General features: G+C 34.6%; 1 non-coding gene and 2 pseudogenes across 1 annotated transcript; 2 read left to right on the forward strand and 1 right to left on the reverse strand.

Annotated features, from left to right (window-relative positions):
• Positions 1–9,559: 9,559 nt before the first annotated feature.
• LOC147792294 (small nucleolar RNA Z247) lies at positions 9,560–9,695 on the reverse strand. Its single transcript, XR_015421563.1, has one exon. It is a non-coding gene; the product is annotated as a small nucleolar RNA Z247 (small nucleolar RNA).
• Positions 9,696–31,914: 22,219 nt separating this feature from the next.
• Positions 31,915–33,465, forward strand: LOC147792295 (secreted RxLR effector protein 161 pseudogene; annotated as a pseudogene).
• Positions 33,466–33,676: 211 nt separating this feature from the next.
• On the forward strand, positions 33,677–48,960 carry LOC147792296 (uncharacterized; annotated as a pseudogene).
• The last annotated feature ends 23,129 nt before the right edge of the window (positions 48,961–72,089 follow it).

A 72,089-nucleotide genomic window follows, 5' to 3' on the forward strand; every position in this document is an offset into this window, starting at 1 on the left:
AGTTGAAGGAAACGTGTGAATAACCTAAATAAGGAAAAATCATAGCTTTTATGTAACATCGTTCGGCTTAGAAACCTGAACTTCGTGGTTTGAAGAGTCTGTTTCGTCTAGAATTTGACCTATTAGAATTTTTTAGAGTTAGGAACCCAAAGTTCATCCTTTCCAGAGCGTGTCTCGATGCTTGTGTACATGTTAATCCTTTCTAGAGTTCGAACAGTGATTCACTAAATTTCGTCCTTTCTAACCCTTTTTGAGCTTTGGTGAGTTAACCGAAAGTTCATTCCTTTTAAAGTTTGTCTCAGCGTTTGGACCAAACTTTGACCCATTAGAGGTTTAGAGGACCATAAACTCAAAGTTTGCCCTTCTTAGAGCTCATCTTGAAGTTGTGCCATCCAAACTTGGACCTGTCGATGCTTTGGAGAGCTAGAGACCCTAAGTATGTTGCCTTCAGGGTTCGCCAAAACCTTGGCCTAGTAATTCTTCGGAGAGTTTGTCATGACATTTGTGTCGAAATTCGTCGAAATATGAACTTGTTAGTGCTCTATCATGTCTATTGGGGTCATGTTGGAGCCATTGGCATGTGTGTCTTTTACCGCCGTCATATACATAGCATTATCAAAAAGTTTCTACCGACGCATCCGTGATAGTACTTCAACGTCAGGGCTATCCTATTCGAACTAATTAGTTTGAAGACACTGTTGATTTTTTAAAATTTTAAAAAGAAAATTTAATTAGAATTGAAACTTTAACCTCAAAAAAGATAAGGAGCATTTTTATTCATAAAATTATTTATTGAAATTGAATGAAAGTCGGAGTGCATCATTTCCAATGATACATTAACTGGAAGGCTTTGAGAGATACAAATCACAAGTAAATACCCTAGTCTCACCTGCCCAAGTGCAGTTATGATGAATACATTGATCTTTAAATCAACTCCCTCTTTCGGGTCAAAAAACATCTCCACTAACTCGTCCATGTTTACTATTAAAATGGCACCAAGACAAATGTAGAAATCCAAAAAATTTCTTTAAAACTCCAATTATAATTATCTCCGGTGCAGGGTACGTGTTCGCCCAGATTGGCATCTTCTGACTTGCAATGAACCATTAGAGTTGAAGTAGCATCTCATTTAAAATTGTCACTTTCCATTTGCTCAACCATAATTGTTGCTTAGATTCTGTAAAAGAAAACCTCATCATATTGTTTGATGTCAAAGCAACCAACACTATTAAAAAGAATATGCTTAGGGGACCTAAACTTTCTTAATTTTCTCAAACACTCTTAGAAGTTAGTTTGTGAAACAACTAATTTTAGATGATAATCCATTTAACTCTAAAAAGTCACTATAGCTTAGAGAAAAGATCCTTTATTTGCTAAGGTTATCCACCAAGAAGAGTCTGAATGAGCAGAGACTTGGGGTGACAAAACCGTATGTGCGTCCATAATGAAAATGAGATCAAAAGGGAAATTCATTATGAAGCCCATGAGAAAACATATAAGAATCATCCTAGAGCTACAAAGATGTATCAGGATTCGAAGACATGCTAATGGTTGCCTTGGATGAATAAAATATTGCAAAATAAAGTGCCTAATGTTTCAATAAGTCTAGGCATTAAGGCAGAAGCCTCCTGGATTGCTACTACTTCTAAACGTGCCTCAATGAAAATGGGAAAATGTACCCATGAACTTCATTACCAAATTACCTGAAACAAGAAAAGGATTTACGGTATTATGGGGCATGGTGATAAGATAAGGAAATCAACTACAAGGAGAGTAAGATTCGGATTACCTTGCTAATCGAATATCTCAAGGCAAGAACATTGTTTGAGATTCGAATCACTCCACAAGCAAGATTGATCATGTCTAGCTTGAATGATTCTTGTTGATCAAATATCTCAAAGCAAGAACACTTGATTGAGATTCGAATCACTCCACAAGCAAGATTGATCATGTCGAGCTTGAATGATTCTACATGCAACCTAAACTACATAGAATTGCAAAGAAACTTGCCATTGGCTAAAGAAAAGCACAAATGCTTCTTTCTATATTTTCCAAGTCTACCTTACAAATACAACATACATGGCTTTATATAGCCTCAAAATGAAACTATTAAAGGCATTCCAAAAGTTGTAACATTCATACTTAATGGCCATAATTAACATGATGTAAATGTAACCTAAAGTAAATAAAATGTCTTAAAATACAATAACTCTAAATTACTCTAAATTGTAACCACCCAAAAATTTATAACCATCAAACTTCATTCCTCTTCAATGTGACATGAGTTGCAACCTCTTTTGATAATTTTGACAACATTTTCTTCACATCTTCATTGAAGTATATTGTATGAATGATGTCTCTTGGTTCATATCATTCTCCACTTCTTCAAGAGGATTCGTCCTCGAATCTATTTGTGAAACTTTGCTGCAAAACATAAGATATGAAAATACAAAGGCACTCACAACAATCTCTCATGTGTATACACTCAAGGATTTTTACACAAATGAAGCTCTCAATCTCACCTCTCAAAATTTTGAATAGAGCAAAGATTGAATTTTGAACTCTGGGTCGATTAAAATCTAAAAACATGAAAGTAAATAAAAATCAAATTGAAAAAAAAAATGCAAAGGAAACATATATCCGATCTTGAGCCTGAAGCTCTGATACCAAAATGATATGGATATCAACCCAAGGGAAAGTATGGAACGGATTACCTTGATGATCAAGATCAAGAGTAAAGAAAACTCATTTCTAAACTCGTGATTCGAATCACTCCACAAGAGGTTTGATCAATACCACTTGAATGACTCTACATGCAAGTTCTAAACACAAGAATTTGCAAATAAAGTTTAGCTCTCAACAAAGCTAAAATAGAAATTCTATTCTTAATTCCAAAATCTGATGTCTAATCAAAGAAAAGAAGACTTTATATACCCTTTACAAACTCCAAAATTAAATGGGCTAGTAAATAAGAAATACCCATAACCTCCATATTAAAATGGCCAGGGTGGAATATAGTAACCTATGTGGGTTACAATATAACCTTAACTCCTATATTTAAAACTAGCTTAATATGAAAATAAATAGTTAAACTATAATTAAATAATGCAAATAATAAAATGTGCTTATTAGTCATCCTTGGACTATTTGATAAATTCAGCGGAGTTCATTAAATGCAACTTAAAGTGCATTTAATTCATTTCTGTCTTAAAGCTCAACTTTGCATAACATATAAGGGAGGTCTCCAACGTCTTCTAGAATTTCCTTTGATGATCTCACCATAGCTTGAATATAACTGTATAAGGTTTGTTGTAGCTTCTTGGCTCTCGTCCTTGTAATTGGACCTTGAGGTATGGAAATTCCTTGGTCGTTGTTCATATCACATGGTATACGGTTGACCAAATCGACACATTTCATATCTGGAAAGCCAACCTATTCAGTTGGTAGGTTGGCATAGATATATCTAAAGGAAGTCGTATGATTACATGGCGTACTAGTCTCCGTTGTGTCAAATAGGGATGTTCAATTTACTTCTTGATTTTGGAAGAGCCTCCCGGAGGCATTGAGAATATAGTTGAAATTGAATAATACGTTTTATGAGAATTGATTTTACTAGCAGTTAGGATACTCACTTGTGCCCATAGAGTTCACTTATTAATTATGAGGTGACCATTTAGATGACACAATTTGTGGGATTATATGGGCGCTAAGTGTGAGACCCCAACATTTTGAGAGGAAGTAGGTAATCGAAAAATGCTGGGTCTAGAGATGTTATGATATGTGGAAGTCACTACAAGGAGAGTAAGATTCGGATTACCTTGTTGATCGAATATCTCAAGGCAAGAACATTGTTTGAAATTCGAATCACTCTACAAGCAAGATCGATCATGTCTAGCTTGAATGATTCTTGTTGATCAAACATCTCAATGGAAGAACACTTGTTTGAGATTCGAATCACTCCACAAGCAAGATTGATCATATCGAGCTTGAATGATTCTGCATGCAACCTAAACTACATAGAATTGCAAATAAACTTAGCCATTGGCTAAAGAAAGCACCAATACTCCTTTTATATATTTTCGAAATCTAACTTTCAAATACAACATATAGCCTTCAAATACCAAGAGTTGTAACATTCATACTTAGTAGCCATAATTAACAATGATGTAATTGTAACCTAAAGTAAATAAAAGTCTTAAGATTCATTAATGAAATACAATAAGTCTAAATTACTTTAAATTGTAATCCACCCAAAATTTATAACATGAAGCTTCCTTCTTCTCCAATGTGGCATGAATTGAAATATCTTTTGATAATTTCAACAATATTTTCTTCACATCTTCATTAAAGCATATTGTATGATTGATGTCTCTTGGTTCATGTCAAAGTAGCTGGAAGTTTTAGTTTTTGCATATTCCTAATTACCTTAAAAAAATGTTTTTTTTTTCAAACTTTGAGCATGCATCTTTCTTTAATAATTATAATGGTACCATTTTAGTTTCTTAAAATTTTCTAGGAAAGAATAGGACACTTCAAAGAAATTAGAAAAAATAAAAAAACTAATTGTAATCTTAAAAAAAAATTATTCGAAGGCATTGACCACAAACATGCGTCATACTTTTGGATCACGGTTTGCGAAAAAAGAAAGGTAGAGCGTCAGCCATCTAGTGGAGATACAAGTTATGAATTTCAGACTCGACTGCCTGTTTCCGACTCAAATCGTAACCCGCATCCTATACGTCTGACCCAAATTGAGATTCATACCAACTTTGCGCATGCGACCGCCTCTGCGAGTATGTAGCCGCACATGATATCTGTGCATGCGACCGCTTTGTGCATATGTTGGTCCGTGACTAATGAATGAAACTTCTTTTTCCGTTCGTTTGACATTTATTTATCTGGATTTAGATTTTTTTAAACTCGATCAATAAACAAATTCACTCAAACCCAATTAATTTCAAAACACACTCCACTCAAAACTCTTTTAAAATTAAGTAATATTTTAGGTTTTAACATTTTAAGGGTAACAGATTAGGACGAAAAGAAAATATGTATAATAATTGGAAATGGGAAGGTTAATATCATAAAACACATATATGCAAAGAACTCATGTCAGATTTCCTAAAAAAAAAAAAAATGATGGTCTATTGCAACTTTCTCATGAGAAACCAACGAGGTGGCACAAAATTTTTTAGTAAAAAATTATCATTAAAGATTATTCTGTGATGCTCATGAAGAAAGAAAAAAGAAACATGTAGAAGGAAAACGATCTTTACATGACTAAGAAACGAAAGAAACTATGTAGGAATAGAGGGAAGAGATCAAGGAGAAGTACCGAGTAATTTCAATATTAAGACACTTTTGAGGATGAAAGTTTCATCTTGACGTGTATGATGTATGAACGAAAAATAAAAAAAATAAAAAATAAAAAATAAATAAAAGAAGCGAAACTTTGTGCCACGTTGCCAAAGCTGAGAAGTGGCGGGTTGCCCCCACTATAAAAAAGGGAGGTTCCCCACTTCATTTGATCATCCTAAATGAACGGTTCGAGCAAGTCAGAGAGTACACTTTCTGACGTCTCAAGGCCAAAATTTTTGTTGATTTGCTCGGACTCTTTCCTCCTAGTTTCAATTTTTAGAAAGCGTTCAACAAAGTTAGTATGTATGACTACCTTCTCGCTAGTTAAATTTTTTGAATCGAGTTTAAATTATTTATGCATGATGAGGCGTAGTTTAAATTATTAAGAGTCAGTTTGTATGCCGCATTGGGCTTAGTTTAAATTATTGGGACTATGTTTCTATGCAGTATTGGGCTTATCAAGTTTATGCAAAACTGTTCCTCACACTATTGAGGACATATTCTATTTATATTGGCAAAAGATTAACTAATAGATCCGATTTCATAGGAAACTAACGAAGTAAGCCTATTCTTATGGCATGACTAACTTCAAGCTATTCTAATGGATTGACCAATTCTAACAGTCCCCTTCAATCCCAACAAGTCTTGTACATGTTGAGATTGTTACAATGTGTAGTAAAAGGAGTTTTAGACAGTGGTTTTGTCAGGATATCAGCTACTTGATCACTTGATGAAATGAACCGAACTTCCATTGCTTTACGTGCTACTTGTTCTCGAACAAAATGAAAATCAACTTCAATATGTTTCGTTCTAGCATGAAATACTGGATTTGAAGTTAAATATGTAGCTCCGAGGTTGTCACACCAGAGGCGAGGAGCCTTTGATTGATACACGCCCAGTTCCTTCAGTAATGACTTGATCCAAATCATTTCTGCAGTAAGATTCGCAATGGCCTTGTATTCTGCTTCGGTGCTTGATCTTGACACTGTAGCCTGTTTTCTGGAACTCCATGAGATTAGATTTGCGCCAAGAAATACAGCAAAGCCGCTAGTTGAACGTCGATCATCGGGACAACCAGCCCAATCAGCATCAGAAAACCCCGACAACATCATGGTTGATTTCTGAATTTTCACTCCTAATGCTAGTGTGCCTTTAACATAACGAAGAATTCTCTTCACAGCACCCCAATGAGCATCAGTAGGTGTATGAAGATATTGACACACTTTATTGACAGCAAATGCCAAATCAGGCCTAGTCATTGTCAAATATTGTAGTGCTCCCACTGTACTTCTGTATTTGAATTGTTCTTCAGCTGATAAGGGTATTCCTTGTTCTCTGAATAATTTTTCAGCAGAACCCATTGGTGTAGACATAGGTTTGCATTTTTCCATGTTTACTCTTTTCAACAAATCTAAGGCATATCGTCTCTGTGACAGTATGATACCATCTCGTGTTTTCTTGACTTCAATACCCAGAAAATACTCAAGACCACCCAAATCTTTTACTGCAAAATCTATTTTCAATTTCTGAATCAACCTTTCGGTTGCTTGATCAGAGGAGCTCACAATAATTATATCATCAACATAGATGAGCATATAGATAGTTATCTCTCTGTTTTTGAGAATAAAAAGAGATGAATCAGCTACTGAAGCCTTGAAGCCTAACTCAATAAGTTTTCCAGTCAACCTTGAATGCCAAGCTTTTGGGGCTTGTTTCAGGCCATAAAGGGCTTTCTTGAGCTTGCATATGTAATTCTTTGGTTTGGCTGAGTCTTGAAATCCTGGTGGTTGTCGCATGTACACTTCCTCTTTCAGAATTCCATGCAAAAATGCATTTTGGATATCAACTTGTCTCATATTCCAGCCCTTGGTTACTGCTAGCGAAAGAATGACCCTGATTGTTGACGGTTTGATCACAGGGCTAAAAGTATCAGTGTAATCAACACCAAATCTTTGCTTGAATCCTTTGGCAACTAATCTTGCTTTTAATCTTTCAACTGACCCATCTGCTTTTCTTTTCACTTTATACACCCATTTACTATCAATGAGATTTATTCCAGGTTTGGGTGGAACTAGATCCCAAGTGGCATTTCGTTTTAGCGCTGAGAGCTCATCATTCATTGCTTCTCTCCATCTTGGATGTTGCATGGCTTCCTGCAGGTTTCGAGGTTCAGTAGCAGTCTCTATGATCGGAGTTGTGATAGTTACAGCGCTTGCGAATTTTCTTGAGGTTTCTGAATATCTGATAGTTCCATCAGTGAATTGTTTAGGTTGTACAATGTTATTTCTCAACCTTGTTCGCATTGGATGTTGACTAGCTGCTTCAGTTGGTTGATCAGACACATGTTCATGAGTTTGGTTTTGAGCATTGATCGAACTGCTCTCAGCTTCATATTCTGCAATTTCCTCTGAACTTCTTGTATTATCTGCAGAAGATAAGCTGACACCAGACAAGTTGTCACTAGCAATATTATCAGTTTGACCATCATTCATATGGGAATTACTAACAACTGGTTCAATATCTGTAAGAGCATTTTCAGTGTAAAAATTAGCAAGTTTGGCTAAGGCTGGAAGTAGAACAGGATGATGTGGATTTGTGGTTTTGTTTGGTGGCTTAGATTCTTCAAAAGGAAAAATATTTTCATCGAAAACCACGTCTCTAGAGATGTAAATACGTCCTGTACTTCTATTTAAGCATTTATATCCCTTATGAGAAGAACTATAACCCAAGAATATACATCTAGTAGTTCTGAAACTCAGTTTCTTGTTGTTGTAAGGCCTTAAATTAGGCCAGCAAGCACAGCCAAACACCCTAAGCATGGAGTAGTCTGGACTTTTACCAAACAATTTATGAAGTGGTGTGTCTTGTTGTATGGTTCGGCTGGGCATTCTATTTATAAGAAAGCAAGCTGTGTTGAAAGCTTCATCCCAGTAGGATAGAGGCATGTTGGCTTGAGCGAGTAAAGCAAGGCCAGTTTCTACAATGTGTCTGTGTTTTCTTTCGACTAACCCATTCTGCTGGTGTGTGTGAGGACAGGAGATATGATGTTCAATGCCTGTGGATTTGAAATAATTGTGTAACCGATGGTATTCACCCCCCCAATCTGATTGGACGGAGCGAATTTTGGTATTTAGCATAGTTTCAACATGTTTTTGAAATTGAAGGAACACAGACTCAACATCAGATTTGCATCTCAGAAAGTAAATCCAAACATAACGACTAAAATCATCAACAAAGGAAACATAATATTTGGAATTATTTACTGACGCAATGGATGGACCCCATACATCAGTGTGAATTAATTGAAGGGGTGCTGTAGATACATGCTGAGAAGAACCAAATGGCAATTGATGTGCTTTCCCTAATTGACAAGCATTACAAATTGAGGAAGAGGGAATATTAGTATCTATAGCTAAATTATTATCTTGTAGAATTCTAATGGTAATTGGAGATGCAGGGTGCCCTAGCCTTCTGTGCCATTGTTCTTTCGAAAGTTTGGCTGTCAGCAAGGCTTGACTGAAATTATGCGGTAGAACGTATAGGCCATTCTTACATCTACCATGGAGCAGGAGTTTCTTTGTGACTCGGTCTTTAACCAAAAAATAGTTTGGGTGAAATTCTACAACAGCATTATTATCAGATGCTAGTCTTTGTACTGAAATTAGGTGCTTATTGATTTTAGGAACATATAGGATATGTTTCAGAACAAGAGATGAACCAGAAATTAATGAATTCCCAATATGAGAGATAGACAAACCTGCGCCATTTGCAACCTGAATTTGGTCGGTGCCAGTGTAGCGTTCTCTGGTGGTAAGCCTCTCTAGGTCATTGGTGATATGATCTGTGGCTCCAGTGTCAACATACCAGTTTGTGTCACTAGTGTATCCACTTGTTGCCAAAGCTGCTTGTTTGAGATTATTTTCGGCTTGATATGCCTGATCAAATCTGTGCCAGCATTGCAAAGCATCGTGATTGGGCTTACCACAAATCTGACAGACAATGCCTGAGCTGCTTTGTGTCTTTGATGGTTGACGTCCAGGATTGTTCACAGTACGCCTTGATTGTCCATGACCACTATTTAACTGACGACTACGACCGCGACTACCTCGACCTCCATTGGCACCTCCACGAATGGATATCCTATTGACATTGTTAGCAGATGAAAGTTGCTCAAATGTACCCTTACGCAAGTGCCGCATCTCATAGCTCAGCATGTGAGCATACACGTCGCTGACAGTGTATACATCTGTTCTGGTTGTAATGCTTGTGACTAGAGGATCATAATCTGGACCAAGTCCTTGCAGCATGTAGGCGATGAGTTCTTCATCCTCTATTCGCTTGCCAATGGCAGCAAGTGTATCACCAAGATGTTTTACTTTACGAAAGTAGTCAGCAATTGTCATGTCCTTTTTCTGGATAGTAGAGAGTTCCATGCGGATCTGCATTGCTCTTGCTCGAGATGTGGAAGCAAATTGTCGCTCCAGCGTAATCCAGGCTTCTCGTGCAGTGGTGATTCCAACCATCGTGCTGAGAACCTCCTCAGTGACTGATGAGTTGATGAGGCTGAGTACCAGCTGGTCCTGGGGGTACCAGACTGTGAACTCAGGGTTGATGATAATTTTGCGATTCCCTGTTTCTTCACTTGGTTCAACGGCGATCGTCTGGCTTGGTGCAGGCATGGATCCATCCACAAAACCAACAAGGTTTTGGCTACGCAAGTAGGGAAGGATTTGGGTAGACCACAGTAGATAATTTTCTTGTGTAAGCTTAACACTAATCACCTGACTGATCGACGGAGAAGACATTGTGTTGTTCGGGATTGACATGTCTAACAGCAGAGGCTATGGATCTCGTGGATCTTATTTCGGCTCTGATACCATATCAAGTTTATGCAAAACTGTTCCTCACACTATTGAGGACATATTCTATTTATATTGGCAAAAGATTAACTAATAGATCCGATTTCATAGGAAACTAACGAAGTAAGCCTATTCTTATGGCATGACTAACTTCAAGCTATTCTAATGGATTGACCAATTCTAACAGGGCTTAGTTTAAACTATTGGGAGTATGTATTTATGCATAATTAGACTTAATTTAAATGATCACGAGTAAGTTTTTATGCATAATTAGACTTAAGTTAAATTTTTGGAATCCAATTTAAATTATTTATGCCTAATTAGGCATAGATAGTTTAAATCATTACGAGTAAATTTTTATGCATAATTAGATTTAGGTAGTTTGTGCGTTATGAAACGTTATGTTGAAAGCATGAAAATGTTACGTTATGTCTTGTGAACTGCATGTATAGAATGATTTGAATTACATGAAGAACGATAAATAATATGAAATATAATCCCGATATAAGCATGAACGATGTGATAACTGATATGAGAAATGGTATGATATCAATGAAATGATAGCGGGAGTTATATTTAATAATGTTGAAAATGGAAAAATATTGGGACCTCATGCATTAATGTGCGCTCATGCATTCGGGGATACCCGTATTCCTTCATGATGGTATGGGCGCGTACACCACAAGGCAGGATAACTTTCATTATGTTTTACGTAATGCTGCAGTGACGGCTACCGTTTCTAACGGGTATCCAGCATAGAGAGCTACCAGAGCATGCTTGCCCGACAAGGAAAGGGGCCAGGGGTGTGCGAACCTACTGTGGAGATTGTACAATCAATCTCCTAAACTTCCTCCTGAAGTTGTTAATAACCACTTAATAACAAATCTAAACTTATTCAAATAAAAAACTACTTAATAAGTATCCTAAAATTGCTATAGGTTAATAACTTGTTTTGTTAAGTCAAGCTTATTAGCTCACATGGGAAAGGACAAATTTTGAGTTTCAAACTCTCCAAAGCTCTAACAAGTCAAAATCCAGACGAAACGGGATTTTTAAACCACTAAATTCAGGATTCTAAGCCTAACAAATCGTATTTTGTTTGAACTTTGGACCGAACGTCGAGACAGTGTGAGGGATGGACGAACTTTGGGTTTCTAACTCTCTGAAGCTTTAGTTTGTAAGAGTTAGGAAGAACTTTGGTCCAAACATCAGACTCTTGAAAAAATGAATTTTTGGCTTCAGGCTATAACTGGTAAGCACAAACAATGCTGAATTTGCAAAGTTAGAGGTCGTACTAGGATCCTTACAAATTTTCACAAATAAAGCTAACTTAACTAATGATTCCAACCAAGAGTTATTTAAATAGATGAATAACTGTTACATCTAACTTTGAATCTATGATGGTCACTCTCAGATCCTAACTCACACCACAATTAGAAAGATAACAGTATAGGTTCATAGAAACAAAAGGCTTTTCTATTAAAAAATGATTATTAAACTTATATATTACATGCCTTTAAATATAAAAAATAAGACCTATGACATAAACAGTCTTAAATGGTAGTTCAACTACGAAAGACGAGAATTCTTCGAAGCACTTTCTAAAGTCAAGTTGTATTTATTATCCCTATATTCTGTTCTTGACTTTGTATACTAATATTATAAATATATTTGTACTAAAACATCTTTGTTTCTTCTTGTACATTAATCGACCTTATCCCTATACTCTAGATCATTTTGACTATATACTTGAACTTGATCCACTCTTATGTCTCTACATATAGTTCAAGTAGTCATACTATAGCCAGAGTGTTCTTATTTTATTGGATTTAAATTAATGATCGTAACATTCACTTTATTCAATAACAATCTTTACTGAATTATCAATAATAACTTTATTGAAAACAGAATATGTTTTTGTTTACAAACTATGAGTTTTAGAACATAAAACCCAATAAATACCCCCTTCTCGAGCGGTAGATTCTTTTATAGATGTCGAGCTGGGAACTGCGCCTATTTCCAAAGCTTCTTACCTCATGGATCCAACCGAGTTGAAAGAGCTCAAGGCCCAACTACAAGACCTACTGGACAAGAGCTTCATCTGTCCTATCATATCGCCTTGGGGTGCGCCGATGTTGTTTGTCAAGAAGATTGATGGCTTGATGCGCTATGCATCGATTACATAGAACTGAATAAGAGGACGATAAAGAATAAGTTTCAACTTCCTCATATTGAAGATCTATTTGACCAACTCAGGGAAGAAACAATATTTTCTAAGATAGACCTTCAATCAGGATACCATCAAATTACGATTAAAGAGAGGGATTTACCAAAAATAGAATTGAGGACAAAGTAAGGTAACTATGAGTTTGTAAGGATGTCATTTGGCCTTACAAACACCCTAACTATGCTCATGGAGTTAATGAACCGAACGTTTATTAACGTGTCCAAAGACGACATCCTAGTATACTAAATACACACCAAGAACACCTCCGAAAAAGAATAAGAGGATGATAAAAAATTACAAACCAAGAACACATCCGAAAAACACACCAAGATCTATTACATAGAACTGAATAAGAGGATGATAAAGAATAAGTATCAACTTCCACATATTGAAGATCTATTTGACCAACTAAGGGAAGAAACAGTATTTTCTAAGATAGACCTTCAGTTAGGATACCATCAAATTACGATTAAAGAGTAGGATGTACCAAAGATAGAATTTAGGACAAAGTAAGGTTACTATAAGTTAGTAGTGATGTCGTTTGGCCTCACAAACACCCTAACTATGCTCATGGAGTTAATGAATCGAACGTTTATTATCGTGTTCAAAGACGACATCCTAGTATACTAAAAAACACACCAAGAAGAGCTTCGAAAAGTTCTAACCACCTTGAGAGAGAACAAGTTGTACGCAAAGTTCTCCAAGTGAAAATTTTTGCTACGAAAAGTCTCATTCATTGGACACGTGTTGTCAAAGGACGGAATGTTCATAGATCCTACCAAGATTGAAGTGGTTACTAAGTGTGAATGCCCAACTATGATTACAGAGATACGAAGTTTTCTTGAATTAGTCGGGTACTATCGAAGATTTGTGCATGACTTTGCTAGAATAGCCTCACCACTTACACAATTGACAAGGAAGAACGTACAATTAATATAGAATGACGTGTGTGAGGCAAGCTTCAAAAACCTAAATCAATGGTTGGTAACAACCCTAGTGTGGTATCAGAGAGTTCAGAAGGGTACGTGATTTATAGTGATGCTTCCAAAAAGGTATTAGGATGTGTGTTGATGCAACATTACAAGGTTGTTACATATGCATCCTATCAATTAAAAGAATATGAGAAGAATTGTCCCAACAGGATCTAGAGTTGGCCACGGTATTGTTCGCATAAAAAAATTGGCGACACTACCTGTATGGAGATAATACTCAAATCTATACCAACGACAACAGTTTAAAGTATTTCTTCACCTTGAAATGGTTAGAACGTGTGAAAAATTACGACATAGACATCCAGTACTACCCTTGAAAAGCAAACATGGTTGTTGAGGCACTAATTCAAAAAATTATGTACTTGTCAACCCTCATTACTAGGGTAGCAAGAGTACAAAGACATTTCGAGCGAGCTAACATAGTTGTAGTAGTTGAGGGAATCATATCACAGATGGCTCGAGTCATAGTAAAACCCACACTATGATAAGGATTATTAAATCCCAATGAGGGCACCCTAGCTTACAAAAGATTCTGAGTCAACTATTAGAGGGCTTAGTGGACTGATTGCTTATGGATGTATATAATAAAATGATGGGTAAGTATACACTATCACAAGTAGCAAGTAATAAATAAATTATCAATTCCACAGAACTTATCTTTTTGGTTAATTTTATCGTTGAAAATTAAGTATGTTTTTGGGTAACATTCAAATGGGTGTTAGTGATTTTGACTAATTAAACAAAACTAAAGCAGAGTGCCACTGCTGTCGAAAAACAGGAAATGATGAGAAAGTCAACTATAATGAGGAAGGTTTGGCTAAGAGAGATTAAATAGATAAGTTGTTGAGTTTTTGGTAGATTTTAGTTTCTTTTAATAGATTCCCAAGCCCACTTCCGAGGGTCCTACATGATGATTATTTCCATAATCGTTTTTAATTTCTATTAACAAGGCTCTACGAGAAGAATTATTCATAACACTTATATTACCTTCAAGTCTCCTTGCAATGGAACTAGAGTATTAAGGAGGATTTCATTGCTCCCTCTTCTCCAAAAGAAGAGAACAACTATGTATGTAAAGTAGCTAATTAAACACACATGTAAATCATTAACAATAACTGTTTAATAAACTAAAATCATTCCGTCAACATACTACTATATAAAACTCTCTCACCTCTCCTATAAAGTTTAGCTCTCCATACAAATTGAATTAAACAAACGAACCCACATCTCAATCATGTAAAATTGATAGAATAAGAAAAGAGAATAAGGAAGTAGAGAGTTATCTCGCTTTGTTGCTGTTTTTCAATGGAAGTTCCCTTTCTTTGAGCTCTCACGTCCACCTCTTTGCCCTTATCTATGCTTCTGGGTCTTCTTTTCCTTACGTTATCAACAACTGCTAGATTAGAGGTTTCTTCTTCTTCTCTGGTTTCACAGCACTTCACAGCAGTAGAGGCTGCTTGAAGAAGAATGAAGTTTCATGTTATAAATTTTAAGTGGATTACAATTTAGAGTAATTTAGCGTAATCTTTGTGTCTTGGCATTGTTTTGGTGTGTGATAAGCTTACTTAATACATGTTATTAAAGTGGTCTCCTAATTACTTAAAAGAAAAGGTCTCACCACGAGCTCATTCAAATTTGGGGAAGCATCTAAATTACTTATTAATCATAAGATAGTAACGAGGTTGCTTAAGGGCTCATTCTAAAGTTTATCAATAGATAGTAACCTAATTGCTTAATAAAGTGCTAACTTTGAACTCCTCTTGGATTAGGGAAATCACCATGTTGCTTAAAACCCAAGGACTATCCTAATAGTCTACCTGAGATAGTATCCTCATGTCTTAACAATCAAGTGGCATTTCCATAATACCCATATGAGTTTCAAAAGTATATTTTTTAATTAAAAAAAAATCGTTATCAAACATGGTTATATTTTTATTATAAACAATAAGAAGAACTCGTTACCAAACATGTCGATAATGCTCTCATTTACAACAAGAATATAAAATATTGAGAGGTCATCCTTGTTCATCAACTTTAAATATAAAGGACTATTGCATTACTCTTTAGAACACACTGTTACTACCAACGACAGATTGTTAACTAAAATGAAAATAACTAAAATACTACTAATAATAAATAAAGACATTTGTTAACGTTTCTTTCATTTAAGTGGGAGTAATAGACAATTAAACCTAATTTTACTCGTATAAAAGTGGAACAAACTAAACTCAAATATTCTCATATTTACAAAATTAATTCATTTTCAACACTTCCTTAGTAAACTCAGATTAGTTTGACCCATAAATTCTCCCACTAAACAAACAATCCGTTGTATTATGTTATGAGTCAAATATTATTTAGATGCATTTTGACTATTTGTAGATAAGGTATGAACTACTACCCTAAGCATAATTTAGTAGATACGGTATGAATTAAGATCAAAAAGTTTGACGGTTCAATTTCTTATTCGTAAAATGTTGAACTTAAGAAAATGAAAATTTAGAGACCTATTAGACATTGTCTTAAGTTTACAGACCAAATAGATATAAAGTTGAATGTTTTTTCGGGGACTAAACGTATAATTTAGATAATTTTAAATGTCCAATAAGCTTTTAATCTTACATAATTTTATACCATATTTATTTGGTAGGTTCCTACTACATCTTCCTTATATAACATTTAAATACCGAGTAAAAAATATTATTAAATTTATTAAGATTTTATGTTTTTTTAATAGAAATTATATTAGAAAATGTAAATAGAGGGGTTATTTTAGTGTTACTTAAACCTGGAGCAATTTGATCGATTAAGGGCCTTAACTCACAGTTCTTTGTGTTTTCCTTTCATATACACTTAATTCATACTTGATTTAACATTCATACAAAAATCCAAGTTATTGCTATAAGTATTTCTTAAGAAAAGTCCAAGATTGCTCCTTACCTTATCGTTGATGTTCGGGACCTCTATTTTTGAGCTTTCGATATTCAAATTACCTCAAATTTTCTTCCACATTTTCCTTATTCTGTACAGTTTCTGAAACCATAAAGTTTTTTCATAAGAATCGGTCCGGAAGGAGATTAAAATTGAGAAAAACTAAGGGAAGGTTGGATTGTGGTTTGACATGGTCGATACGGAAAGGTCGTGTCATCTTCTTCTTCTTCTGGACAGGAAGAAGATGTGCGCTTTGTATTGCGCCTCCGTCTAAAACTCTCCCTCTATAACTCCATTTACAACGTTTATTCCCTCGATTTCTTCATGAAACTACAAGGAGGAGCTAGGAATTTATTTCATATCTTATCGTTGATCGTATTCTAAGATATTCGCCTGCAAAGTTCGTCCAAAATCTATTTTCTCGTCAGATCTCAAAACAAATGATTCTTTATTGGGTCGCCGATTCTAGGGGTTTTCAAGGCCCAATTGTTTCATGGAACCTCTTCTTTATTGTTTCCTCAAGCTAAAAGAAATTGTTTGGAGGAAGTCTTCTTGGGTGAGACCTTAATTTTGAAAAATAGTCCATTGCTTGCAACTCGTCTAAAAAGGTGAATTTTCCTTTTCTTGGGTAGCTCATTCTACAATGTTTTAACTCTCGATTCCTACTTCAAAGTTACTCAAATTGATCATCTTGATCTAAAGAAATTCTTAATTGAAAGAAAAGGGATGGTAGAAAGGAATTCAACACTTGCCCCAAAATTCTACCAGAAACGAATTTCCTTCAATTGGGCACATTCCTTAGGTTATTTTTCTTCACGATCTTCTATGAAAGTACTTTTTGGAGGTGCAGAAACTTGTTAGAATTTGTCTTGGTTGACGAACTTCTGTGTAGGCTCGATTTAATTTTTAAACTTACTTTGAAGTTCTTCAATGGCGGATCGGATTGGGGGAATGGTTTTTAGGCATTTTCAATCCTCGATTCCTTCATAAATCTTGATTGTAATCTTGTTTAGAAGCTGTAGGAACAAGTTTAAAGGGGAGTAAGGGAGAATTTCTCTCGAATTTGGAAGAAATCTGAGAGTAGGAGACCCAAAATCTAAACGCTTATTGCTTGTGATTGAGATATCGATTCAACTTGATTCGTGTTCCATACTATTGCCTCAACTTTAGACTTTATAGGGAAAACTTACACCGATGCTGAAACCTCCATCATTGTCGTGATTTATAGATTAATTTTCTAGATAATCCATAAGAAACATCCTCTTCAATCATCAGCGAGCTATTGACTTCCAATTTGAATCCAGACTTATTGATGTGGTGATCTGGAACTTTCTAGACTTTGTCCAATTTTGGAGGGATCCAATACTGGTTTTAGATTCAATAGATTGTGTGTAGAAGGTTATTGTGGAAGTTCTTATTTTGGAAAGAAGGGCATTTTCATAATTATCCATATTTTAAGGGTTATTTTAGTAATGTGTCATTTTCTTAATATTTTATTATTATTTTTCAAAAAATAAATAAACTTTTTCTAAAACTTTTTCATGAGAGGATCATTTTCCTTCCTTGAGCATATTAAAACTCATTCTAGATAATGAATTAAAAATGCCGAAAGTTCCTTATAAATTGGAAAAAAGAATTCTATTTGCGTATTTTTGTTTGCCTCTTCTTTTTCAATCCTTTTTCAAATGCCTTAAATCTTTAAATTAATTCTTAGGGTATAGACATTACTTCCTTAAGACGCTGTTCTTGCTTAAATGCATTAATTCATTCTCTTGGTTTCCTTGGTTAGTTTTATTGATTTCCTTGGGTCGGTTTTATCCTTACTTTGGGTTGCTGCACTCGCATTTTGTGATACATAATACTTCTCTATGTTATGCTACACACACCATGTTAACATGTTTATGTCAGGATTATGAAATACGGTTGAATAAAGTATGTTATTCATGAAAGCTATCGGATGAAAGAATAGAGTTATGACCTACATCATACATATATTACTATCTTCCTTCTATATTACTATCTTCTCATACATATATGACCTACATCATACATATATGACCTACATCATACATATATTACTATTTTGAGCATATTAAAACTCATCTGACATTTTTGTTGTTTTTTTTATGTTTTTTTTGTTTTCTTCACAAGTTGATAGTCTGGATTAATGGGTGGGTTGAGGAGAGATGATTGGGAAAGGGATGAGAGGTTAGTGGAGAGAAGTGGGGAAGGGTGGTTTTTATTTATTTATTATTATTATTATTATTTTTTTTAAACTTAATTTTTTTTAATAATTATTCTTTTTTTTTTTCTTTTTTCTATTACATTAATTCTCCATGGCTTAAGTATTTCACTTAAATTAGGTATTAAAGGATGTTTGTAGACCTCTTTTATAGTAGTGCTAATTAGAGAAAAAAAGGCAACAAGATGAACCTTAAGCCAACTTGATATTTCTATATAGTGAGCGTATACTGAGCTCTCGAACACTGAATTTTATAGACGGTAGTTTAGTGAACAATTTAAATGAGGAACAACTTGTAGTTGGTTTAGACATGATTAGAGTCATAAAGTTGTAAGTTTTATTACTTTGATGATGAGAAGGTTTGTTCAAATATTTCAAGTTTGACTCAGTCGATTCACGCGAGTACAACTCACAAAGATTTTGCTAGGTTCGGCCTTAGTACAAAGAATTGCTAGATAATATATGAAGGTTAGTAAAATTTATGGATTTTATGGAGAGATAACTACTTCAAATACTAAGATAACACTATTGATAAACCAACCTTGTAATTGTTACAAATGGTTTGATCATATCATTCATGTGAAGACAAGTGAGTGGGGGTAACCTATACCATGAGTTTGTATGAGACTAGACCAAAAAATATTTAATCTCTCTTTATAAATCAATTAATTGAGAAGATTAATAATTCACATGATTATCATATGCGACTCGATTTTAATACTGAGTGAGTTATGAACTCCTACCTGTGATTTGCAGGGGTGAAAGTCTTGTAACCTTCAATATGCCTACAATTTCTAATATCAGTTATACATATTGTTCATGCTTATACCGAGGTTATATTGAATGTTATTTATCATTCTTCATGTCATTCATATCATGCTATACATGCAATTCACACGACGTAACGTAACATTTTTCATGCTTTCAACATAACGTTTCATAATGCACAAGTCATACAGCAAATATCTTACCAGTCACATAATGCAACCAAGCATAACACACCACATCACATTATATTGCATATCAATTCATGCAAGACAACATAACGTTCACGTTGCATAACATTTCCGTATTAAATCATAACAGTCTCAACATACAAATTATGACATGTGTGAAACCATGGGCATGTGCCAACATACAACATACAATTTCTATAACCTACGACGGTAGGGCTACTTACTCGATTTGCCTAGGCCGAAGCTACTACGACCCCTTGATGCTAGTGCTACTTAACGCTGCTCTGTGAAATTTAATTCCACCTAAGGTGTCAAAAAATCATGTGAGTGGGGAAAAGACATGCTGGAAGGACTCATGTTGGTCTGTGGTGATAGTTTTTACTCTTAGAAGCGAGGAGTAAATAACCTGACAATATTGTCAGGGGAATATTAGGGTCATTAAGTGCCAAATTCATATTTCGAAGCTTTGACATAGGTCGTTACAACTAGAAACTTAAAACCCAACCAAATTATCAACATCAAAATAACTATAAAATCTCAAAAGATTCCTCCCACTTCTATTAGACTTAAATATACAACATTTTCAGGCTATAAGGAAACCCCACAACTCTCTGTAGAATTATTATATGTGAAAGCAATCAAACATAAAAGAAAGAAAAAAAAAAAAAAAAAAAAGGGTTTTGTGGGACCAAAATGAGTAAGGGAGACTTTACTTCATTTTTCCCAAGGGTGTATCAATTCAAACTTGGGGGAAGGAATATTTTTTTTAAGTAAAATCCATCATCAAAAGCTGCCCAAATGCAGTTTTTAAAGTCCCATCCTTAGAAAGCCAATATGAGTTCTCTCGCCAAAATACCTCAAATGAAGCATTTCCATTCAAACTATTAAAATTGCACCAAAACAAAGTTGTACGCAAAAAGTTCATTTTGAAGCTCCAGTTGAATTGAGCTTGCTTGTCCAAAACGCGTTCGTTCAAATCGTCGCCTTTTGACTTGCAATGAGCATTTAAAACTGATTTTGTTTGATAATTGTAAATAGTCACTTGCCATTTGATTTCTGGTGCTTGCCCTTTTTCCCCTGCAACTTATCTATTGGATCCTGCAAAACATGTGTTAATAAGAATGCTTGATTCCAAAGCAAACAATAAAATAAAACCGAAGCTGGTTACAGTCTTCATTTTTTTTTAGATACTCAAATTTCTTTTGTTGATGCTTATTCATTTGGATTTTGGTTCATTATATACCAAAAAAGAAAAAAAAAACTTGTATTGAACAAGCCATTAAAGATGTTTGGAAAGCTAATTTAAGGTTAATATCCATCCAAAAAAATAAATTTCTATGAATGTTTTGGTTGTATATTCATATTTGTTGCATAGTTATAAATATCAATTCTTTTTCATTTGCTACTTTTGGTGGAGATAGAAAAACAAAGTTGTGTTAAACACAAACTATACGCTTGTCTTTTCTATATTTTCTCCTTAATTAGCATTATCAATGTTTTATATTTTTATCAATTTTTTATGCACATTAAACTGGAAGAAAAATAGATATGATTGATAAGAACAAGAATCAAAACAAAAAAAAAAAAAAAAAAAAAAAATTAATGTGGGGTGGAATGTTGAAACACATAAGAATAGAAGAAGATCTATAACAGCCAAATTCATCGCTAGTCGATATTGTTCACTTTGTCCACTTTGACACGTTCTGTATCGTCATCTGCTTCACAGTTTTAAATCACGTTTTTAAGGAGAAATTTCCACCTTAAATATTCCTATTTAGCCTAAGACAGTTACCACACACATTTAACCTGACATTTAATGCAGAATTATTTTAATGAACCTTTAATATAAATTCCACATTAACTTCGTGCCTCACTTATTATCTCGAGAATAAATAAATACAAAGAAATAAAGAAAAACATTACTGAATTAGATGTTTTATTACTAACCTATAGACTAGCAATTATAAATATGTTGAACCAATATTAAGTGGCATCATTCACCTAAAAAATAAAATGTAGAAAGATGTGAATATAAAAATACTTGGTAAGAAACCTATCCCAAGCTTTCATCACATCTTTGCCATAGTATGTGTCCTAGGCCTTTTCTTTGAGGTTTAAGAGTTCTAAACCTAGTATAATGCTCTGAGCATAGGACCATAAAGTCACCATAGTATAGAGGGCAACCCTTGTGGCCGCTAGCTACTATTTCAACCAACATGATCCGACGCCCAATCTTAAGATGGGTTTACAACATAGTGATCCTGCTAAGCTCGCTTTCCCATGCAAAATGTGCTAAAAATTTCTAAAACCCCTCTCATTGCACATAATTCCCATTAAAATAAGGTCAATATTGAAATCAAGTAATTTTTTTTTTTTTTTTTTTTTTTTTTTGACAAATAGAGGTACAAATAGAGGTCCAACTAATAGAAAAAAGAAGTATAACTCATTGGCCAAGCGTGACTACATATGCCTAAAGGGGGTTGCATGCGCAGCAGATATAACAAGCGCCTACATACGAGAAGTTAGAGATTGACTTATTGGTGAATTTGGTGGAAGGAAAGTGTAGGAAGCAAATCCTTTGATTCAGAGAACGGTAATTTGAAACTGGCAAAGCTACCCTATGTAGTTAACCTGAGAAGCATGTTATCTATCGGTTGGAGATGAGTGCATTCCAGCTCTTACAGATAAATTGTACATAACACTTTGGAAATAAGAATGGAAGAAGTTGGTTGTAGAGTGCTTGGGCAACATGGATTTGTTTTCTAATATGACCGACCTCGAGTAAGTTCGTGATGGGCTTTTTTTTAACGATATCATAACTTTCTAAATATCTTAACTTAAATAAGGTTTTGTTTTGCTTACTCGAAACTTGTTCTTCAAGTAACTCGGAGTACCCATATGCCGAACGAATTACATGTTTTGAAGTAATAAATTGTAAGGAGGGTTCTATTAAGTCCCTCCCTAATGTTGTAAAGGAAGTCAAAGAAAAGAACCCTTTGTTGGGGTTGATTATTCCCTATGATTATTAAAAAAATTATACAAATGAAGTTTTCACATGGGAAAGAGATATGTAATTGGACACTTTAACAAGGTTCAGAGGATATGACCTAGAAGTCTTTGCACTTGTTTTGTTTTAACTGATATCATCCGGACAGACTATGAATCTTAGGTTGAATTGGATCTTTAGGAGCATACTAGTAGTAAGAATAATCAGTACTTGCTTAGGCAAATCAAGTAAATGACTACTGTTTGTTTGGTTGGACAAATTGTATTATGTATGATGACGCGTGCTTCGTGGCCCCTTCACGTTTCGTAATTATGATTGTTATGCCATGTTAAGCTAAGTTGTACCATGTTGTATAATACTATGTTATGTCACGTCATGTTATACTATGTTGTGTTATGTCATATTGCTATGTTGTAACATAATTAGTTGATTTTGGACTCCTATTAATGAATAAATAAAATTATGCAAATGAAATATTAAATTTCTATTGTAAATGGGGTGAGTCAAAAGTGAGATTTCTATATTAACAACTAAGTCGAAAAATAAAAGATTTGGTGGCATTCTTCTTTAACTAAGTATATTTTTTAAGGTTAAAACTTTTATTACACATTTGTTAAATTTATTTTCCTCTTTTTAGGCTTCTTACCTATTAACTAACATTTAATAATGTAGAAGTAAAAGAAAAATAAAAACATCTTGGTTTGATTAAAATAAAACAAAAGGTCAGAAAAAATTTGTGAAAAATCAAATGAGTATGTACAAAATTGATGTAATATACAATGAATAGAATAAAAATATATTTACCGTCATAATAATAAAAAAAAAATACAGTAATATTATTGTCCATTTATCTTAGATTTCATTTATTTTAATTTTGTTTCGTTCCCATTTATAAAGTTTGGTTGAAAAAAAAAATTATGCAAAAAACAATACTAAGTGAATACGTGTTATACGTGTTACACCTGAGTAAAGGAGGGGTACATGAATGATCTGAGATCATATCCGAATAAGAGCGATCGTGAGGATAAGATAAGAAATGTTTAAAAGACTTGAAAGTCACTACCTATACAACCAAGGTGCACATTCTTTTACGGTAGCTTAGTCATAGGACTACATGGTTAAGTGTGCTTTACTCAAAACAATTCAATGTTAGGAGACTTCTTAGGAATTTTCCTATAATGCATGTGAATGAGGACAAAGCATGTTGGAAAGACTATATTGGTCTATCAAGATAGCTTTCACTTTTAGAAGCGAGGAGTAATATCATGATTCCATTCTTTAAACTCGAGTCACGACTGTCTTGAAAACATCAAATATATTTTAAGCAATTAAACAAGGTTTGACTCTGTACGACACTTTTTCCTATTTGCATAAATCCTCAACCAGCTCCTTGTTAGTTGAAAAACAAGAAAAATCTTAAATGAGTACAAAGACTCGGTAAGTAGCCTACTTGTAAGCTCTTAATTGTGTGCTTAATATATGCCAGGTACAAAGATTTAGTAAGTAGTCTACTTATAGGCTCATAAACATTTCCTTAAAGTGCACTAGAATATCACACTCTTTCTTATCATCTTCTTGACCTGAGAACTTATGACATTTAAGTTTTGTTCTAGAGTTCTAAGTTCTTGACATGATCTTGCTCAAGGGCCTTGGTCTTTGGATCTGAGTTCTTAACCTCTGTTGTTGCTTAAGAGTCTTAGTTTCAAGGTTCTCGATTTTTAATTATGAGAACTTGGATCTTGATCCATGTTCTAGTCTTCATCCTTAGTTCTTAGTTTCAAAGTTCTCGATTTAAATTATCGATTTCATAGAGAATCTATTTTTTCGTTACTTGTGTTGCTGGAAATTCAGTGAGTTTATGGTATCATTCAAATGGTTGTGGGTGATTTTAAACTAATTAAACAAAATTATGCAGAGTGTCAATGCTGTCGAAAAACAGAGCGCAACGATAAAATGAACAATAATGAAGAAGGTTCGTCTAAGAGAGATTAAATAAATAAGTTGTTAAACTTTCGGGTTAATTTTAGTTTCTTTTAATAGATTCCCAAGCCTACATTCCAGGGTCATGCATGGTGATTACTTCCATAATTGTTCTCTAGGAGAAATTATTCCTAAACCTTCTATTTTCTTCGACTACTCTTTCAATGAAATTAGAGTATTAAATAGAAACTAAAATCACACCATCAATATACTTATACTACATAAAACTCTCTCGCCTCCCCTATAAGGTTTAGTTATCCACAGAAACTAAATTAAACAAAGGAATCTACATCTTAATCATGAAAAATTGATACAATAAGAAAAGAGAGTCATCGGGGTTTGTTGTTGTCCTTCAATGGAAGTTCCCTTGTGATATGAACCAAGAGACATCAATCATACAATATACTTCAATGAAGATGTAAAGAAAAGGTTGTCAAAATTATCAAAAGATGTTTCAATTCATGCTACATTGAAGAAGAATGAAGTTTGATTGTTGTAAATTTTTGGTGGGTTACAATTTAGAGTAATTTAGAGTTATTGTATTTTAAGACTTGTTATTTAATTTCGGTTACATTTACATAATGGCTAATTATGGTCATAAAGTAGGAATGTTACAACTCTTGGAATACCTTTAGTAGTTTCATTTTTGAGGTTATATAAAGCCTTATATGTTGTATTTGTAAGCAGACTTGGAAAATATAGAAAGAAGCATGTGTGCTTTTCTTTAGCCAATGGCTAAGTTTCTTTGCAATTCTATGTAGTTTAGATTGCATGTAGAATCATTCAAGCTCGACATGATCAATCTTGCTTGTGGAGTGATTCGAATCTCAAACAAGTGTTTGAGATTTTTGATCAACAAGAATCATTCAAGCTAGACATGATCGATCTTGCTTGTGGAGTGATTCGAATCTCAATCAAGTGTTCTTGCCTTGAGATATTCGATCAACAAGGTAATCCGAATCTTACCCCCCTTGTAGTTGATTCCTTATCTTATCATTTGGTATCAGAGCTTCAGGCTCAAGATCGGATATATGTTTCCTTTGCGTTTCTTCTCAATTTGATTTTTATTAATTTTCATATTTTTAGTTTTTAATCAACCCAGAGTTCAAAATTCAATCTTTGCTCTATTTAAAATTTTGAGAGGTGAGAATGAGAGCGTCATTTGTGTAAATGAGTGCAAATAGAGTGGCCTAAAATTCCTTGAGCATATACTCTTGAGAGAGTGTTGTGAGGTCCGTCGTATTTCCATAACTTATTTTTTGCAGCAAAGTTACACAAATAGATTCGGGGACGAATCCTCTTGAAGAAGTGGAGAATGATATGAACCAAGAGACATCAATCATACAATATACTTCAATGAAGATGTGAAGAAAAGGTTGTCAAAATTATCAAAAGATGTTTCAATTCATGCTACATTGAAGAAGAATAAAGTTTGATTGTTGTAAATTTTTTGTCGGTTACAATTTAGAGTAATTTAGAGTTATTGTATTTTAAGACTTTTTATTTAATTTCGGTTACATTTACATAATGGCTAATTATGGCCATAAAGTAGGAATGTTACAACTCTTGGAATACATTTAGTAGTTTCATTTTTGAGGTTATATAAAGCCTTATATGTTGTATTTGTAAGCAGACTTGGAAAATATAGAAAGAAGCATGTGTGCTTTTCTTTAGCCAATGGCTAAGTTTCTTTGCAATTCTATGTAGTTTAGATTGAATGTAGAATCATTCAAGCTCGACATGATCAATCTTGCTTGTGGAGTGATTCGAATCTCAAACAAGTGTTTGAGATTTTTGATCAACAAGAATCATTCAAGCTAGACATGATCGATCTTGCTTGTGGAGTGATTCGTATCTCAATCAAATGTTCTTGCCTTGAGATATTCGATCAACAAGGTAATCCGAATCTTATCCCCCTTGTAGTTGATTCTTTATCTTATCACCTTGGTTTCTTTGCTTCATTGCCTTAATCTATCCTTCTTGGTTTCTATTCCTTCTACTGTCAAAGATGACTGGATTAGGGTTCTTCTTCTTATAACTCTCTAGTCTCACAATGGCAGAGTCCTCTGTTTATTCCCTTTTTGTCCCTTTTGAGGCTCTCCTCTCTTTTTAGGTAACATTTTCCTTTTATACTGCTTGTTTCTTCCCATTTAGGGCTGAAAATGAGTAAATTGTCACCTATAATGTTCTTAATTTGGTAGTAAATTACCCACATGGCTTGCTGATTTGGATTATAATTTTCATGTCAGCCCCGAAAAATTTGGGTTTCGTATTGCTTTAGCATCAGGGTAAGCAATTTGTTTCCAGATTGCAAGTATAGTTGTTTCCAGATTTGCTGCAGCATCATGGTACAACATAAATGTTCTAAAATTTTACCAAATAACTCAATTAAATGTACAATTAGACTCAATTTATGAAAACTGATATTCTTTACGTGTTAAACACCACGGACTACTCATGTTTACTAATTAGAATAAATGGAGAACTTATCGAAAAAATTGTTTGTATGAGTGAAAAATTAACTAGAAAAAGACTTCATATAACTCTATTTTTGGAGAGTTATCACACTCCCAAACTTTATACATTGCTCATCTTGTGTAATCATTCTCTCCTTCCTCAACTCAGTTTTCCCATACATTTCACCCTACACTTGCAACCAAATCCTAGAAGAAAAATATACATTCATCACTTCCACCGTATACCCCAAAACTCTTCGAAGATGATTGTCATTCCCTCTACCTTTGCTTTTGTGACTTGACTTCATAATTTATTTCATTAACTTTCTCTTGTCATAATTTTTTTTTTTCTCCCAAAAATCCATCAAGTCCTTTCCAATTCTCTAGTTGCCTCCATTTGTGGTGCAGATCACTCAGGTCTTCAAGAGATGACTATTTAGATTAACACTCATTCTCACTTAGCTCGACTCTTTTGCTAACATCCTGGAGTTTTCAGTATGACAACATTTGTGATGCAACTCACCTGAACAATAAGGAAAACTTTTTTTTTTTTTTTTTACATCCTCATTATCTTCCATCCATACACCTTCTTTGGTGATGCAAATTGCCTGCCAAGAAGCAATTGGGGCAATCTGATTGCTTTTGCTTTTTTAACATTGAAAGTATAAGCTTTAGGTTGATGAGTAGTGGTATTGAGTTTGTATATATATATATTTTTTATTATTTTACATGGGGTGACAAAATTGTTTTAATTCCCCCAAACTTAAACTAGTCATTGTTCTTAATGAATATTAGTGTAGGTGTGGAATCATTCTCGAGAGTAGCTTGAGGTATGGAAGTTCTTTATTATTGTTTTTGTTGGGAAAATTGGCTAAGGTTGGGTGAATAATGGACATTTTTACGAACTAAGATGGATTAAAGTAGATTGGATCCTCACCTTGACTTTGATGAATACATCTCTCAATTTGAGTTTTAATTTCATTCTTTTTTTTTATTTATATCTTTTAAGGAAACACTACTGACCGACTCTTGCTAATTTTTTATTATACATAACTCTTCCTTGTATAGTATGCCCCCTTACTAATGACTCTTGCTCAAAATAACAAGTGCTACATATAATGGGTTTAGTGATTGAGCTTTACCTTGTGTAGTATGGCCGTTATGCCTAATTAGTTCAGACAAAGAAACTATCATGACACATGCATGAAGAAAATGACCATATGTAGACAACAAATAACTAAGTAGTACAATGGTGCAAGTGTTTCTCAACAGTTTAAACTAAGTTGTAGTAGGTGTGTAGATAGAGAACTCCCTTTTATTTTACCTTACCAAGTAGACAACAAAATAACTAAGTAGTACATCCTGTGTCTAAGGCTTCATGCGTGTCAAGTAACACAGTCTGAAAACCTACATTCAAGGCTTCTTACGTTCCAAACAATGTAGTCTAATTTTGCATCAAGGGCTTGTCCTATGATACAGTCTGAATACCTATGCCCAAGGCTTCATGCGTTCCAAGTAGCATAGTCTGAATACCTACGCTCAAGGCTTCATACGTTCCAAGCAGCGTATTTTGAGTCAAGAACATATTTTACCATGGGAGGTCTTATGATTTTTTCTTGAGTTTCTAAGTTTTAGGACCTTGGTCCCTCATCCTTGAGTGGTACCTAGCATTCTTCTTGCTTTGGTAGTTGTAGAGCTTGTATGGTATTGTTCTTGGTTCTCAATCTTGTAAGTTTCTAATGTTCATAATTCCTATAGGCATAAGCTGTAAAATGCATTTGTAAGCCTATGAATTCATTGTAATAACAAGCCTGAGTTGTTCTAGAAGGTCATAGATTCATATTGAATTCCTTAGAGGGCTCTAAAAGGGTCTTGAGTCTTGAGGTGTTTCCTTTAGGTGTTTCCTTTAGGTGTTTCTTTGGTCCTAACTTGCTTTAGGTTCCAAGCTTGCTCTAATCAACTTAAACTCTTGAACATACCTTGTTGTCCTTAGGAATAGGCTTTATAAGAAGTAGCAAGTCATTTGAGGACGTATAGGCCATGAATTTAAATAAGTAGTCCTAGGGGCATTTTGGTCATTTTGGTCATTTTACCCCCCCCCCCCCTAATTCTTGGTTTTACTACTTCACGTGTTCCAATGGCTTTCAAACTTCTCCCCATCATCAGACATCACATTATCAGGTCTACCACAAAATTTAATAGCATTTAGAGGTCCTCTAGGTCATGAACCGTAGGTAGACATCCGTAGGGGTAATATGGTCATTTTGCACCATTTTTTGGTTTACCTACCTATCCCTATCCAATGACCACCAAATTTCATATATAATCTCCACATGTTATTATATGCTTAGCATTAAAATTTCATAGGCAGCGAAGTTCATCTAGTTGTTTGTTTTAATGTTACTTAAATTCCGAGCAATTTGATCGGTCCAGGGCTTTAACTTATGGTTCTTTGAGTTTTTCTTTTATATACCCTAAATCCATACTTAGTTTAGGGTTCATGTAGAAATACAAGTGATTCGAACAAGTATTTTTTAAGAAAAGTTCAAAGTGGCTACTTACCTCGTCATTTGTGTTCAGGACTTCTGTTCTTGAGCTTTCGGTTTCCGAATTATTCCAAATTATCTTTACTAGATTCATCTTTGAGTCTAGTTTTAGTAACCATAAAGAAATTCATGAGAACCAGTCTGAAAGAAGTTCAAATTGATCAAAAAGTGTAGAAAGGTCAACATATGGTTACCTTTGACTTTTATTGGTCAAAGTTTGACATTTGACTTTGAACTTATCTTCTTTATTGGTTGCTGGAAAAATCACGATTTTTTTTCTTATCATACTCCTCTGGTTTTGCCTTTCTACCGCTCTATATACACCTCTAATTGGCTAAATTTTTTCACAAGACGTTTAGATTAAGTTTCAAGGAAGAAGTAGGGGACAATTTCATATCTTGTCGTGGTCTGCAGCTTGAGTTATAACCTTCCAAAGTTCGCCAGAAAACATGTTTCTCGCCTTTTTTTGGGACAGTCGATTCTAGAGCTTTTCATTGCTCGATTCCTTCATGAAACTTCTTGGAAATCCCATATGGAATGTGTAGGAATTGGTAGGATGTCAAATGATTAACCACAACCCTCGAATTTAGAAGAAATCTGAGAAAGAAAAATCCATAATCTAAAAGCTTTAAACTCGAATTTTAGGAACCATCACTCGATTCTTGTCTTGAAACATTACCCATAACTTCTTATTTATAGATCAAGCTTGCACTGCCATTGATTGTTCTAGAATTGTGGTGAATTTTTTCGTTTTTTATTTATCTAAAATTTAAGTGGAAATATCTAAAACCATGAAGGTTCAACCGACATTAGTTTTCAACTTTAACCATTGGATCTACAAAACCTTGAGTTTTGTTAAACTTATCCAAATAGCAGCTCAATCCAACGATTGGATATGAATATACGATTGATTTTCTTCTGCTGGACGGTTTTGGAACCAAATCTGGTTGCAGATTTTCTTTAATTACAGTAATCAAGTGGAACTTTAAGGGTATTTTGGTAATTTGTCACATTCGGAATATTTTATTATTATTTTTCTCGAAAAATCCATAATTTTTCTTAAAATCCTTCATCCCTTGATGTTGGTGGTCATTTTTTCCTTCTCGACCATCCTGAAATTTCTAAGATATATTCCACAACTAATTATTATAATATATTCTCTAAATATTATATCTTTATACTCCCCTTCATGTTGGAGATTGTCTGTCAATCACACCCAACTTGTCTTTCAAAAAATCAAATTGACGTCTTCCCAAAGTTTTAGTGAAAATATCTTCCAATTGCATTTTAGTTGAAACATAAAATGGTTTGATGATTTCAGCTTGTAATTTTTCTAGAACTATATGACAATCTATTCTATGTGTTTCGTACGTTCGTGAAAAACTAGATTGGTTGCTATGTGTATTTCTTCTTGATTATCACAATACAATAATACTTGTTCGGCAGTGGAACTTTCAAGTCTTGAAGAATGTATCTTAACTAAGTTAACTCTAAACAAGTATTTGTCATAGCTCGATACTCGGCTTATGCTGATGATCTGGACACATTGATTTGTTTTTTAGACTTCAAAGGAATAATTGAATTTCCAAGGAAAATGCAGAACCCATAAATTGACTGTCTAGAAGTTCGACAACCACCCCAGTCTGAATCGCAATATGCTTGTAATCTTAAGTTGTTTTCATATGGTAGTAGAAGTTCTTGACCAGGAGTACCTTTGATGTATCTCATAACTTAAAGAGCTGCCTCCCAATGTGGTTTTCTTGGTTCATGCATAAATTGACTAAGCATACAAACTGAGTACACTATGTCAGGCCTAGTAATTGATAAATATATTAATCTGTCAATCAACTGTCTGTATTTACTTGGATCATTCAACTTCTCTCCTTCTGTTAGATAAAGTTTCAGATTTTGCTCCATAGGAAATCTTTCTGGACGTGCTCTTGTAAGACATGTGTCTTGAAAAATGTCTAGAGCATACTTCCTTTGAGAGATAAATTTTTTTTTCTAGACCTAGAAAATTCAATGCCTAGAAAATATTTCAAATTCCCTAAATCTTTGATAAGGAATTTCTCGAGTAAACTAGTATTGAGATGTTGAATTTCTTTGAGATCATTGCTTGTCAACAGAATATCATCAACATAGATAAGAGTTGCAGTGAAAGAAGTACCTTTACTCTTAATAAATAAAGAGTAATCTGCTTTGGACTGCGTGTACCCTACATTTTGTGTAGTGGTAGAGAATATGGAAAACCAATTGCAAGAAGCCATTTTTAAACCATAAAGAGATTTATGGAGCCCACATACTATATTCCCCCCCTGTCGGCGAATACCTAGTGGTAAAAACATATCGTCTAGGTTACCATGGAGAAAGGCTTTTTGAACATTCAACTGATGAGTAAACCATTTTTGAGCAGCAGCAATAGTGAGTAAGCAACGAGGTGTAGTAAGTTTCGCTGTAGGAGAAAACGTCTCTTTGTAATCAACACCTTCAACCTGAGTGTGTCCCTTTGCTACTAGTCGAGCTTTATAACGTTCAGTAGAACTATCAAAGTTGTGTTTAATCTTGTACACCCAATGATAGCAAATAGCTTTATGGCCAGGTGGTAGAGGAACGAGAGACCAAGTATGATTACGTTCCAAAGCTGTAATTTCATCATTCATAGCCTGCTGCCGTAATGGGTCACCAACTGCCTCATTATAGGTTTTAGGTTCTGTCTAGGCTGTAATAAGAGCTAGAAAAGCACGTTGAGTATGTGAAAAATGGGAGAATGAAAGGTAATCATGAAGGGGGTACCTGGTGCCAGTGTAGGGACTTGAGCTAGAGGTTAAATGATTGTCTCCAGAAGACATCTTATTATCATTATAACAAGCTGAAGGCTATTTGGTACGCGTAGAACGTCAGAGTGGAATTGATGTATCAGTGGGATAAGATTAGAATTAGTGGGTGAATCTGGAGAAGGAATAGAAGGCAGAGAGTCAACGATATAGTAGTGAAGGAAAAGAAGGTGGGGGAGAACTAGAATGGATGTTTGAGTAGGATGAATCATGAAGTGGTAAAATGGGAGTTGAAGGAGCTAATGTCAAAGTTTGTGAAGCTAATGAAAAAGGAAAATCATCGTCCCAAAATTTAACATCACGACTGATAAAGTTTTTATTTTAAGATTGCTTGTCATACAACTTGTAACCTTTATGACCACAAGGATATCCTATGAAAACACAAGAAATTGCCCGAGGTTCAAATTTTTGCTTAGGGTGTACTACAATTGCATAACATACAACCAAAAACTTTAAGATGGTGAAATGTAGGTGGTCGTTTGTAGAGTGCTTCAAAGGGTATCTTGTTAGATAACAACGGTGATGGTGTTCTATTTATAAGATAAACAGTAGTTAAAATGGTGTTCTATGTAGAGTGCTTAAAATGCACTCTACCTAACTTTAACTCGGCTTGATATTTCTTATGCAGTTGGGGTTATGAGTCGGTACATGCAAAGTCCAAATAAGCCTCATTTGGATGCAATTCGACGTATCTTGAGATATGTCAAAGGTACAATCGACTATGGTCTTTTGTACAAAAGAAGCAAAGACTGCAAGCTAGTTGGACACTGTGATGCTGACTATGCAGAAGACCACGATACTCGGAGGTCAACCACTAGGTATGTGTTCAAGTTTGGTTCAGGAACAATTTCTTGGTGTAGCAAGAGACAACCAACAGTATCATTATCAACTATAGAAGCAAAGTATAGAGTAGCGGCTGGAGCAGCTCAGGAAAGTACATGGTTGAAACTCTTAATGGAAGATTTGCACCAGAAAATTGAGTATCCAACATCACTTCTTTGCGACAACCAATCTGCGATTCATCTAGTAGAAGGTCCTAAAGGAAGAAATCGAGATGTAGCAGATCAAGACAGATGACCAAGTGGCAGACTTGTTTACAAAAGAGTCGAATACGGGCAAACATGAGAGTTTTCTCTGTCAGCTTAACATGGTGCGGCGATTGAGGACTAGTGCTCAGGGGAAGTGTTAAAATATTATCACTAGCCCAATAGAGACAAGCCCAATAATTGTACGAGCCCATTATATATTTATTTTAGTAGAGATTTTAGGAAATATACTAGATGTTTCACGAAAGCGATCTCGATATTTTAGGAAAAATATTTACATTTGTTAGGTCTAGATTGCGTAGGGTATAGTATAAATACCCCTCAACCCTACCTAGTGTTTCATCCCAAGAAATCCCAAGCATTATAAAGTAGTAGTATTCTACAAAGTGTCTTGTATTCTCTTCTCGATTGGTCTTAATAAAGAGTGCGAGTGTTTCCCACAGAGAGTTGTGTTCAACATGCGGTACGCTTCCAATTCATCCCAGAGTGCTTTGAGCTTGGTGAAGTATGCTGACAGTGCCATGGTTCCCTGTGACATCATTATTATCGACTTTTGTATCTGAAAAATTGCTGGAGCATTCTTTTGTGAGAATTGATCGTGAAGATCAACCCACACTTGATGAGCTATCTTGGCGTGAATAATTCCATCAGCGATATCTGCTTCAACTGAATGAATTAACTAAGATATTATCATACTGTTGAACTGATTTCAGTGTTCAAATTCGGTTGAATTTGCATTTTGAGACGGTTCTTCAATAGTGCCATCAATGAAGCCAATTTTCTTTTTGGCAATAAGAGCATGCATAACTGATTTACACCCAGATTGGTAATTTGTTCATATAATTCCTAAAAAATAAAAAATTAAAAAAAATTAAAAAAAAATTAAAAAAAAAAATCAAAAGAAAATCTGTTTATTTCCATATTTTAATTCATAATTCATGATTTCAGGATATGCATTGGACGATACTGACCACTATAAATGTCAAGCATTCACTAATCTCATTCCATAGTCTTCCCGTTCTCTTGCCCATTTTTCTAAAAATTCTTTTGTAACATTTATCTTCGGATCAATGGTCGTGTCTGTCAAGATAATGTCTCTTACTGTCGCAACTTTAGGTGTGAAATCCTTTATATTTGGAGTCGTAGCTGAGAACAAGAAGGTAAGCTTATGTTCATAAATTGTTAAAGATCACGTATTTGCTTAGATTGATGTCAGTTAGTATCTGATTAAATCTCCTTATAGTTAGGGGTTGATTTAGTTTTGATTTGATTTAGTTTTTTATTTGTTTACTTGTTTGTTACCCGATTTTCTGTAGATTTGTAGGTAGATTTTCTAAATATCTTTTTGTATTCTCTTCATATATAGAGCATTCTTGTTCTTCATAATACAATGTTCTTGTCAACCATTAGATTACTTACTTTTTCACTAACAATTGGTATCAAAGCTATCTTCTTAAGGGATCTGTGAGATCAAAATGGAAGGTGAATCTAGTTTTTCAGTTATTGCACCATCAGTCTTCGATGGAGATAGTTATCAAATGTGGGCAGTTCGTATGGAGACTTATTTGGAGGCTTTGGATCTGTGAGACGCAATAGAAGAGGATTACGAGGTCCCTCCACTTCCAGCAAATCTTACTGTAGAACAAATCAAAGCACAGAAGAAAAAGACGACAAAAACAATCAAAGACAAAAGCTTGCCTATTTGCAGCAGTATCTCAAATGATCTCATGCGAATAATGACTCTCAAAACAGCAAAGAAAATTTGGGATTATCTTCAAGGCTGAATATGAAGGAGATGAGAGGATTCGTGGAATGAAGGTCCTAAATTTGATTAGGGATTTCGAGCTGCAGAAGATGAAGGAGTCTGAGTCAGTGAAAGAGTACTCTGACAGATTTCTCAGCATTGCCAACAATGTGAGATTGTTTGGTTCTATGATAAATGATTCCTGGATCGTTGAAAAGCTGTTGGTCACTGTTCCAGAGAAATTTGAAGCCACCATTACTACTCTGGAGAACACCAAAACCTATCAAAGATTTCTCTTACAGAGCTCTTGAATGCTTTACAAGCACAAGAGCAAAGGAGGTCTATGAGGCAAGAAGGGGTGATTGAAGATGTCTTACCTATCAAGCATCAAGACAACAACAGGTATAAAAATAAGAAAATTTTCAAAAACCAATCGACGAATGGAGATTCATCTGCCAATTATTAGAAGACAAAAGGAGGAGGTTTCAAAAAAATTATATCCACCTTGCCGCCATAGTGAGAAGAAAGGTCATCCACCATACAAGTGTTAGAGAAAATCTGACGCCAAATGCTCCAAATGCAATCAACTTGGATATGAAGCTGTGATCTGCAACGCCAAAGATCAGGTGAAAGAAATAGATGCATAGGTAGCTAATCAAGAAGAAGAAGATCAATTGTTTGTGGTAACTTGTTTCTCAGGCAAAGAATCAAGCGAGAACTGGTTGATTGATAGTGGGTGCACAAATCATATGTCATATGACATATGACAAGAAGTTTTTTGAGGAATTAAGAGACACTGAAGTCAAGAGAGTGATGATTGGCAATGGTGAACACTTAGAAGTCAAGGGAAAAAGCACAGTAGCTATAACAAGCTATGAAGGTACAAAATTTATTCCATATGTTTTATTTATACCTAAAATTGATCAAAATCTCTTAAGTGTTGGTCAGTTACTTGATAAAGACTATAAAGTGTGTTTGAGAATAAGCAGTTCTTGGATCGGAGATGCTAGTGAAAATGACTTGTTCAATGTCAAAATGAGAGGAAAAAGCTTTACTGTAAATCTGGCGGCCATCATATCAAGAGCTAGTGCCACTGAGATTTGTCACAAAGGACTTGGGCACTTTCATCATCGAGGTTTGCTTCAGATGCAGTGAAAGAAGCTGGTAGAAGGACTCGCTGACATTGATGATGACATGCCTCTTTGCCATGCTTGTAATTTTGGGAAGCAACATAGGCAACCCTATCCTAAACAGGCATGGAGAGCCTCGAAAAAACTGCAGCTGATTCATACTGATCTTTGTGGTCCTCAGTGAACACCATCATTAAATGGTAATCTTTATTACATTATTTTTATTGATGATCTAACAAGAATGTGTTGGAAGTTCAAAGCCAGAGTTGAGAATGAAAGTGCATGCTTGATTCAAAATGTAAGGTCAATTAATGGAAGGAGTACACTTCGGAAACTTTTAACAGATTTTGTGAAGGGTTGGAATTGAACATCAATTGACAGAACCACACACTTCTCAACAGAATGGCGTCAGTGAAAGGAGAATAGATTCATTGATAAGCGCCTACAATGCTGGAATTTGCAAAGCTAGAGGTCCTTCTAGAATCCTTGCAAAACGCTCACAGAGAAAGCTAACTTAACGGATTGATTCCAACCAAGAGCTGGTTAGAAGATGAATGACTCTTAGATCGAACTTGGAATCTATGATGGTCACTCTTAGACCAAGACAATTCACTCCAGAATTAGCTTGATCAAAACTAATTCAATGAATCGGTTTAAACATCAAACCTAAAGCAAGGTTTGAAAAAGAATAACACCAAAAGGGTATCAAGAAAACACAAAGGTTTTTTCTGTATTCAACAAAATCCCCCAAACATGAATATTACATGCCTTTAAATAGGCCAAGAAGATAACCCTAACAAAATAAAGTTCAGTCACCAACCACTAATAAATGCTAATAAAATAAATGCTAATAAATGCTATTAAATACAAATTGAAGAATATAAGGCAATTCATACAAACTATTAATAGATGCTATTAAATATAAAATGAAGCAAATAAGGCATTAATAATTTCCTTAATTGGTAATTCAACTACCAAAGGCAAGTCTTCTAATTACTTTCCAATATCGCCACTCCATTATCTTCTTGATTTGATATGCTAATGCTATAAAGATTTTTGGGCTCAAAAGTCTTTGTTTCAACCGGTACACTAGCTAGCTTTTGAAGATGCAATGTATAGGCCTCTTGAAACTTCTTAACCTTGCTTCTTGTAATCGGTACTTCGGGTACATGCACGTGATCAGTTGTTGGATTCATATAATTCATAATGGAGATGACGAGATGCATGCTTCATGAGAAGGATCTTCCAAAACGTTTTTAGGGAAAAGCAGTAAACACTGTTGTGTGCTTGCAAAATGGAATTTCAACAAAAGTTGTGAATGACCTGACACCATTTGAAGTTTGGTATGGTTACAAACCTTCTTTAATGTTCCTTAGAGTATTTGGGTGTCTTTGCTTAACTTACATTCCACAGGTCAAGCGTGATAAGCTTGACAAAAAGGCAGAAGCTGGCATCTTTGTGTTGGGTTTTATGTCCTAAAACTCATAGTTTGTAAACAAAGATATATTCTATTTTCAATAAAGTTATTATTGTTGTTTATTCAGAAAAAATTGTTATTGAATAAAGTGAACTTTACGATCATTAATCTAAATCCAATAAACTAAGAACTCTGGCTATAGTATGACTACTTGAACTATATGTAGAGACATAAGAGTGGATCAAGTTCAAGTATATAGTCAAAATGATCTATAGTATAAGGATAAGGCTGAGTACCTTATTCTGGGGACACTATGGATGCGGCCCACTTTTGTATATGATATAAACAATGCGATCACTAAATTGTGCATGTGGAGACATGTGAGTGGGGGCGTCCTATGCAATGAGTATTGCATAAGATCGGACCATGAAGAAAACCACTCTCACTTTATAAAGTCGTTTACTGTTGAGACTGATTTTCTTTTCATTCGATAACCTAGGTAACTCGGTTTTAATCCTGAGCTAACCATGAACTCCTGTTTATTCGGAATTATCCTTAGATTTGCATGGGTGAGAGTGGCTCTAGTTCGCCGACTCAACAGGCCTCCCATTTCAGGGGTAAGACTGGGTGAATGGCTGGGGACGTGGGGTGCAAGACGGAATTCACTCCTACCCACTTTTAGGGATAGAAGAAAGGTAGTTCCCTTAAGCACTGACTCCAGGTCTTGAACAAGGGGCCCCACCCTCTCATTGGCCTGAGAGGGATTCGGTTTACTGGTTGGACCACAAACCAATTGTTTATTAGAGGATCAGTGAGACATAAGGAACAAGAAGTAACTTCAGGGGTAAAACGGTAAATTGACCCAGCTCTAGTTACGAACAACCTGTGAAGGATCGACTTACTAATCATGGTTATATCAGATGGACAGAAATATATCTATAGTGAGGGGAGTGCAACTACTAGGCTATAGTGGAGTGTCCTAGTAGTTAACGAATGTTGGTTAACCAGGTTAATGAGTTTAATCGGTTAATCTTGAATCGTTGGAGCCCATGATCTATAGGTCCATTAGGTCCCTCTGCTAGCTCATATCGGACTAAACCATAGAACAGTGTGACGAGTGAGTTCGAAGTGTTCGAATTCAAATTAGGGAATATGCGTTACATATATACGATATATTTAACCGCAATTTTATTTTATTTACGAAATAAGCGAAAAGAGAGAATCTGAGATATTTAAATAAGATTTAAATATCTTAATCAATTATGTGTCGGAATTGACTGGGATTGGCATTTGAATTAATATTAAATATTAATTAAATAGTTTAATTAATTATTTAATGTTACTTTAATTTGAAATTCATTATTCAAATTAATTGTTGAATTAAAATGAAGAAAGTCAAAATGTTGACTTTCATCTAATTAAAATGAAGAAAGTCAAAATGTTGACTTTCATCTAATGGAAAAATCATGTTAGTGGAATTTTGAGGTGTCAAAATTTGGTTTAACCAAACTTGCATGTTTGCCAAATAAACCCCACAAGTTTGAGTGGAATTTTGAGTGTCAAAATTTGGTTAACTCAAACATGCATGCTTGCCACATAATCTCAAACATTTAAGTGGAATTTTAAGTGTCAAGATTTGGTGATCTCAAGTTTGCATGAACATGCAAACTTGACTCTTTAAATAGAGTGATCATGATACTTGGAAGGAATTCTTCATCTTGATGAAAAACCTCTCACAAGCACTCTCTTTCACGTATACAAAATCCCTCCCAAGTTTAGTCACTCACCGGATTCCACAATCCCGTTCTAAGGCCGGAGAATAGTGGAGAAGACACTAGTGGTGGTTCGAAATCGGTTCGTGAGGCAAAAGGAGTTTGAACTACAAAAGGTTAGTATTTAAACTCATTAAGTTTTAATACTTATGAACATGCTAGTCATTTACAATAATTGATGTTCTAAAAGTGCCTAAGATCCAAATTGCTTCCGCATGTGTTATATTAACACCAACAATTGGTATCAGAGCAAGTTTTAGGCACTTTATTTACATTAATTTGATCATGGTGGGTACCATTTCATGCATGAAATTTGTGGTTGCTAAAGTGGATGGTTTTGGTTTTGGCATTTTTTTTATGCTTCCATTTGATACAATTATTGTAATAAGCCTAAGGTGTATGGGCTTTAATAAATGAAGAAAGGTCTGTAATTTTTATAAAGTCATTAGAGTCCACTTTAGGTTGTAATTGATCGAAAATGGAAGAGATAAGCAAGCTGAACCGAAGAGGATGGAAGAGGCGGTTCGGGTGATTTTTCTGTCGTTGGGGACCGATTGAACGTTTTTAAGGGTTGGTTGGTCCAGTTCGTGATCGTCGGGAGCGGCTCAAGTTATTTCTAGTTATTAATGTAATAATTTAGTTAATTGCTTGCTTTAAAATGCCAAAACCAACCCACTTTAGTGTGTTTAATTAATTATGCATTATGAATGTATGTTTTAATTAAATAGTAAATGTATATGCATAAAGTATGTCATATAGATTTAAAATCCCACCATAGGCTAAGCATGTTTCATGCATTCCAAGTATGTTATAAGTGTTATAATGTATAGTATGCATGTCTTAGGGTTCCATGAGTGATAGATATAAATTGTTATATTATTGCATGGAATGGATGATTATATAAATTGTTATATAAAGCATGTTATAGGTTATTTTCAACGTCATAAAATGAGGTAGACGTTAAAATCTATAATAAAGATAACAGCATGCTCACTAAGGGTTAAGAACCGAGCACGATCAATTTAACAGTTAAAAGGGGTCGATGTCTTATAAAATTGCGGTTACGAGAAAGCTCACCTGGCACGATCTTGTCTAAGGCTGAAGGTACTTAAGTTGACGGTTTACGGAACACCTGCTACCTGGAGATCGGACCAGTACTTGAGCTTAGTTAGCCGAGTTTTATGAGCATGCTTAAGTGATTTAAGATTTAGAAAAATCACCTAGACTTAAGTTATATTTAATTAGCCGGAATATACTTAAGTAATGAGTATACCCAACCATATAAAATACTTAGTGGGAGGAAAATGGTGTATAAGATACATCGTTTTCTCTTCACGCTCTCTGTAAAATTCACACAGTGAGATTCATGCTCGGCCTCGTGTCGCCCTGGGAGCGTCCTCCATTCGGAAGGTATTTGCATGAGTCAATAACAAGGGGAATTGAGAAAGTATTTATAGTAAGTGGGAGAAGGAAGTCAACACGTCCTATGGTCTCCACCACTAGGTTGCACCGTGAGATTCCCATGTTCCGCCTGCATGTTGCCCTAGAGCAACTACCCATTCGGAGGGTCGTAACATGGGAGTCGGAACAACGCAAACTCCAGAAATGGATAGGATTTCTTAGGTCCATTCCCAACTTTGGCCTTTTCATTCGATAGCGTTGTTGGGGCCGATTTCTGAGGTCTGAAATTGGTGGGTCACACTTGCGAAGAATTACTAAGAGTTAGTATATTCTTGACCAAAAAAGCGATAACTAAAACACTATAGGAACAAGAGTTATTCTGGGATTAGTGTTTAAGTCAAGAATGTCTTGGTTTAGTGAATGAGTGATTGACTGCCCCTCGGTAGCAGTTGCTCTAACTCACTAAAGTATCGTTGCAAATCAATAATGATTTGGGTACATTATTACATTTGCTAAAACTGATTGGATTAAACAGGATTAAGTCAAAATCACTAATAGAATTTTCTTTATATCACAGCATGACAAACTCAATAGTACAATTACTCGCTTCTGAGAAATTAAACGGCGACAACTACACAACTTGGAAATCAAACCTAAACACAATACTGGTCATTGATGATTTAAAGTTTGTTTTAACTGAGGAGTGTCCTCCAAACCCAAACTCAAATGCAAACCGAACAGCTCGGGATGCATATGACAGATGGATAAAGGCAAATGACAAAGCCCGAGTGTACATTCTAGCCAGCATATCTGATGTCTTGGCTAAGAAACACGATGTTATGGGTACTGCTAAAGAGATTATGGAATCTCTAAAAGAGATGTTTGGACAACCGTCCTTCTCCCTTAGACATGAAGCCATAAAATACATTTACAACTGCCGTATGAAAGAAGGGACCTCAGTTAGAGAACATGTCCTGGACATGATGGTCCATTTCAATGTGGCAGAAGAAAATGAAGCTGTCATTGATGAGAAGAGTCAAGTCAGTTTTATCATGATGTCTCTTCCGAAGAGCTTCTTCCAGTTCCGCACCAATGTGGTTATGAACAAAATAGAATATAACTTGACTGCTCTTCTCAATGAGCTACAGACTTATCAGTCCCTCTTAACAAACAAGGGACAAACAGGAGAAGCAAATGTTGCTATCTCCAAGAAATTACTACGAGGATCGTCCTCCAAAAATAAGTCTGGACCTTCAACTTCTAAAAGTGTTTTGATGAAGAAGAAGGGAAAAGGGAAAAATAAGATTCCTACTAACCGCAAGAACAAGGTTCAAAAAGTAGATAAAGGAAAATGTTTCCATTGCAACGAAAACGGGCACTGGAAGAGAAACTGCCCAAAATACCTTGCAGAGAAGAAAGCCGAAAAGACACAACAAGGTAAATATGATTTACTCGTTGTAGAAATGTGTTTAGTAGAGTATGACAACTCAACTTGGATACTAGATTCAGGGACGACTAATCATATTTGTTCTTTTTACCAGGAAACTAGCTCCTGGAGAATGCTTGCGGATGGCGAGATAACACTCAGGGTTGGAACAGGAGAGGTTGTCTCAGCAAGATCAGTAGGAAATTTAAAGTTGTTTTTTGGAGATAGATTCATTATATTAGATAATGTACTTTTTGTTCCTGGAATGAAAAGAAATCTAATATCCATCTCTTGTTTATTAGAACAGTTGTATAAAGTATCTTTTGAAATCAATGAAGTGTTCATTTGCAAAAGAGGTATTCATATTTGTTCTGCAAAACTAGAAAACAACTTATATATGTTAAAACCGAGCAAAACAAAAGCTATTTTAAATATTGAGATGTTTAAAACAGCTGAAACTCAAAATAAGCGACAAAAGATTTCTCCTAATACCTATCTTTGGCACTTAAGACTAGGCCACATTAATCTCAATAGGATTGAGAGATTGGTTAAAAGAGGACTTCTAAATAAGTTAGAAGACAATTCTTTACCTCCATGTGAGTCTTGTCTTGAGGGTAAAATGACTAAACGATCATTTTGCGAAAAAGGCTATAGAGCCAAAGAAACCTTAGAACTCGTGCATACAGATCTCTGTGGTCCAATGAATGTCAAAGCACGAGGAGGGTATGAATATTTCATCAGTTTTATTGATGATTATTCAAGGTATGGCTATCTTTACCTAATGCATCACAAGTCGGAAGCTCTTGAAAAATTCAGAGAGTATAAGACTGAGGTTGAGAATCTATTAGGTAAAACTATTAAAACACTTCGATCAGATCGAGGAGGAGAGTACATGGATTTAAGATTTCAGGACTATATGATAGAACATGGAATAAGGTCTCAACTCTCAGCCCCTGGTGTGCCTCAACAAAATGGTGTATCAGAAAGGAGAAATAGAACTCTATTGGACATGGTTCGGTCCATGATGAGTTTCGCTCAATTACCCGATCCGTTTTGGGGATATGCAGTGGAGACTGCTACATACATTTTGAACATGGTTCCTACTAAGAGTGTTTCAGAAACACCTTATGAGTTATGGAAAGGGCGTAAAGGTAGTTTACGTCACTTCAGAATTTGGGGATGTCCAGCACATGTGTTGTTGCAAAATCCCAAGAAATTAGAACGTCGTTCAAAATTATGTCTATTCGTAGGATACCCCAAAGAGACGAAAGGTGGTTTGTTTTATGATCCTCAAGAAAATAGAGTGTTTGTATCAACGAACGCTACATTCTTAGAGGAAGATCACGTAAGAAATCATCAACCTCGTAGCAAACTAGTATTAAGTGAGATTTCTAAAGAAGTTACTGATAAAACAACAAGAGTTGTTGATCAAGCTGGTCGTTCAACCAGAGTTGTTGATGGAGCTAACACTTCTGGTCAATCACATCCTTCTCAAAAGTTGAGAATGCCTCGACGTAGTGGGAGGGTTATAACTCAACCCGATCGTTACTTGGGTTTGATAGAAACTCAAGTCATCATACCTGATGATGGCGTTGAGGATCCATTGTCCTATAAACAGGCAATGAATGATGTTGATAGAGATCAGTGGATTAAAGCCATGAATCTTGAAATAGAGTCAATGTACTTCAATTCAGTCTGGGAACTTGTAGATCAACCAGATGGGGTAAAACCTATTGGTTGCAAATGGATCTATAAGAGAAAACGAGACCAAACCGGTAAGGTACAGACCTTTAAAGCAAGACTAGTAGCAAAGGGTTATACCCAAAGAGAGGGGGTGGACTATGAAGAAACCTTCTCACCTGTTGCTATGCTTAAATCAATTAGAATACTCTTGTCTATTGCCACATTTTATGATTATGAAATTTGGCAAATGGATGTTAAGACAGCTTTTCTAAACGGCGATCTTGAAGAGAGTATCTATATGGCTCAACCAGAGGGGTTCATTGAACAGGATCACGAGCAAAAGGTTTGCAAGCTTAAAAGATCCATTTATGGGTTGAAGCAAGCATCTCGATCCTGGAACATAAAGTTTGATACTGCGATCAAATCTTATGGCTTTAAACAGAATGTTGACGAACCTTGTGTTTATAAAAGGATAGTCAACTCTACAGTAGCTTTCCTGGTGTTGTACGTTGACGATATCCTACTAATTGGAAATGATGTGGGAATTCTGACTGACATTAAGCATTGGCTAGCGACACAATTCCAAATGAAAGATTTGGGAGAGGCTCAGTTTGTTCTTGGAATCCAAATTGTTCGAAATCGCAAGAACAAAACACTAGCTTTGTCTCAAGCATCGTACATCGACAAAATGTTGATTCGATATAAGATGCAGGACTCCAAGAAAGGATTATTACCTTTCAGGCATGGAGTTCATTTGTCGAAGGAACAAAGTCCTAAGACACCTCAAGAAGTTGAGGATATGAAACACATTCCCTATGCATCAGCGGTCGGTAGTCTGATGTATGCTATGCTATGTACCCGACCCGACATATGCTATGCTGTGGGAATTGTCAGCAGATATCAATCCAATCCGGGACGTACTCATTGGACTGCCGTTAAGAATATCCTCAAGTATCTTAGGAGAACGAGGGACTATATGCTAATGTACGGTGCTAAGGATCTGATCCTTACAGGGTACACTGACTCAGATTTTCAGACCGATGTAGATACAAGGAAATCGACATCAGGATCTGTCTTCACTCTGAACGGAGGAGCAGTAATATGGAGAAGCATAAAGCAAGGTTGCATTGCTGATTCCACCATGGAGGCTGAGTATGTTGCTGCTTGTGAAGCAGCGAAAGAAGCTGTATGGCTTAGGAAGTTCTTAACTGATTTGGAAGTCGTTCCAAATATGCATCTTCCCGTCACTCTTTATTGTGATAACAGTGGAGCAGTTGCAAATTCAAAAGAACCAAGAAGCCATAAGCGAGGAAAACATATTGAGCGCAAATATCATCTCATAAGGGAGATTGTGCAACGAGGAGATGTGATCGTCACACAGATAGCTTCAGAACACAACATTGCTGATCCATTTACAAAGCCCCTCACGGCTAAAATGTTTGAAGGGCACCTAGTGAGTCTAGGACTACGAGTTATGTAATCTAGGGCAAGTGGGAGAAAAGGCATGAGTATGTGATGCCCTAGTTTATTGTATTTCTCTCTACTCAACGTTATAAAACCCCACTAGAGTTTTAGTCCAAGTGGGAGTTTGTTGGGTTTTATGTCCTAAAACTCATAGTTTGTAAACAAAGATATATTCTATTTTCAATAAAGTTATTATTGTTGTTTATTCAGAAAAAATTGTTATTGAATAAAGTGAACTTTACGATCATTAATCTAAATCCAATAAACTAAGAACTCTGGCTATAGTATGACTACTTGAACTATATGTAGAGACATAAGAGTGGATCAAGTTCAAGTATATAGTCAAAATGATCTATAGTATAAGGATAAGGCTGAGTACCTTATTCTGGGGACACTATGGATGCGGCCCACTTTTGTATATGATATAAACAATGCGATCACTAAATTGTGCATGTGGAGACATGTGAGTGGGGGCGTCCTATGCAATGAGTATTGCATAAGATCGGACCATGAAGAAAACCACTCTCACTTTATAAAGTCGTTTACTGTTGAGACTGATTTTCTTTTCATTCGATAACCTAGGTAACTCGGTTTTAATCCTGAGCTAACCATGAACTCCTGTTTATTCGGAATTATCCTTAGATTTGCATGGGTGAGAGTGGCTCTAGTTCGCCGACTCAACAGGCCTCCCATTTCAGGGGTAAGACTGGGTGAATGGCTGGGGACGTGGGGTGCAAGACGGAATTCACTCCTACCCACTTTTAGGGATAGAAGAAAGGTAGTTCCCTTAAGCACTGACTCCAGGTCTTGAACAAGGGGCCCCACCCTCTCATTGGCCTGAGAGGGATTCGGTTTACTGGTTGGACCACAAACCAATTGTTTATTAGAGGATCAGTGAGACATAAGGAACAAGAAGTAACTTCAGGGGTAAAACGGTAAATTGACCCAGCTCTAGTTACGAACAACCTGTGAAGGATCGACTTACTAATCATGGTTATATCAGATGGACAGAAATATATCTATAGTGAGGGGAGTGCAACTACTAGGCTATAGTGGAGTGTCCTAGTAGTTAACGAATGTTGGTTAACCAGGTTAATGAGTTTAATCGGTTAATCTTGAATCGTTGGAGCCCATGATCTATAGGTCCATTAGGTCCCTCTGCTAGCTCATATCGGACTAAACCATAGAACAGTGTGACGAGTGAGTTCGAAGTGTTCGAATTCAAATTAGGGAATATGCGTTACATATATACGATATATTTAACCGCAATTTTATTTTATTTACGAAATAAGCGAAAAGAGAGAATCTGAGATATTTAAATAAGATTTAAATATCTTAATCAATTATGTGTCGGAATTGACTGGGATTGGCATTTGAATTAATATTAAATATTAATTAAATAGTTTAATTAATTATTTAATGTTACTTTAATTTGAAATTCATTATTCAAATTAATTGTTGAATTAAAATGAAGAAAGTCAAAATGTTGACTTTCATCTAATTAAAATGAAGAAAGTCAAAATGTTGACTTTCATCTAATGGAAAAATCATGTTAGTGGAATTTTGAGGTGTCAAAATTTGGTTTAACCAAACTTGCATGTTTGCCAAATAAACCCCACAAGTTTGAGTGGAATTTTGAGTGTCAAAATTTGGTTAACTCAAACATGCATGCTTGCCACATAATCTCAAACATTTAAGTGGAATTTTAAGTGTCAAGATTTGGTGATCTCAAGTTTGCATGAACATGCAAACTTGACTCTTTAAATAGAGTGATCATGATACTTGGAAGGAATTCTTCATCTTGATGAAAAACCTCTCACAAGCACTCTCTTTCACGTATACAAAATCCCTCCCAAGTTTAGTCACTCACCGGATTCCACAATCCCGTTCTAAGGCCGGAGAATAGTGGAGAAGACACTAGTGGTGGTTCGAAATCGGTTCGTGAGGCAAAAGGAGTTTGAACTACAAAAGGTTAGTATTTAAACTCATTAAGTTTTAATACTTATGAACATGCTAGTCATTTACAATAATTGATGTTCTAAAAGTGCCTAAGATCCAAATTGCTTCCGCATGTGTTATATTAACACCAACACTTTGTTGGGTATAACACTATATCCAAAGCTTACAGAGTTTTTCAACCACACACTATTCGTGTTATTGTGAGCCAAGATGATTAGTTTGTTACAAATGAGCAATGAAAATTGGAAGAACTGACGAATATGAATCAGATTTCTAATGCACCAAACAATTTAATATTTTATAGCATGTTAGAAGAGTCTAAAGATGAACGACTAAATTAGCATGAAGATGAACGACAAGAAGACTCTGAAGATGAACGACAAGATGCTTTGGTTGATGATGCACCTGTCAGAGGAGGAGCTTTCAGTGATCGAGAAAAACAAAACCAGGGAGTTGGTTGATCGACCTTTAAACAGAAAGATAATTGGAGTAAGATGGGTGTTCAGGAAAAAGCTTGGAGTTCACAACATCTAAACAAGGAGGAGTGTTAAAGATCACGTGCTAGGAGTTGATTTAGTTTTGATTTGATTTAATTTTTGATTTGTTTACATGTTTGTTACCCAATTTTCAGAAGATTTTGAAGTAGATTTTCTAAATATCTTTTTGTATTCTCTCTATATAGAGAGCATTCTTGCTCTTCATACTACAATCTAGTTATCAACCCTTCAATTACTCACTTTTTCACTAACACAAATTGTTTGATTCTTATTGTGTAGATATTTGTGCATTTGAAACAATCACAACAAGATGAGAACCTCCCAACCAATGTAATAACATATAATTTTCCAAGCTCCCTCATTGATGGTCACTGTCCTTTCTTGTTGTGATTGCTTATGGGCAGCTTGCATCTGGAACTCCCATCCCAAGCAAAGGCACTGTGATCTATCAATATCCAGCGGACCCAACTGTGGCCCTCGGATATCTTTCCCTTGCGTTTATGCTTGCTTCTTCAATTGCAGGATACTTCTCTTTGTTCTCTTTGTTCTATCCTTACCAACGAAAATCCGTTCCTCGAGGTGCCTTTTTTAAGAGCACCAGTTTCTCTATTTTCTTCAACATTGCCTTGTAACTTCTCTTTCCAAATCACATCCTTTACTCTTAACTGTTACCTAAAAAGTGATTTCGAAACGTTATCATCCTTTACTCTGTGTTTGCAGGTTCACAATTAGATTGGCTATAACTTTGCTCGTATGGCCTACAATCGCCGAGCAAATTCACTTGACTCGCAACGTTCATCACAATCTTGAGACAGCATGCAGATCGCTATGACTGGTCTTTTGGGTGGGGGTGCATTTCTATCCCTTGATTCATCCCTCTTCTGGTTGGCTGCCTTAATGTTGGCTGGAAATGCTCGAGAGGACTACTTTGATGAAATAGAGGAAAACAGAGACAGTGTTGAGGCTCGTAAGAACAACGCATGAAATTTCTTTCTTTGGGTAGAATAATAATGATTGACTATTAAGTAAGGACTTACTTGTGAATATGATATTCCAAGGAATGTTCATAAGTAAAATTATAGCATAATTGTATGAGGTTTTATTTTAACTTTTGATTAACGTATGACAACATTTTTCATTTTCAACCTCGACATAAGTCAAACTCAACTCTTTTAAAGTAGTGGTAACCTATAATAATTGTAAAAAAAAAATTATTTTGTAGTTTTGAACCGAGTAATATGGCATAAATTAATATGTAGCACTTACCGTAAGGTCGGGAAATAAAATTCACATAGTCAATTGTACTCGAGTGTAAGGAGAACACCTGCTAATGCAAACCAAGTAAGTGACCTTACTAACGGTTTGGTTAAAAGTTGATGTTTGTATCATGACATGTGTCTCGTGGTTCTATACGTGATATATGCTTGACATGTGTGAAATGTTTACGGAACAATGTGACTATGGTGTGTGCATGAAACGATATGACTAAGATATCTTTATGAAATGATACGACTGGGATATGTTTATGAAACGATATGACTACGATACGTTTAGGAAACGACACGACTAGGATATGTTTATGAAATGATATGGCTAGAGTATGTTTATGAAACGATAAGACTAGGATACATTTAGAAAATGGTATGACTAAGATGTGTTTGTGAAATGAGATGACGATGATATATTTATGAAACGATATGATAAGAATATGTTTATGAAATGACATAACTATGATACATTTATGAAATGATATGACCATGATATGTTTATAAAAGAATATGACTGCGATGTATTTACAAAACAATATGACTATGATATGTTTACGAGATGATAAGTCCATGATATGTTCGTGATACAACGTGACTATGAGATGATACGTGAATGTTATGACACGTGATATGATGATGTACTGATGATATGATAAATATTATTGTATAACACGTTTGGCGATATTGTACATGATATGCTGATGATATGATGTATGTATGATATGACATGGTATGACACGATGCATAATATGAATGATATACGACAAAAGTGTGTGGACATAATGCACAACCGCAATTTATGTAAGGAAACTATGATAAAGATTATGATACAAAGGAAAAATTGAAGGGGTTGTCTTACATGATAATGAATAAAAATGTTGGGATCTCATGCATCATTGTGCGTTCATGCATCCAAGAATACCCCTATTTTACGATGATACAGACACGTACACTACGAGGCAGAAAAATGATCATCATGTTAATCATAATGCTACGACGGTCACTATGCCTTGCAGGTGTCCGACATCAACAGCTCTAGAGAATGCTCGCCTGACCACGATAGGGCCTAGGAGGTGTGCGAACCGATTGGTAGGTTCATACTTGCACGTGTGGACAGTTTGTACAACAGTAAATACACATCCCATTAACTCGTTTAGTATAAATCCCTAAAAACTTATGGAAGTTGTGTGTTGTGTTGTGAAAAATATGGGGAACGGATGAGTTTAAATAGAGAAGAATCCGCAAAAATAAGAATTTAATATAAACCATAAAAAAAAAAAAAAAAAAAAAAACTGACCATTAAAAAAGAATGAAAAGGTAGATCATTTAAAGTATTTTCATATTATATTTGTTGTTTGAAAAAAAAAAAGGTAGACCAGATTTTTTAATGTTTTATTTTAATTTTTTTTAAGTAAATATTAAAAAACTTCCAAATTCATTTTTATTATTTTTTAAAATATAATAATATAATAAAAAAAAATTAATAAAGATAATGTGAGTAATTGAAAGCTCCGGTTACTCTTCCAAAGTTATAAGTGTCATATTTTGATTGATCTATGATGTCAATTTTGCCGCCACATCATCACGTCGGATATCTTATTTCGACTGAAACTTCTTCGTTTTAGCTCTAATTTGAGTGATTGAAAAAGACGTTGAAATCGCTATTCCCAACCTTACACTACGGACAATTCAAAATACTGATAATTGTTAATAATTAAGTATAGATTTTATCATCAAAACATCAATTAATTAATTAATTAATTAATTAATTTGAGATTAAGGGTCAAAAAGTCAACCGTCGACTCACGATTTTAAAATATGTCTTGATCATGTCTGGGAGTTGAAGAGGTTTATAGGATTCCTAGGGCAGCTAGGTTGCTTAGCACGAGCTTTTGACTCCGAGTTACTCTATTCTAACTCCTCGAGTCTTTCTTTAGTCTTGGTGTAATAGGGTATAGACTCTCTTCACGTTGTTCACAATCCTAAGGTACCTAGTCATTTTTGTCATCTTAACCTAAGTCATCGTATAACAAACTTAACTCTTACACCCTTACTCTGTGTAGATAGACATGCTAAGCAGGGAGAACACACAGTCAAACACTCATATCTAAAGCTCAGCATAATTTGCTTCTTTTTCCCATTGAGGACACTCATATCTAAAGTGTCCTAACTGATGATACTTATAACATTCAACGGTAGTTTTGTTGAATGGATGTCTACCTCTTCCTCTTCCTCTACCTCTTCCTCGAAAAACTTCACGAGCTCAATCAACTCCTCTTCTACCAAATCTGGTATCATATGTCACCTTTAGTGCTTGTTCATCACTTACACGTCCATTCAGTCTTTGCTCATGTACCAGTAAGCTACTTTGCAATTCATCAATTGTTAAAGTGTCTAAATTATTAGACTCTTCAATCGAACATATAACACAGTCAAATCTTGATGTCATTGATCTCAAGATTTTTTCAATAATCACAACTTGTTTCATGTGTTCGCCATTAATTTTCATCTTGTTTGCAATGTGAGAGCTCGAGCAAAATATGCATCAACACTCTCACCTTCTTTCATTTGTAGGACTTCAAACTCTTTCCTAAGAGCTTGGAGTTGAGCTCTTTTGACTACGGTGGAACCCTGGTACTTCTGTTTCATAGAGTCCCAAATTTGTTTTGCAGTATCTCTATTAAGGATCGTTTTCATAATAGTTCGATCAATGGCTTGGAACAAATAATTCTTGACCTTCAAGACTTTTAGCTTCTGGTCTGCAATTGTTTTTTGTTGTGCTTCGGTAATCTCTACTCCTTCTGCTGCGGCAGGGATTCCGGTCTCCACCAAAGACCAATATTCCTTTGAACGAAGAAAATTTTTCATAAGCATAAACCAATGATAAAAATGGCAATCAAACTTAGGAATTGCCGGTTGATGAACTTGATTTTAGCTGCCATATTTTGAATCGCTTTCAGCTCACTCTTTAAAGAAAAAGACTGAAGTTTCTTCTTCTCACAATCAGGCCTTGCGATGTGGCTCTAATACTTGGAAACCTTAATTTCATTATTTGAAGAGAGCATTTTGTTTGAATTTTGACTCGTTAGAGCTTTAAAGAATTACGAACCCAAAGTTCGTCCTTACAAGAGCTTGTCTCAACGCTTGTGTACAAGTTAGTCCGTTTTAGAGTTTGGACAATAGTTCACCCAAAGTTCATCATTTCAGACCCTTTTCGAGCTTCGGAGAGTTAGAAACCCAAAGTTTGTCCTTTCAGGAGGGCTACAAAATTAAAAGTTCGCCCTTCCCAGAGTTCGTCTAGAAGTTCATGTCAAAGTTCGTCCAAACTTGGACCCGTCAGAGCTTTGGAGGGCTAGAGACCTAAAGTTTGCTGCCTTTAGAGTTCGCCAAAACCTGGGGCCTAGTATGTCTTCGGATGGTTTTGAAATAAGAAGTTCATCCTTTTTAGAGTTCGTCTCGATATTTGTGCTGAAGTTCATCAAAACAAAGACTTGTAAGAGCTCTATTGTGCAAAACATTATTTTTTTCAAAACCTGTAGAAGATTTGGAGGGCTAGAGACCCAAAGATTGCTAGATTGTCCTTTCTAGAGTTCATCTTGACAGTTGTGCCGAAGTTCGTCGAAACATGGACTTGTTTGAGATCTATCGTGCTGAGAAGCAAAAGTTCATTTTTTCTCCAGTTTGTCTTGATGTTTGGACCAAAGTTCTTCCAAACCAGAGCTTCAGATTGTTAGAAATTAAAAGTTCGTCCTTTCGTCATAATATCTCAGCGTTTAGTCCAAAGTTCGTCCAAACGTCCATTCGTTTGGCATAGAAACCTGAACTTCGTGGCTTGAAGAGTCCGTTTCATCTAGAATTTGACCTGTTAGAATCTTAGAGAGGTAGGAACCAAAAGTAAATCCTTTCCAGAGCTTGTCTCGACGCTTGTGTACATGTTAATCCTTTCTAGATTTCGGACAGAGATTTGTCCAAATTTCGTCCTTTCTAACCCTTTTGAGCTTTGGTGAGTTAAAAACCCAAAGTTTATTCTTTTTGGAGTCTTTCTTAGCGTTTGGACCGAACTTTGACCCATTAGATGTTTGGAGGACTGCAAACTCAAAGCTTGCCCTTCCTAGAGTTCATTTCGAAGTTTGTGCCAAAGTTCGTCCAAACTTGGACCCGTCGATATTTTGGAGACTTAGAGACTCGAAGTATGTTGCGTTCAAAGTTCGCCAAAACCTTGGGCCTAATAAGTCTTCGGTGGGTTTTAAAACCAAAAGTTCATCCTTTCGAGAGATTGCCTCGACATTTGTGTCAAAATTCGTCGAAACATGAACTTGTTAGTGCTCTATCGTGCTGGGAGCCAATATTTTCTTGATGTTTGGACCAAAGTTCTTCCAAACTAGAGCTTCTAAGAGTTGAAAATCCAAAATTTGTCCTTTGATCACACTGTCTTGACGTTTGGTCCAAAGTTTGTCAAAACTTAGATCCGTTAGGCTTAGAAACCTAAACATCATGGTTTAAAGAGCCCGTTTCATTTGGATTTTAACCGTTAGTGCTTTGGTGAGTTTGGAACCCAAAGTTCATCCATTCCAGAACTTGTCTCGACTCATGTGTACAAGTTAGTTCTTTCTAACACTTTTTGAGCTTTGAAGAGTTAGATACCAAAGTTTCTCCTTTATGGAGTCCATCTCAGCATTTGGACAAAACTTCGACTCATTAGAGGTTTAAAAGATCACAAACCAAAGTTTGCTCTTCTTAGATTTCTTCTTGAAGTTCGTGCCAATGTTTGTCTAAACTTGGACCCATTTGCGTAGATTTGTTCATGTCTATTGGTGCCATGTTGGAGACATTGGCATGTGTGTCTTTTACCGCTGTCATATACATAGCATTACCAAAAAGTTTCTGTCGACGCATTCGTGATGGTACCTCGACGTCACGGTTATCCTATCCGAACTAATTAGTTTGAAGACATTATTGATGTTTTAAAATTTTGAAAAGCAAATTTCATTAGAATTGAAACTTTAACCTCCGAAAAGATAACGAGCATTTTTATTCATAAAATTATTTATTGAAATTGAATGAAAGTCGGAGTTCATTATTTCCAATAATACATTAACCGGAAGCCCTTGCGAGATCCAAAATACAAGTAAATACCTTGGTCTCTAATTGCCCAAGTGCAGTTATGATGAATACATTGATCATTAAACCAACTCCCTCTTTCGGGCCAAAAAACATTTCCACTAACTTGTCCATGTTTGCTGCTAAAATTGCACCAAAACAACGTAGAAATCCAAAAATTTTCTTTAAAACTCCAGTTGTAATTATCTCCGGTGCGGAGTATGTGCTCGCCCAAATCGTCATCTTTTGACTTGCAATGAACAATTAGAGTTGAAGTAGTCATCTCATTTAAAATAGTCACTTTCCATTTGGTGAACGGCAATTGTTGCTTAGATTCTGCAAAAGAAAATCTCATCATATTGTTTGATGTCAAAGCAACCAACACGATGAAACAGAATATGCTTAGAGATTTCATGTTCTTCTTGAAGATCTCTCACCCTTTTCTACAAAGTATTTGGATTCTATCTCTTATATATATATACATGCATATAGTCGAACTAAGGTCGTAGCTAGTTATGTTTTAACCACAATTAGTTGAAAGTGTGCTGTCAATTTTAGTTATCCGAGAATATCTTCCCTAACAAGGTGTAAAAGGTAAGGTGACCAACTAAACTTTCTTAATTTTCTCAACACTCTCAGCCGTTAGCTTTTGTAACAACTAATTTTGTATTTTATTAGCTCCTTTTATATAAACTTTAAAGTTGGACCATTCATTTTTTTATGTATTAAAAAAATTGATAAAGTATTAAATGGATGGATGGTACTTTTTTAGAGGTTTAAAAGATACATTAAGTTGTTTGAGTTGGTAGTGTTGGAGGAAAGTCCCAGCTAATTTAGGGAATTATCATGGGTTTATAATAAAAAAATACTATTTGGTACGAGGCCTTTTGGGGAATAACAAAGCAGAGCCATGAGAGCTTATTCTCAAAGTGGATAATATCATACCATTGTGGAGAGTCGTGTTCATCTAACATGGTATTAGAGCCATGCCCTAACTTAGCCATGTCAATAGAATCCTCAATTGCCCACGATTGAAATATGTCGAAACAAATAACTGAAGCGGAAGAACATTTTGAGGGAACTTGAAGCGGAAGAACAACTTGAGGGTACTTGAGGGGAGAGAGCTTTTGAACATAGGAACCTTAAGTACTTATGCTTTGTTAATACTTCTATTATTTTTTTTTATTTTTGTACCAAACCTTGGGTACAAATAACATAAATCTCATAAGTATTTACCGTGTAGATTGTACATTTGATCTCCTCAACTTCCTCCTCAAGTTGTTAATACGGCTTAATAACAAATCTAAACTTGTTTAAATAAAAAACTACTCAATAATTATCCTAAAATTGCTACACGTTAATAATTTCTTTTACTAAGTCAAGCTTATTAACTCACATTCGAAAGGACGAACTTTGAGTTTTAAACTCTCCAAAGCTCTAACAAGTCGAAGTCCAGACGAAACGGGATCTTTAAACCAAAAAATTTAGGATTCCAAGCCTAACAGATCATATTTTGTTTGAATTTTGGACCAAACGTCGAGACAATGTGAGGGATGGACGAACTTTGGGTTTTTAGCTCTCTGAAGCTCTAGTTTGTAAGAGTTTGGAAGAACTTTGGTCCAAACATCAAGATAGACTCCGGAAAAAATGAACTGTTGGCTCTGGCTGTAGCTGGTAAGCGCCAACCATGCTGGATTTGCAAAGCTAGAGGTACTACTAGGATACTTACAAACTTTCGCAAATAAATATATTTGTACTAAAAAATCTTTGTATTTGTTGTACATTGACAAGCCTTTGAAGATGTAATATAAAGGCCTATTGAATACTCTTTGTCTTGCTTCTTGTAATTGCTCATTCGGGTACATGAAAATAATCGGTGGTTGGATTCATTTCACTAACAAGCCCATGTATCAATGAACTCCGGCCAAAATGTCGAGACGAACTCTGGAAAAGACAAACCTTTTATCTGAAAACCCTTAGAAGACTTACAAGGTCAAGGTTTTGGCGAATTTTAAAGGTTGTCAAAATATACTTCAATGAAATGTGAAGAAAAGGTTGTCAAAATTATCAAAAGATGTTTCAATTCATGCTACATTGAAGAAGAAATGTAGTTTGATTGTTGCAAATTTTGGGTGGGTTACAATTTAGAGTAATTTAGAGTTATTGTATTTTAAGACATTTATTTACTTTAGGTTACATTTACATAATGGCTCATTATGAATGTTACAACTTTTGGAATGCCTTTAATAGTTTCATTTTGAGGCTATATAAAGCTATGTATGTTGTATTTGTAAGGTAGACTTGGAAAATATAAAAAGAAGCATTTGTGCTTTTCTTTAGCCAATGGCTAAGTTTCTTTGCAATTCTATGTAGTATAGGTTGCATGTAGAATCATTCAAGCTCGACATGATCAATCTTGCTTGTGGAGTGATTCGAATCTCAATCAAGTGTTCTTGTCTTGAGATATTTGATCAACAAGAATCATTCAAGCTAGACATGATCGATCTTGCTTGTGGAGTAATTCGAATCTCAAACAAGTGTTCTTGTCTTGAAATATTCGATCAACAAGGTAATCCGAATCTTATTCCCCTTGTATTGATTCCTTATCTTATCATTTTAACTCTCGATTCCTACTTCAAAGTTACTCAAATTGATCCTCTTAATCTAAAGAAATTTTTAAATTGAAAGAAAAGGGATGGTAGAAAGAAATTCTAACACTTGCCCCCAAATTCTACTAGAAACGGATTTCCTTCCATTGGACACGTTGTTGAGGTTATTTTCTTCACGATATTCTATGAAAATACTTCTTGGAGGTGCAGAAACTTGTTAGAATTTGTCTTAGTTGACGAACTTTTGTGTAGGCACGATTTAATTTTCAAGCTTACTTTGAAGTTCTTCAATGGCGGATCGGATTGGGGGGATGGTTTTTAGGCATTTTCAATCCTCGATTCCTTCATAAATCTTGTTTGTAATCTTGTATAGAAGATGTAGGAACAAGTTTAAAGGGGAATAAGGGAGAATTTCTCTCGAATTTGGAAGAAATCTGAGAGTAGGAGACCCAAAATCTAAACGCTTATTGCTTGTGATTGAGAGATCGATTCAACTTGATTCTTGTTCCATACTGTTGCCTCAATTTCAGATTTCATAGGGAAAACTTACACCGATGCTGAAACCTCCATCATTGTCGTGATTTAATTAATTTTCTAGATAATCCATAAGAAACATACTCTTCGATCAGAGAGCTATTAACTTCCAATTTGAATTCTGACTTGGGGTGATCTGTGAACATTATAGACTTTGTCCATTTTTGGAGGGATCCAATACTGGTTTTAGATTCAATAGATTGTGTGTAGAAGGTCATTGTGGATGTTCTTATTTTGGAATGAAGGGCACTTTCATAATTATCCATATTTTAAAGGTTATTTTAGTAATGTATCATTTTCCTTTCTTGAGCATACTAAAATTCATTCTAGATAATGAATTAAAAATGTCGAAAGTTCCTTATAAATTGGACAAAAGAATTTCATTTTGCTTATTTTTGTTTGTCTCTTCTTTTCCAATCCTTGCTTAAGACGTTGTCCTGCTTAAATGTCGAATGTCGAATGTCGAATGTCGAAAAATGTCGAATTAAAAATTCATTCTAGATAATGAATTAAAAATGTCGAATGTCGAAAGTTTCTTAAATTAATTCTTAGGGTATAAAAATTACTTGCTTAAGACATTGTTCTTGCTTAAATGCATTAATTCATTCTCTTGGTTTCCTTGGGTTAGTTTTATTGGTTTCCTTGGATTAGTTTTATCCTTACTTTGGGTTGTTGCACTCGTATTTTGTGATACATAATACTTCTCTATGTTATGCTACACACACCATGTTAACATGTTTATGTCAGGAGTATGAATTACGGTTGAATAAAGTATGTTATTCATGAAAGCTATCTCATGAAAGAACAAAGTTATGACCTGCATCATACATATATACCATGATTTATGTCAAGTTTTTTTTTCTTTTTGTAGCGTGAGGGTACACTAGTTGAAGGCTAGGTCAAATGATACGTATACGAACTCGCTTTGGAGTCCATGCACGCATGCAAGGGTCGTATGTAGAGCAGTACTTCACATCCAATTTCAGCTCGAACTTGAAAGTGAGACCAAGGCCATGATGATAATTAAAGTATAGGTCTCAATAATGATTACATATAATTGCATTTCCTAATCCCAATAGTGAGTTTACTGAGTGAATATATCGTAAAATACTCAAATCATGTTCTACTCTTATTTTTCGGGGAAAGGTAAGGTACCCTTGTACAAATGACAACGTTGCTGTGAAGGTCATGGCATCGAAGCTAGGGTAATTGTATTCTTCTTTAAATTGTAGCACTTAGGTTAAATATTATTTTGTTGGTTTAAAGTTTATATTATTTTGTTTCTCCTCTTTCAACCCTGATTACATTTAATATATATTAATTTTATGAAACTATGAATCTAGGTAAATAACTAGAAACTCAGCAAACCCTCAAATGTCTTAGCACATAGACTATAGGTTCCACCTCAGATAGCATAATTGAAAAAGTTGTATACGACAAGAAAGTAACAGCAAATCCCACAAATAACATGGCCAATGGAACAAACCACGATCAACCAAAACTTGGAGACTCTAGTCTTAACGGATTACTTAAAATCAAGTGTTAACCTAAAACATAATGATCGTACCCCTTCCGGCAGGATTTTGTAAAATATACCGATCGTACCCGTACCCATCGTGATGAAATAGGGGTATCCCCAAATGCATGAGCACACATAATGCTCAATATTTTTCCATTTTCAACATTATTAAATATAACATCGCTATCGTTTTAGATTCATATCATATCTTTTCTCATTTTTCAATTCTTATATCATGCATAATTCTAACAAGGTTATATTTCATTTCATTTATCGTGATATCATGTCATTTATAACATGCTGTATACATACAATTTAGAAAACATAACATAATGCTCTATGCTTTTAACATGTCATTTCATAATGTGCAATTCATATAATAATTACCTCAATGGTCACACAAAACAATCTAAACATAACATATCACATCACAATATATCGTATCATAAATATGTCATATCATAAACACTTCGTGGTCATATTGTTCCCTAACTTATCATAGCTTTAACGTTCTTATACCTATCACAGTCATATCGTTACGAGAACATACCTTAGTCATATCATCACAGGAACGTATCGTAACGTTATCGTTCTATCAATCTATCACAAACCTATCCCTTTCTACCCATAACCTAACCGTATTCTTTCATCAATCTCTCCTATCAATAGCACTCCGGTATTTAACCTAACCTTAACTTTTCATGAACGTATCTTACTCCTATTGTTACATTTCGTTTTGTGCACCCTTCTCGTATCCTTATCTCAAACATATTATTGAACACGTCGTACCGTAATTATTATCATACAATTCACATATTATAACATATACATAACATATAAGAAGCATATCGATCAACAGGCAATTCACACATATCAATATATATGACATGTGTAGAACAACGGAGCACGTGCCAACACTAAATAGAACTATGCCGATAGCAAGGCCACTTACCTGATTAGCTTAGGCTGGTGTCACTGATTTATCTTTAAGAAACTTCAATTTTGTCTTTTGTATCCAAGTCAACCTATATAAACTGTGACATCAATTTCAATTTCAATTCTCTAATTTTGTCTTTTGTATCCAAGTCAACCTATATAAACTGTGACATCAATTTCAATTTCAATTCTCTAATTTTGTCTTTTGTATCCAAGTCAACCTATATAAACTGTGACATCAATTTCAATTTCAATTCTCTAAATTTTAGAATGGTCCATGGGTTAGACTTGTGACGTGAACATTGTAGACTTTATGATTAGAGTCTTGGATATATATATAAAATTCTATTTTCATTAAATATTTACTTTTTAATCCAACCAATATTATTGGCCAATTTTACTAATTGATTTTCTTTCCAAAATTTTATTTTCTTTCTATATATATTCTTATTTTCTTACTTCCCAATAATCTAAGTTTAGTTAAGACAAGTATTGTTGGATTGTATTTCCTTATTTTATTTAATTTTGATTTAATATATCGAAGGCCAATTTTTTAATATTGTTGGACTAATGAGATTAGATGATTTATTCAAACTCTTAACTAAAATGTTATTGATTCTAATCTAAATAATTGGATAAGAAAAAAAAAATTTAATTGATTTAAAATCTTATTGATTGTGAGTGATTTGAACTCAAAAATCTAAATGATTGGATAAGGGAAAAAGATATTAATTGATTTCTAACAGATAAACGAAAAAAAAAGGTCTGAAATATAAAGACAAATCTCTTTCTAACTTTCAAACCAAATAAACAAAATGAGCTTGTAAATCTAGATAAGCATTTATGTTTCCTCAAACCACATTATTATTATTATTATTATTATTTTTTTTTTTTTTTTTTTTTTTGTAGGAATTGAACATTTACTTAAAAAAAAAAAAAAAAGATAACGAGCACTTTTATTTATAGACCCTAAAGCGATGTTCCTGGTATGTGTTGAGCTTGGTTAATTCCTTTCCCTTAGGTGTTGGCTTGTTGCGGACATGCCATTGATTTTGTAATCCAAAACCGTGAGGATAATTTGTTATAGGTGATAGTTGTTGATTGTATGAGGTTTGTCTCTTCCATGAGAAGTTAGATGGTTTCTCTAACCTGTGTTATAAGTGTTTGGGAAGAGATTATTTTTCTGGATTCTTTGACTAACTTGATACCCATATAAAAAATTGAAGTCGAATTACTTGGACATTGATCAAAAGTGTGTTCTTCTCCCAAATATACACAAGATTTAGTTGTTGTTTGACTCATTATATAGTAGCAGTCTAGAATGGTACATTAGTCATTGAGCCTTGTACCAATGCTAGATTTTATAGAATATTAGTAACAAAAGCTAATTGATCGTTGATAGAGGTCAAAGCATCAACTTCAAGTATTTCTTAGGTGTTCTTTCCCGGATTGCTCCTCACATCATCCTCTTGACAATTGTTAGATGCTATTCTTTCTAGAATCTCATAAGATTCATTGTACGTCTTTGATAAAATAACTATATTGGCTAAAGCATCTGCTAATTGTTTATTAGCACCATTCAATCAATGGTAGCAAGTCTCCATTTGGATACAAGTAAAAAGTCTCACTATCCTTGCAAAATTTGAGATATTAATTTTACTAACTCAACAAGCAAATGAACCATATAATTGGTTGTTTATTTGATTTTTAGATAACTGCGTCAAAAAATACAGACATTACTTAGATAACTAAGAAAAAAATAAAGACAATACTTAGACCTTGTTTAGAACAGGATGTTTTGCATTTCATTGTTTTAAATCATTTGTATGTGTTTTTATTTTCTCTAAATTTTAGTATTTCGTATTTAAACACGTAAGACCATGGCTGTGTTTTCTAGAAAAGAAGTTGCTTTAAACGCTTTCGAAGTTTATGTAATAAATGATGTTCAATTTAAGAGTTATATTTTCACATTAAAGATGAGCATGAGACGTTAGTAGCGACTCTGAGTATATGGAAATTTAGGGTCGTTACACTACGTCCAAGGTTTCATGCGTTCTAAGAGGCATAGTCTGAACATGTATCCAGGGCTTCATACATTTCTTGTGATACAGTTCGAAGCCTATATTTAAGGTTTCTTAGGCTCCAAGCGATGTAATCTGAAACCTACTTCTAAGGTTTCTTGTGTTCCAAGCGACGCAATTTGAAAGTCTATGCCCAAAGCTTCTTACATACTAAGCGACATAGTCTAAATACCTATACCCTACAGTTCATACATTCCATGTGGCATAGTCTTAATCATACTTTTTACATTCCAAACGATGGAATATAAAAACCTACATCCAAGGCTTCTGAGTCATGAATATGCTCCACATGGAAGGTTTAAGGGTTTCTTGAGTATCTAAGTTCGAGGACCTTTGTTCTTTATTCTTGTGTGGTACCTAGCATTCTTCTTGTCAAAATTGATATAAGGCTTGTGTTAGCCTTTCCTTTTCTTAAGCCCTACTCAAATTACATAAATTATGAACTCATCATAGTAATATGCATGAGCCATTCAGAGTATCGTGAAGTCATAACATGTCCCATGAAAGTTCTAGAAGGATCTTAAATTTGGTTAGGAGTAATTAGGGATAATCTTATCCTTTCCTATTAAGCTTTTACTTATAACCCTCCTAACCCTAAAATGTTTTAGAACCTTTGAGATTATAATCATTCTTAAGGTCATACTTAGGTTTCTTAGGACTTAGAAAACTTCTTAAGCTCATTACAGAAGTATTTTGATCATTTAACCTATTTTCTTTGTTTAGCTTATTGACCTCATTCAAACTTGTTGAAACCTCAAATCAACCTTTATGTCCTTATCAATAGATCTTCGTTAGATCCTTCAGTCATTTGGACGGTATTAGAAGTTTGAAATATCTTAAAGAAATTTAGCCTCTAAACGTATTTCAATTACTTTGAAACTTTACATAATCCTTGATTATCATGAAATAGACCGAATATAAAATTTAATGGTATTTAGAGGTTACTTGGGTCTTGAGCCAAAGGTAACCGTCATAGGGGCATTTCGGTCATTTTGCATCATTATGTAGTTTAGCTACTTATCTCTATCCAAAACCCCTAAACTTCATGTATACCATTAAAATGTCATATATTGCTCAATTGTAAAATTTTATAGACAACAGAGTTTTTTATGTTACTTGAATCTCAAGAAAAACACTCGGTTTAAGTCCTTAACTCGTGGCTTTTGGTTATTTTTTTCATCTCCCATTAATTCTTACTAATGGTTTGTACTGAAAACCAAAGGATTCCTCTGATTATTTCTTAAGACAAATCAAGCTTAGCTACTTACTTCATCCTTGACGTTCAGGTCCTCGGTTCTCGAGCTTTCAATATCTGAATTACTCCAAATTTTCTTTGGTATTTCTATCTTTAAGTATTGCTTTAGAACCGTTCTGAGTTTCTTGAGAACTTATCTACACTGAGTTTAACTAAAGAAAACATGAGGCAGGATCAGGTTTGGATCGGTGTTAAACTACCCATACCTTTGCCATTTTCCCTGAGGTAGGGGAAGAAGACAAGATTGGCCAGCGTCGACACCTATGAAAATCGATCTTCCCAACCTTGTATAGTGCCCTTCACCTCTTGATTTCTTTATAGAACTTGACGATGGTGTTGCAATGAAGATTTAGGAATTGATTTCATACTGTTTAGTGAGTTGTAGATTAAGTTACGGCCCTCGAAAGTTCACTAAAAAACTTAAATCTTGCCGAGTTAAAACCCAGAAACTCGTTATGATAAGAATCACGGTGTTCCAAATGGACCTATTGCCAAGAAGATTCAAAAAAATATGTCAACAACAGAATTTGAACCTACGTGTGGAGAGATTAATTGATTTCAAACCTATCGCATTTGCAACTCAAGTACATCAACATTTGTAGAAAGAACTATTTTTTATTTTATAAATTATTTAAAAGTCAAATGGTCAATTTGACTTATTCTTTGGTGGAGATTAAAGGGGGATCGGGAATAAATCCCGTCCACAAAGGTCTTTTGTCGGGAGACTATAAATACCAACAATATGTTATGTAAAATTCATATTGGTGGATGAATGTAGTCCAGATCTCAAATTGAGACGTTTTCCTTAGAAATTCGAGTATCATATTTGTCATTTCTAAGTTTCAAGCGATTCTTGTGGTCGAATTGCACCCGATCCATTCAATCAAGCCTTGATCAAGTTCGATTGTGGAGTGACTCAATTTAGAACAAGGTTTTCAAATCTTGTTCCTAGATCTTCGATCATAAGAGGTAATCTAATTCTAGCCTTATCTCCTTGTTGATCCAAATTTCGTATAAGGAGGTGTTAATTACTTTGATTCAAGGGTTCTTGCTTCAACAAAAGCTTGGATCGTTGGGTTGAGGATTAGGGTTACCTTATCAATTTGGTATCAGAGCCTAGGTTTACATCTTTGTGGCCGGCTCTAGAATTGATTTTATCTTTCATTTCTGCTATTGTTTATCTTTTCTTTAAATCTGTCCATTTATTTTCTTGCTGTCATTTCCGCCATTATTCATAACTTTTCACTTTGTTCTCATTTTCTTCCTAAAGATCACGTTGAGATCTTGAAACAAACAAAAAAAAAAAAAAAGAAATAATAAATCTCATCATATTTGTTCTTACGATTGTGATAATAGACTATCTTTATCATTTTTTTTTAGATCATTTGCATGTTTATTTGAAGATCAAATAAACTTCGATTCACATCTTTTTCTTAATCCATCTAAATCTAGAACTGTTGTGTTTGATATTTTTTTTTTCTCATAATCTACGCTTGAAGATAACTTCTAAATTTCCCGAATTCTGTAAACAGGAGAGTTAGATCGTTCTTAAAATCATCACGTCCTTTCTTTTGTGTCTTTATTTGTTTGTTCACTTCTTGGTTTATTTTGTTGTTATTTCATAATTAACTCATCTCGATTACCTTGAATAGCTTGCTACTATCAGAATTGTTTTACCCATATATTAGCTTACCTTGATCATAATTTAGTCACTTTCCCAAACAGCCTACCTTTGTGTGTATAAACACGAGTGTCCCTGAGTGTAAAATCAGTGAGTTGAGTGTCTGAGGTCCTACATATTTCACTACTGTTTGTACAATCATGAACCAAGACGAGGAAACTGGAGGGGAGATCAATGATCTAGTTTTAGAAGTCCAGAAGAATGAGGAGGAACTGGAAGATGGGATTCATTTGGCACTTATAACAAGAAGACTTATTAAAACTCAAGTTACGGAGAATGATGTTGATGATCAAAGAGACAACTTGTTCCACATGCGGTGTTTCGTCAAGGGGACTGCTTGTAGTCTTGTCATTGATAGTGGAAGTTGCACCAATGTTGTAAGTACCATGTTGATCAAAAGGTTACAAATTCCAACCCAAGATCATCCTAAACATTACAAGCTCCAATGGCTCAATAATAGTGGAACAATTAAGGTAGTTTCCCAAGCTTTAATATCTTTTACTTTGGGAAAATATAAAGATGAAGTTCTTTGTGATGTGCTACCAATGCAAGCGGGAGATATATTGCTTGGCCGACCATGGCAATTTGAAAGGAGGGTTATGTATGATGGCTATTTGAAAAGGTATTCTTTTGTAAAAGATGGTAGAAAATCCACTCTTGTACCTTTGAGTTCTACAAAAGTATTTACTGATCAATTAAAGTCGGAGGAAAGAAAGAAAAAGTTTGAGGAAAAAGAGTTAAAAGAAAAACTATAGTTGAGTGAAAAAATAGAGAAAAAAGAAGAATGAAAAAAGAGATGAAATTGAAGAAAAAAAGGAAGAGAGAGAGAGTTATTTGGTTACAGTCGGAGAGGTGAGAAGGTTTTCACAAAAATGAGCTTTGTACTTATGTACAATGAAGGATTTTTGGTCTCTAACTATAACAACTTGGCTTTGCCTAGTGTTTTTCAATCACTTTTGCAGGAATTTGAAGACATGTTTCAAGATAAAGAAATACCTCTCATTAGAGGTACTGAACATAAAATAGACTTCATTCCAAGGACTGTCATTTCTTATAAGCCAGCTTATTGAGTCAATCCAACCGAGACAAAAGAAATTCAAAGGCAAGTGGAGGAGCTCATGGAAAAGGGCTATGTACGAGAAAGTTTGAGTCCATGTGCTATACAAGAGTTATTGGTGCCAAAGAAAGATGAAACTTGGCGCATATGCATGGATAATAGAATCATCAACAAAATCACGGTAAAATATCGACATCCTATTCCTAGGTTAGACGATATGCTTGATTTATTGCATGATTCGTGTCTATTTATAAAAATTATTTTGAAATCTGGATATCATCAAATTAGAATGCACGTAGGAGATAAATGGAAAACAACTTTCAATATTAAGTTTGGATTGTATGAATGGCTTGTTATGCCTTCTAGGTTAACTAATGCTCCTAGTACACCTATCGCTTAATATATAATGTTTTGAGAAAATATCTGAGAAAACATGTTGTGGTTTATATTGATGAATATTATAATTTATTTGAAGATTTTGCTTGAGCACGTGGAGCATGTTAAATTAGTTTTGATTACACATCGAAAAGAGAAATTTAATTTTAATTAGGGTAGTTTTTGCATGGAAAAAGTTCACTCTATTGGCTTCATAGTTGGTAAAAGTAGAGTAGCATTAGATAGAGACAAAGTTAAATTCATTATGGATTTGCCAACACCAAAAAGTGCACTTAAAGTTCATAGTTTTCATGAGTTAGCTAATCTCTATAAGAGATTTATAAATGATTTTAGAACCATAACTCAACCATTGAATGACTTAGTGAAAAAGAATGTTGTTTTTAAATGGGGAGAAATGCAAGAGAATGCATTCAATTTGCTTAGGAAGAAATTAAGCAATGCATCATTATTTGTTTTGCCTAGCTTTTATAAAACTTTTGAAATTGGATGTGATGCATGTTGTTTGGTCATAAGTGCTGTTTTAATTCAAGATGGAAAGCCGTTAGTGTATTTTAGTGAAAAACTAAATGGGGCAACATTGAAATACCTTACCTATGATAACTGTTTGTAGTTCATATATTGCATGTGCCCGCAACACTACTTATGGCCTATAGGATTTGTGATCCACTTTGATCATGAAAACTTGAAGTATGTGAAGGGTCAAAGAAAACTAAACCGTAGACATGCAAAGTGGGTGGAGTTTATTGAAACATTTTCATATGTCATCAAGTATAAGCAAGGTAAGGATAATATGGTAGCTCATGTGTTATCTAAAAGGTACGATCTCTTTACTTCTCTTACTACAAAAATTCTTGGATTTGAGCCTATTACATAATTATATACAGATGACCGGGACTTCAAAACTATTTATGCATCTTGTCTTGCAAAAAAAGCGGTAGATTATTATGTGTTTCATAAATTTTTAATTAAGAAAAGTATGCTTTGTATTCCTAATTGCTCTATAAAAGATTTGTTTTTGAGAGAAGCATACGGTGGTGTCTTAATGGGACATCTCAGGATTAATAAAGTTTATAAGATGTTGCATAAACACTTCTTTTGGCCGAAAATGAATCACGATGTCCATAAGTTTTGTAGTAAATGTTTTAAACGCAAAGAAACTAAATCTAGATCATAACCAAACGAATTTTATACTCCTTTGAATGTACCTAACAAACATTGGACTAATATATCTATAAAATTTATTCTTAGTTTACTACACACTAAAAATGGTAAAGATTGTATTTTTGTTGTGGCAGATATATGTTGGGTTTTATGTTCTAAAACTCATAGTTTGTAAACAAAAAATATATTCTATTTTCAATAAAGTTATTATTGTTGTTTATTCTGTAAAGATTGTTATTGAATAAAGTGAACTTTACGATCATTAATCTAAATCCAATAAACTAAGAATACTCTGGCTATAGTATGATTACTTCAACTATATGTAGAGACATAAGAGTGGATCAAGTTTAAGTATATAGTCAAAATGATCTATAGTATAAGGATAAGGCTGAGTATCTTATTCTGGGGACACTATGGATGCGGCTCACTTTTGTATATGATATAAACAATGTGATCACTAAATTGTACATGTGGAGACATGTGAGTGGGGGCATCCTATGCAATGAGTATTGCATAAGATCGGACAATGAAGAAAACCACTCTCACTTTATAATGTCGTTTACTGTTGAGACTGATTTTCTTTTCATTCGATGACCTAGGTAACTCGATCTAAATCCTGAGCTAACCATGAACTCCTGTTTATTCGAAATTATCATTAGATTTGCATGGGTGAGAGTGGCTCGAGTTTGCTATCTCAATAGGCCTCCCATTTCAGGGGTTAGCCTATGATCAAGGGTCAAATATGATATGTTGGATTGCAACAATAAAGGGTGAATAGAGTTTTAACAATAAAATTATTTAAAGTGAATAGAGTTTTGATAATAAATTATTTAAACGTGATTAATTTTTTTTAATTATGATTTTTAAAAATAAGTAGAAGAGGATAATTACTATAATAAAATAATTCAAGAAATAAAAATAAATAATTTTATAAAAAAAACTTAGAACATGAAATAAGTCTTAATAACAATTTCTAAATTAAATAGAAAAGAGTTAGAAAATATAACACCGTTGTTTTATAGTGGTTTGGTCAAACTAGACTACTCTACTCCACAAGTGCTCTTGGGAATTTGAATAAACTTCAAACTCAATCATTGTTACGGCTCATGATAAAATCGATAAAGTGTCTGATTTTGGTATGAACACACAGCAACTCGCTCAAAGAGAAATAAAAGGCAGACCAGAATGTTGGTAGTTGAAAGAAAAAATTAAAGGTAGAGGAGGTGTTTTATATTTTATTTTTTTAAAGTAAATATTAATAAAAATTCAAATTCTTTTTTATTATTTATATCTTTTTAAATACAATAATATAATAATAAAAATAACGTGGGTAACAATTTATTTTTATAATTGGATTTATAAATAATTTTATTTCTATTTAAAAGTAATTGAAAACTCCTCCATTTGTTACTTTCCAAAGATCTAAGTGTCATACTTTGATTGGTCCATGATATCAATTTTGTTGCCACATCATCAAATCGTATTTCTTGTCTCGACTGAAACTTCCTCGTTTTCGCTTTGATTTGAGTGATTGAAAGAGGCATTGAAATCATTATTCCCAACCTTACATTGTGAACGGTTCAAAATACTAATCATTGTTAATAATTAAGTGTAGGTTTGTTATCATCACAACATCATTTAATTAATTAAAATTAAATAATTTGAGATTCTTGTTGATCAAATTATCTCAAAGCAAGAACACTTGTTTAAGATTCGAATCACTCCACAAGCAAGATTGATCATGTCAAGCTTAAATGATTCTACATGCAACCTAAACTACATAGAATTGCAAAGAAACTTAGCCATAAAGGAAAGAACATACGCTTCTTTTACTACATTTTTCAAGCTTCAAAATGAAATCGTTGACCTTCCATTTGGCATTTCAATAGTTGGTAACATTCATACCTTATGACCATAATTAGCCATTATGTATACTTTATGATTATAATTATAAATGTAACTTCAAATTTAATAAAAAGTCTTAAAATACATTAATTAAATACAATAACTCTAAATCGTAATCCACCTAAAATTTATAACAATGAAGTTTCATTCTTCTCCATGTGGCATAAATTGAATTATCTTTTGATAATTTCAACAACATTTTTTTCACATTTCATTAAGTATATTGTATGATTGATGTTTCTTGGTTCATATAAATTATCGTAAAATTTCTCTAGGTTAATAACTTCTTTTGCTAAGTCAAGCTTATTGACTCAGATTTTCCTCTGTCAGTTTGACTTTGCTAAGATTTTTCACTTTGAGAAACTCCTGCATGTCTAAAACTTTGACCCTTGCTAGGGTACTGGTGAGAATGTCTCCATGTTGCTCTATAGTTTCAACTTTGCTTTGTCTCTGGTCAACTTTGTCTTCTTCGGGAGAAATTTTAATTTTGCCACATGCATTTTCTTCCACTCCTCTCTTCTCTAGGTTTCTTTGATTGAGATGACAAATTTGAAATCTCATTTTTCTTACGCTCGGGTGGTCTTCCTCTAGGTCTCTTTGGTTGAGGTGATAAGTCTAAAGAAACATATCAACTTGTAGGTTGCACTTCGCTGATTGAAGCAGCCTATTGTTGCGTCTTGGATTTATTTCTAGATTCTTTTTTCTCCAAACCCGTTGGTTTCTTCTTTACTTTCGTGCTCCCAACGCCAATAGATGCTTGCGGAAGATGTTGATAGTCTTTTAATAGTATCTTATATAGGCGGTTTTGCGACCGTCTTACCTATATCAACAGGGCTTTGTTTCAGTCGTATATCTTGAGGAACGAGCCGATTATCTCCACTCTGCTACCTTCTTCTATCATTTGACCAAGACTAATAATATTGCTCTTCAAACTCGAGATGTAATACACCTTGGTCAATAGATGTTGAGCACTATTCTTACACTGAACAAGATAGATTCTTTTCCTTGGCTCGGTACAATTGATTCATCGCAAAGCTTCATGTTTCCAATGAACTTCTCATCAAGTTCCTTGAACTTTGCTCGATCTCCGGTCATGTGATTGCTCGCTTTGTTGCCTATGTACCACATGCTGATCTCCACTTGGTCTTTGATAAGGCAACCCTAATCCTTAGTTCAACGATCCAAGTCAGCAACATTGAAAGTAGAATGTACTGAAAATTCTCCGAAAAAATCAATTTTATATTCATTGTTATTAATTTTCTCAACGACTTGATAAGGGTCATCCCCTCTTGGATGTAACTTTGTCTTCCTTTGAGATGGGAATCGCTCTTTGTAAAAATGTATCCAAACGCAGTCATTGGGTTGAAAAATGATTTTCTTTCGTCCTTTGTTAATTGTTGAAGCAACTTTGAAGTTTTGTTTCTCATTACTCTCCTTCACCTCTCTGTGCAATGTTTTGATCCAATCTGCCTTATTTGTGGCTGCTCCACTCATAAAAATAATATTAGGAATAGGAAGCAAATCAAGAGGCATAAGTGGATTCTTCAAGAGGAGAATAATGAGTGGTACTATGAATTTCTCTATTGTATGCAAACTCTACAAATGATAAACATTCGTCCCAAGACTTAATATTCTTAGGAATAATAACCCTAAGAATTGCTACTAATGTTCTATTAACCTACAAATGATAAACATTCGTCCCAGACACTTGTTTGAGATTCAAATCACTTCAAGAGTAAGATCGATCATGTCTAGCTTGAATAATTCTTGTTGATCATGTCGAGCTTAAATGATTCTACATGCAACATAAACTACATAGAATTGCAAAGAAACTTAGCCATAAAGGAAAGCACATACACTTCTTTTACTACATTTTTCAAGCCTCAAAATGAACCGTTGATCTTCCATTTTGCATTTCAATAGTTTGTAACATTCATACTTTATGACCATAATTAGCCATTATGTATACTTTATGACTATAATTATAAATGTAATTGCAAATTAAATTAAAAGTCTTAAAATACATTAATTAAATACAATAACTCTAAATTGTAATCCACCCAAAATTTATAACAATGAAGTTTCATTCTTCTTCAATATGGCATAAATTGAATTATCTTTTGATAATTTCAACAACATTTTTTTCACATGTTCATTAAAGTATATTGTATGATTGATGTCTCTTGGTTCATATCAATTATCCTAAAATTTATCTAGGTAGGTTAATAACTTCTTTGCTCAAGATTTTTCATTGAGAAACTACTGCATGACTACAACTTTAACCCTTGCTAGGGTATTGATGAGAATGTCTCATGTTTCTCTATAGTTTCAACTTTGCTTTGTCCCTGGTTAACTCTGTCTTCTTTAGGAGAAATTTTAATTTTGCAACATGCATTTTCTTCCACTCCTCTCTTCCATAGGTTTCTTTGATTGAGACGACAAATTGAAATCTCTAGGCCTCCTTGGTTGAGGTGATAAGTCTGAAGAAACACATCGACCTGTAGGTTGCACTTCGCTGATTGAAGCAGCCTCTCGTTGCTTCTTGGATTTATTTCTCGATTCTTTTTTCTCCTGACCTGTTGGTTTCTTCTTTACTTTCGTGCTGCCAACGCCAATAGATGGTTTTAGAAGATGTTGATAGTCTTTTAATAGTATCTTAT

The sequence above is a fragment of the Cucurbita pepo genome, chromosome 6, assembly GCF_057944985.1.
Source record: "Cucurbita pepo subsp. pepo isolate OVF chromosome 6, ASM5794498v1, whole genome shotgun sequence".
In the NCBI taxonomy this organism is placed as follows: Eukaryota; Viridiplantae; Streptophyta; class Magnoliopsida; order Cucurbitales; family Cucurbitaceae; genus Cucurbita; species Cucurbita pepo.